The sequence below is a fragment of the Chiloscyllium plagiosum genome, unplaced genomic scaffold (genome assembly GCF_037043375.1).
Source record: "Chiloscyllium plagiosum isolate Xiang-an unplaced genomic scaffold, Cpla_swu_hap1 HiC_scaffold_3, whole genome shotgun sequence".
Taxonomy (NCBI): domain Eukaryota; kingdom Metazoa; phylum Chordata; class Chondrichthyes; order Orectolobiformes; family Hemiscylliidae; genus Chiloscyllium; species Chiloscyllium plagiosum.
The window spans coordinates 115,418,706-115,490,794 of NW_028270141.1; the positions used below are offsets into that span (position 1 = coordinate 115,418,706).

A 72,089-nucleotide genomic window follows, 5' to 3' on the forward strand; every position below is an offset into this window, starting at 1 on the left:
CCTATGTTTCCCACTTTTGCAATCCTTGATTTAATGTATGTTTGCCAGTGGATCTAGCTCAGGAACATTGCTCTTTCAATGTCAACATAGAAAGTGGGCAGCAGATGGATTGAACATTGAATATGAATTGTTAGAAACCACAAATTCACATGCAGTGGGAAGTCCATCTGGCCCCACTCAAAGGACACAATGTAAGTGAGTTTGTTTAAAGAACACAGAGAGATTCACCTTAATTAAGTAGGGAGAAGAGATCCTGGTAGAGGTAAAGGAGCTTTGGAATTTACTCACTTAGGAATCACAGTATGTAATTATTCCATAGCTATTTAAAAACAATACAGATAGTATCATTGACCTGACCAAACTCCCTCAAAATATATTAAGAAGATAGCCTATACCCTAACCTTTTTCTTATTTTAAAGGGAAGTGTAAGGTGCTGCCTTCCAGATGCAATTTGATTGGTCAAACTACTCAAAGTAAAGCAAAGCATACTTTACTTTTACATTACAATTAAATTTCAGGTAAAATAAAAGGATTGGCTTAACTTTAACTGTATTGAAATGCTTAACAAAATAATGTATATAAGGTAACCACTGTTAATTAACTGTTCCAATATAGTAACACCCCATAAACATATGCTTGGCAAAGACAAATTCAGTAAAATAGATCATTTCACATGCAATTCTAGCAGCAGCAAGAGAACCCCAGCTTTTAGCTGTAACAGAGAGAGGAATAAAAGATTCCACAACAACTGCTGAAAGCCAAAACTCAAAACTCTTGCTTCTCTGGAAAGTTGACCCCACCCATTCAGGCTGCTTCTATTGTTCAAATTTTTTTTAAAAGCCCTCACAAGTTCTTTATTTTATTAGTTTTGAGCAGACTACTCGTCACCTCTGGTGAAAGTGAAGACTGCAGATGCTGGAGATTAGAGTCAAGGTTAGAGTGGTCCTGGAAAAACACAGCAGGTCAGGCAGCATCCCAGGAACAGGAAAATCAACGTTTTGGGTAGGAGCCCTTCATCAGGAATGGGCTGATGAAGGGCTCCTGTCCGAAACATCAATTTTCCTGTCTGACCTGCTGTGCTTTTCCAGCACCACTGTACTCTTCACCACTGTCCCAACCTTTCTTCATTAAAAAAGGACAAAACACACATCTTAAAACATCATATTGTCACAATAGCATATCATCTTTGCTCTTCACTTGCTTACTCACATACTATAAGGCTCATCCAGGGGCAGTGGCAAAAAGATAATGTTACTGGACTAGTAATCCAGAATCCCAGGCTGATGTTCTGGGGACATGGGTTTGAATCCCACCATAACAGACAGTGAAATTTGAATTCAATAATGACCCAGAATAAAATGTTAGACTATTGGTGACTATGCAACCACTGTTAATTGTTGTTAAGGAGCCATCTGGTTCATTAATATTCTTATGGAAGGAAACCTTTTGTCCTTACCTGGTCTGGCCTGTATGTGACTCCAGTCACACAGCAATGTAGCTGACTCTTATCTGCACTCTAGGTAATCAGAGATGGGAAATAAGTGCTGGCCAAGCCAGCAAGAATATGAAAAGAAAAATCCAGACTGCAAAATCATTGTGCTGAATCTAACCAGAAATCAGTTAAGTGCCATTTTTGGTAAGTTTATTGAACATTCTCTCTCAAGATGTTGCCATGTTTGGAGGGCTTCAGCTAAGGGAGAAGCTGGGGCTGTTTTCCCTGGAGTGTCGGAGGCTGAGGGATGACCTTATAGACGTTTATAGAAGCATGAGGGGCTTGGATAGGGTAAGTAGACAAGGTCTTTTCTCTGGGGTGGAGGAGTCCAGAACTAGTGGGCATAGGTTTAGAGTGAGAGGGGAATGATTTCGAAGGGACCTAAGGGACACCTTTTTCACACTGTGGGTGGTGTATGTATGGAATGAGCTGCCAGAGGAAGTAGTGGAGGCTGGTATGATTACAACATTTAAAAGGCATCTGGATTGGTATATGCATAAGAAGGATTTAGATGGATATGGGTCAAGTGCTGGCAAATGGGATGAGCTTAATTTAGGATATCTTGTCGACATGGACAAGTAGGACCAAAGAGTTTGTTTTTGTGCTGTGCATCTCTATGACTCTCTATGACTCTAGTTGCAGATACTGGAAATCAGAAACAAAAACAGGAACTGCTGGAGAAACTCAGCACATCTGGCATAAAGCAGAGTTAATGTATTTTGTTTCTCTCCATGTGACCTATTGAGTTTTTTAAAAAATATCCATTCTTGGGATATGGGCATCGCTGGATGGCCAACATTTATGTTTCTCATATTATCTTTATAATCTCACCTTATTAACGATACTAAGCATCATGTGCTCCACTTGTATTCTGCCACTTGCCACAGGCAATGCAGCTGGACATTGTCAGGAGCTGCAATGATTTGTATGGCTGGCACCATCCTTAAAGCTCTGCTGGGTACCTGTCAAATGTTGGTAGTCCACAGCTGCCCCATATAGATTGTTTCATTTGTCCTAGATATGTTGGACAGAGGGTAATTATGACCCATTTTGCCAACTGTGACCTGGAGGTCTTCCTAGATGGGTCACTACCCATACAGCATGCTCTGGTCGAAGGTCCAAAGCAAATAAGAATAAGCTGGAGTCACCAGGTACCAGTTCTGATATTCTTGTTGGACGTTGGCACCATCTAAGTTCTATCCAGTGAGTGGTAGTATGTCAAATTGCAAACCAATGAGATGATACAACAATGAGGATGTTAATGCATGCACACAGGCTCTACCTGCTCATGAGTGAGACTCTCATCTCCCCATCCAACACCTAGTTGGAAAATTGCACTATTTATTCCTGACAGCAGGAAGCTATATAAGCCTATTCTTTCTAGAGTTTAAACAAAATCTAATTCAGGCATACGAGATGCTAAAGGGACTTGACAAAGTAGATGTAGGGTGAATGTTTTGCTTTGTGGCTCAATCTAGAATGAGAGGTAATAGTTTTAGGCTAAGAGGTAGCAGATTTAAAACAGATGAGAAGAAATTATTTCTCTCAAAGGATCATGACTCTGTGATAGTCACTATCATAGGACACTGATTAAATTTAAGGGGAGATAGATTTTTAATTTGTAATGCATTGAAGGGTTATGGAGAATGGACAGGAAAGTGGAGTTGAGGCCGAGTTGAGATCAGTCATTATTGTTTGAGAATGAGGTTTATTGTTACATGTGTTCGAGTACAGAAGTATAGGAGTGCAGTCAAAAGTTTACAATGTCACCCCACATAGGGCCATCTGAGGTACAAAGTACCTACTTACAAATTTTAGATACAAAATCGAGAAATAAAGAAAAATGGTGAAGCAGACTTGAGAGGCTGAGTTGCCTACTTTTGCTCCAGTTCCTATGTGCTAATATTTTTATGATGCTTATATTGATGATTTCACATAATTCTCCCAACTACCTCACTGATGCCTGTGCCATTCAATAGCTGGGGAGATCTGTGCCATTGCTTCAACATACAAATTGTCCACTCAATCACGCTTCCTGTAGCAGAATGGTTTTCATTAGTTTCACATGCACAGGCTGGAGCAATGACTCACACACCATCAGCAGCTATCTCTTATCACCTAGTAGTGACCTTTCGGTTTGGCATAGTCACTGCAATACAACTGGCAGTGTGGGCTGTTCTCATGAAGGAGCCAAGATTGATGCCAGGATAGTGGGCATCATGTGCTGCCTATGGTCACAAGATGGAAAGCTCCACAGAATGTAAATATGTAGCAACAGTTATAAGAAATAAACCTGTACCTTACCTATGAGTTGTTAACAGTGTTGATGGCACTGTGGTGTGAATAGTGGTGGTTTTCCATGTGATCAGCTGTGTGAGGTTAAGAGAGGACACTGTCCAGAAAGGAACTCCATGGTGGGAGTGTAAGTATCTGTTTAATATTACATGCTGATTGACATCATGGTTTACTGCTTCTACTGGATGTTAGGTCTGCAAGAGATAACTCCTTTAGTAACATTGCATCTAGCGAAGTTTATAACAGAAGTGAATATTTACAGCAGCAGACATTAATTTGGAATCTTTAAGGCACTTAAAATGCATATTGTACCAACAGTTCACATGCAATAGGAAGTCCATCCCTTTCGACTCAAAGGGCACAACAAAGGCGAATTTTTTAAAAGGACCAACTGGGCGAACTGTTCCATCTCCATAAAGCTCTGGGTTCAATCACCATTAAAGTGCCACTTGTCTATAAATGGTGGCACACTGTTCACTACAATACATCTGCACCTGTTTAGAAGTGTAAGCTTTGACTTGTTGCTCTCTTTGCAAGAATATCTATTGTGTCAGTTTCCATTAATTGATATTAGATACATTGCATCAAAAAGAGGAACCAGGCTGGATTTTATGAGGTCACCACACTAATATATCAGTGGTGAACCTGCCCCAATATCCTGGAGTTGAAAAATGTCGTGCTGGAAAAACACAGCAGGCCAGGCAGCATCCAAGGAGCAGGAGAATCGATGTTTCGGGCATAAGCCCTTCTTTAGGAATGAGGCTGGTGTGCCAAGCGGGCTTTGAAGATAAGGCGTTGGGGCCGGGGAAGCAAAAATCATGGAGGAGGTGGAGGGCGTGGGTGGTGTCCCGAATGTAGGTGGGGAGTTCTTGGACTAAGGGGGACAGGGCAGTTTTGAGGTATGCAGAGATGAGTTTGGTGGGGCAGGAGCAGGCTGAGACAATGGGTCGGCCGGGACAGTCAGGTTTGTGGATTTTGGGCAGGAGGTAGAAACGGGCGGTGTGGGGTTGTGGGACTATGAGGTTGGAAGCGGTGGATGGGAGATCTCCTGAGGTGATGAGGTTATGGATGGTCTGGGAGATGAGGGTTTGGTGGTGGGAGGTGGGGTCATGGTCAAGGGGGCAGTAGGAGGAGGTGTCTGCGAGTTGGCATCTAGCTTCAGCGGTGTAAAGATCGGTGCGCCAAACTACCACTGTGCCTCCCTTGTCTGCTGGTTTGATGGTGAGGTTGGGGTTGGAGCGGAGGGAGTGGAGGGAGTGCGTGTTGTGATGGTGAGAGGTTGGAGTGGGTGAGAGGGTGGAGAGGTTGAGGTTGAGGCGGTCGATGTCACGGCAGCAGTTGGCTATGAAGAGATCAAGGGCGGGTAAGAGGCCAGCACGAGGTGTCCAGGTGGATGGGGTGTGTTGGAGGCGGAAGAAGGGGTCGTCAGAGGGTGGGCGAGAATCCTGGATGAAGAAGTAGGTGTGGAGGCAAAGGCGGTGGAAGAAATGTCGAACGCATTGATCTGGGAGCGTAGGGGGATGAAGGTGAGGCCTCTGCTGAGGACTGAGCATTCATCCTCAGAGAGAGGGAGATCTGGAGGGATGGTGAAAATACGGCAGGGCTGGGAGCTCGGACCTGGTGTGGGGCTGGAGCTGGGAGTGGGGGTGGAGTTAGACATGGGGCGGAGTTAGTCGTGGGGGCGGAGTTGCGCGTGGGGGCAGAGATCAATGTGGGGGCAGAGATCAATGTGGGGGTGGAGATTAACGTGGGGGCAGAGATCGTCGCAGGGCGGAGATCGACGTGGGAGTGGCGTAGCGTGCGGTGTGGTCCTTGAGCAGGTGAGTGACGTCACCGGGGGGGCGGAAGTGGCTGTGGCGGCGGCAGCTCCAGGGGCGGAAGTGGCGCGCCGGGCAGAAACAGCACTGGTCCCGGTAGCCGTGGATCCCACGGAGACCGCGTATCTGTCGGCGATGGTCTTCCTGGCGATCGTGGAGGCGGTTGTTTGGGCGGCGATCGCGGAGGCTGCATGGTCGGTGGTGGCTGTTGTCCGTGCGGCGGTGGGGGCGGAAGTGACATCACCGTTCGCCGCGGCGGTGGTGGCTGCAGCAGCCGCGTGGGCAATGACACCTGAGCGGCTCCGGAGGTCGCGAGAAGGTTCAGGAATGGTCGAGGAATCCGGAGTGTGGGGGTGAGTACATGAAAGTTTTTTATACTTACTTTCTTTGATGTTCGATAAGGCTAGGAAAAGGTGCTTGTTCAGTGTATGAATTCTTCTGAGGATGAAGAACAGTAGAGATCCTTTGTAGGTCTGTGAGAGTGTTGTCCTGAGCTGGGGCAGGGCTGACTGCAGGGAATGTAGGTGGCGGCGCATGGCTGTGAGCGTGGAACGGAGGATCCGGAGGGACGTCTGTTGCTGGAGGCTTCGGATTTGTTGCAGGTACTGGTTGTCCTGGTTGGGTCCAAATTGTGTTGGTCTGAATGTAGTCCGGAGTCCATGCAGGGTCAGTCGGTTCGGTAGGCACGTACTGAGGAAAGAGATGTGGCTGTGGTAGCGAGTTTGTTTCAGGACGTGGCTGAAGAGCTTCAGGGCAGAGGAGATGACCTGGGGTGTGCAGTGAGAGAGGGACTCACTGAGATCCTTGTTGAGGGAGGATCCTGGAGGCTACTCTGTGTCAATTTCAGGCAAAACTTCCGATCGTATCTTGCAGATAGCTACAGATCTGTGCTCCCAACAGCACAAAGCTGTGGCCACTGCTAGGAATATAGATAATCCTGAGGAAGAGGAGCCTGGACTCAGATCTGCATCAAGTGTCTTACTGAGTGCAGTCTAGCAGTAGGGATAATAGTGGATAGGGTGAATGAAATGAGAGGAATGGTCTAAGAGACTGAAGTAGAAGGCAAAAAGGAGAGCACGGGTTGGGCATGAGAGAAAGTATATCTGGGCCCAACGAACTTCCAAAGTTTCATTCCACCTCACTTGCCTGATACCACCCTGCACAGCTGAAGTTGTTGGGTTTACTCATTTGGTATGGGCCTCCTTCTGAACATGTACAATACAATCATGGGAACAGAGAGACCTTTAAATGATCATTAATTGTCCAGTTAAGTCCTTTAACAGACCTAAAGGGAGTTAGGCTGCCAGGGGGTTAAAATCAACTAGGTAAAAACAATGACTGCAGATGCTGGAAACCAGATTCTGGATTAGTGGTGCTGGAAGAGCACAGCAGTTCAGGCAGCATCCGAGGAGCAGGTGAATGAACAATGGTAAGGCCAACTGCCGATTTTTTTCTGCTGTTCTCTGGGTTTGTTTTAGATTTCCAACATCTGAACGATTTTGCTTGTATTTGACTGGGGAATTCCATGAGTCCCTTTGACTTCAGCATCAGCAACATTTCCGTTTTGGTGAAAACTGAACATTCTCAAGTCTGCATCAGATAAAGCAGCAAAGATTTCAATCGAGCATATACAATGGAGAAGATATAATGGATACATTTACAGCTTACTGTTACTAATTATAGGTTTAGTTAGTATTTATAGTTTACAATGTTATTCAGGCCATTGTTATCTCAACTTCTCTCAGGAGACTGTGCTTCTCTAGAATTCTTTATCCCAGTGAGTTGTGGAGGCAAGATCTGTGAATCCCCAAGCTTAGTGACTGAACTCCATGAATTTCCATACATGCACAGTAACTCTGAAACATCATCTCTTTCTCCCTTACTCTGACTTCACCTATTAATTTGCTATTCTCTATACTAGTGCCAGCTGTATTACCAAGTATTTTGCGAACCCTAGTATCCTCCTCTATTATTCTCTCTTGGCTCCCATGACCCTGCCAAGTTAGTTTAAAGCCCTCCCATCAGCACTGACAAATCGTCCCACATGGAACTCAGTTTGAGCTCAGTTCAGGACCAAGCTTTTCCAGGTCCGGTGTCCCAGAAATCTAAAGCCTTCCCTCATACACCACCATTCCAGCCACACATTTATTGCCTTAGCCGCCTATATCTGAACTTACTTGCACATGGCATTGTAACTAATTCAGAGATTACTACAGTGGAGACCCTGCTTGCTAACTTTCTACCTAGTTCCCTAAATTCTAATGGCTGGGGTCACATTCCCCTTCCTACCAAAGTCCATTGGTACCAATGTGAACTATGATCTCTAACTGTTCACTGTCCTCCGGAAGACATTTAAATTTGAGTTCTTTAAATCTGTGGAATAACATATTCATTAACTGTACTGTTCTGTGAATAGTGCATCACTTGTGCCACTTCATGCTTGGCTCAGGTTTCTTGCTAAGCCCATGACTGAGCTTGTCATCACATGTCATCATCATTCTCTTTCATATTCATTTGTTATCCCATAAATCTCCAGGTTCTTCATGGAGGATTCAGTAAGCAGCCTTGCAACAATCTACCTTCCAACATCAGTGGTATTTTCTGCAAAAGAGAGCAATATCATATTGAGAAAAGTGAAGCTTGGATCTCAAATATATATTCTTTGTGTTAGAAATCATTAAATGCATTATGAGCATTGATTACCATTGCTTTTTCATAGCTTGCGCATTATTAACTGCGCCATTCTTTAGCAAGATCTATGCACACCAATACCAAAGAAGTTATCCTGGTATTTTTCTTTTTCTTAACTAATTCCCATCACTGCACACCTTTTAAAGGATGTACATCCCTGTTGTGACATAGTTGGTCATCGTTGTCAACATTTCCCATTACCTGTTGTAAGCAATCATTAAAGCGCTTGATTACTGTCTTATTTTTAAACTGCTCTATCTGATATTTGTCTACAGTGTGTAAGGTGAGATACACTGGCATTGGAGGTAGTCTAGAGAACATTCATTATGCTGATACCAGGAATGGAGGACCGTTATGAGGGTGAGTAGATTCGGATTGAGCTCATTGGGATATAGAATGAGAGATGACTTTGTTGAAACATACAAGATTATTAGAGGACTTGACAGGGTAGATGTGGAGAGGTTGTGTTCCCTTGTGGTTGAACCTAGGACTAAAGGGCATAATCTCAGAATAAGGCATCATACACTTAACACAGAGATGAGGAAGTTTATTTTTAATTTCATAAAGTTGTGAATCTGTGGAGATCTTTACCACAGAGGGCTTCAGAGGTTGGATCATTAAATATATTCAAAGCTGAGAGAGACAGTAAGGGAATCAGTAAGGGAACAAAGGGTTGTGTGGAAAAGGCAGTAAAATGGAGTTGAAGATGATCAGATCAGCTATGATCCCATTGAATGGCAGAGCAGATTTGATGGGCAACTTCTGTACCTATTTTTTATGGTCAATTGTCACTTCCTATTAAAGTCACTAATCAGGAAAATAAATGTTTGACCTATATAATGTGGGACACTGAAACATCCCAATAGCAGCATGAACATCACACACTGCTCCTTTCATCACACATCTTTCACTCTCCCATCAACAAATGTATTGTCCTTGACTCAAAGCTCACACTTATTTGCTTCGCTTTACCCTTGCATACTTAGCTCACAGTAAGTAACATCTCATAGCTTCCACTTACTCCCAATATCCCCCATACTCAACACACAGACCTGCAAGCCAGCTCGCCTATAATGGACAGCACTAGCAACAAATGAATAGGGGACAGGCCCAGCTACATGTATGAAACCTCATGGTACTGACAGTAATTAAAGAGGCCCTCATGATGACTGCATTATTAGATTACCGACAGTGTGGAAACAGGCCCTTCAGCCCAACAAGTGCACACCAATCCTCCGAAGAGTAACCCACCCAAACATATTTCCCCCTGACTAATGCACCGAACGCTATGGACAATTTAGCACGGCCAATTCACCTAACCTGCACATCTTTGGACTGTGGGAGGAAACCAGAGCATCCGGCGGAAACCCACAGACACAGGGAGAATGTGCAAACTCCACACAGGCAGTCACCTGAGGTTGAAATCGAACCCAGGCCCCTGGCACTGTGAGGCTGCAGTGCTAACCATTGAGCCACCATGCTGCCCATTATGCACATTTTGCTTTCTCCGTTCATCATTATCCCACCGTCTATCTGATGTAAAGTTTGCAGATAATGCAGCTCTTCCTTTCCCCTTACCCAACCTGCACTCACTTCAACTGCCAACTTACACAGGTATGTTTTCAGATATTTAAGAACTGCCACCTGGTCAACCAGAGGTGATAGAGTTGGATATCTAAAGAGAAAGCAGACCTCTGCAGAGAAACACTACCAATTAACACTCACAGACAACATATAAAATACTGCCTACAGAAGTACTTTTAAGGGTACTATGGAACCAGGATCTAGGTCTGTAAAGTCCACTGGATGTGACAGAGGTAGAGGTGGGTTGGGGGTAAGGTTCACTGATGTTAACTAACTGAGATGTGAGTCTATTGATGGGTTCTGTTGCAGATACAGCCTCTTGTCACTGGCAATGAACATGGCATGAAGGATATTGGTTTCCAACTGCTTCACACAGAGTTTGGAGCATGTACTTTCCAGTATGAATGTGACAGCCAGCTCCATTGTAATACTGGTAGATTATGGCCTGATTCTGCAGCTGATTGTCAATGTCTCAGCTTTCAATGTAGCATAGACAACAATAAAAACCTCAACGTCTGAATGCTGTGTTACGGGCCATTAAACCTCAGCTAGTGCTGTGCAAGTCCAATTTGATGAGATCAAGGTTCAGAATGACTGCAGATAGTCGTCCTCAAAGCAAGTTGCAGGCTACCAAACACTCCAGCAGTTTACACCCTCCTCCCCAATATGGTGCAGTAGCTCTGACTTCATGGGGCTCAGACCAGCTGGAGAATGCATGTGCCTCTTGATTTCTCACTACTCCTTCTTCCTCCTCCTCAGCATCTTCTTGCTGAGCTGCCCATTGAAGCTTGGGTGGTCACGTTTTGGAGGATGTAACAGACCACCAGGAATTGGGACACCCTTTCCGGTGAGTACCAGAGGACTTCCAGAACAGCCACTAAGTAAACCAGCCTGTGGAACCATGATATCACAACACTGATGGTCTGCTCAGTGCAACATGGGTCTCTCTTCTTGGAGCACTAGTTACAAGTGATGGGATTATGGAGTGGAGTCATCAGCCACAGGTGCACAGATAAACCCTGACTCAGAGCAGCCACTCTCTGGATTAATTTTGAAAGATTGCTGAACTGTGGACTGGAATGTGATTAAAACCTCATGACTGTTGTCAGGACAGCAGGCATACACCAGTATCACCAGTATTACTGGTTTTAGTACATTTTTCCCACTAAGGTGAAGTGCTCACAAGTCCGTTGTCTTCTCTGTATTCAGAAATAGAAGATAATGAAATTTCCCATCCAGGTGTACAAAGTCTCTCTGACCTTCCAAAGGCAGTGTTGGATTGCAAACTGTGTAATATTTATAAAGTTACTATTCCAGTTTGGAAGAATCCACTGAACCAAAAATTCCAGGTTGCTGTTACCTTTGTGGCTACTGACTGCAGCTCTCACCCAGCTTTAAGATTCCAGGGATGTGCATTCTCATGCAAGGATTCATTGATAAGTTTATGAAACTAGCATAAAAGTGAGATGAAACTTATAAAAAGAGCACACAGTAAACACAGCTGTACAATATGTTGTGGTTTTCATGTACAAATAGCAAATGTTTCACTTAAAATTTTGCTTAACTATGAGCAAGAAAACATTCATTTGACCTCAGCTGAAGTATTATTTACAATTCTGGACACCATATTTTTGGAAGGATAAGCACACATTGGAGAGAGTGAAGTAGAGGTTTGTGAGAATGGTTCTGGTGTTAAAAAGCTTCAGCTATGAGGAAAGTTTGGAGAAGTTAGGACTGTTTCCTTGGAGATAAGCAGGCTAAGAGGACATTTGATAGAGGTTTCAAAAATCATAAGAGCTCTGCTCTGAGTAAGGACAAAACAGTTCCTCCTCATAAATGCATCAAAATAAAGGGCCCAGATTTAAATCCATTTGCAAAAGAAGTAAATAGAATATGACAAGATCACACAGTGAGTTGCTGAGGTCTGGAATACACTGTCTGAAGTTTGGTGGAGGCAGGTTAATTTGAAGCACTCAAGAGAATTAGTTAAATAGAAGTAATCTTTAGGATTACATGGAAACGCAGGAGAATGGCATCAAATCATGATGCTCATTTAGAGAACCAGGGTAGACATAATGGATTGAATGGTCATCTTCTACACTGTAATAATTCTGTGAAGGAAAATATATGGACAGATTTAATGGCTGGTGCTTTTGTACTTTTTGTTTCACAGTTTTTCAGTCGAGGAGGACGGTGATGAAAGGGGTTTCTGGTCAGGAACATGTCAATCAACTTGCTTCTGTTGCGACAAAAACTTAAGATGTAGAATGTGGCAAGGGACAGCCGTCTGGTTTTCTGGTTGGAACCACAACAATCAATGTAGTGACATGATGGTAATGTCATGTCCTCAGGAATCCCTCAGAAATTGCTGTGTAGGGTAATATGAAATGGATAGCACACCGGATCAAGAAGAGTTGGTTACAAACATCAATAAAGCAAAACTTAAATCGCTCTTCCTCCATCTCAAGGACAAACAGAAACCATGCTAATATTATGAATATGAGTTCTGTATCGATTCACATATTGGATCATGAAACTGACATGAGAATGACATGAAAACTAGGAAAAAAACACTTAGAGTAAAGATAGTTGTGCAATAAATTATAGCATGCATCTACCAATAGTAGTTAATTACAAGTAAAGAAAATTTGTTTAAAAATCAGCAAGTAGACAAATATTTGGACAGTTTTAATGCTTGTTTTTCTTTGCAAATCACAAAATATATTTTGCATTCTTCGATACAGAAGTACTGTGATGAAGGTGGATTTGGGTCAGGGACATGTCAAACGACATTAATAATTTAAATATTTTAATTGGCACCTACTTCTCCTGAACAGGTAAATGCCAAATGAGAAAATTTGATAACATCAGTGATATAACAGCGGGACATAAAGCAACCATTATTGAATGCTGCAACTATTGACAAGTACCTTTTCAAGAATATTTGGCAGTGAAATGGCTGAGAGGCAGTTTGTAATTAAAACTAAGTGAATCCCTCCATGCAGCAATACTGTTTTTTTGTTCTACCAATCAAATTTTAAATAATGCCCACAGCACGCGGCTCAGAGAGGTTAGCATCTCCATCTGTGCTCTTGCTGTGATCTGAGGGTACCAATTATTAACACCAGCCTTTGGCAAGTTATTCCATTTTTCAGTCTGTTGAAATTTGTTAAACAGTCAGTACATTATGGAATATAATTGTTTGCAACTCATTGTTCAACCACGTAGTCAGACATCATTGGGTATTATTAAAATATGGAAGGAAAAATCTTACAGCACAGTCACATGAAGCACTCAGAAGCATTGTAACTTTACTTTCTGATGCTTGGAGCTATTTAAAATGGATTTTGCTCAACTCCATCACAAATCTCACACGTATCGTTGGATCACTTAAAAACAAAAACATAATTCATTCCTGATTCTATACTGCAAAGAGAAAATCTCAATGGATTCTGATGTGCATATACAAGAAATTTGATGACTTTAAAAAAGCAAGAGCCCACATCCTGGGATCCCAGATTCATAATTAAACTCTGAAAGGGAAGTAACTTAAAGCAGCTCAATTAAGAATTCAGGCTTCAGCTGTAAGTAAAGCACTAGCCCCAACTTCCAAAGTACTTACCTTGATGGTTCATAATAAAGATTACAAAATAAACACATTATGAAAAATGTTGTAACATTCATGTTGTGTAAGACCTCATACTGTGCAATGATGGATTCTAATTTGCTAGTTTAATATACTACAGTGTTGAACATTGATTGCAACTACAGCAGTATTATCAACAAAATGGATAAACTGCAAAATTAATCTTTAGTTTACATGGCAGTTGGGTTATTAAACTGTTATTTCTTCACAGTACCAAATTATGCAGTTTGTTGCTTTCGATGTGTTAGCCCAGTAGAGGATATCACAGTCAGGTTCTTGTTGAGGAAGGTATCTTGAAGTTTATTTAGAATATTTATGCAACTTTGATGTCACAAATTTACACACATTTCATATTTAGCCAGAATGTTTCTGGTTCTGTGCTTACTGATGTTACTGTTCATTACAGGCACAAAGCTGACTGACTGAAGACATTACACTGATTCCTTTACATACAATGACAGCAAGACAGGTCGCTTTTTACTGGAACATCACATGTTCTGTGACTTAAATGTGCAGACCTGTAAAGTCTGAAACCATAATATGTTAGATTCTAATTTAATAGTATAGGCAAACAGTCAATATTTGTAGGGTATAGTTTGTTGACAGAACTTAAAATTACTGACAGCATTGTTTGATCATTGCAACTTGTTGTACATTCCTTTTGGTACTGCTGCTGAGGTAAATTCAATCAGTGTTTTTAAAATTTGCAAGTCTGCATTTAAATTTGTCTCATCTTATGGTTTAGCGATGCTCAAAATGTTTATTGACTTTCCTCAAACTAGCCTTTTATTTAACACTAATATTTTTCCTGCAATTTTGTCCAGCTTTTAAATAAAAATTAAAACTGAAATTGTCTGAAAATGTGAAGCACTTATTAACTGTCCATTTGACAGGAAGTGTAAAGAAGGTGCACTTTATCTAACTGATTTGGAGATGCCGGTGTTGGACTGGGGTGTACAAAGTTAAAAATCACACAACACTAGATTATAGTCCAACAGGTTTAATTGGAAGCACTAGCCTTTGGAGCACCACTCCTTCATCAGATGGTTGTGTCTAACTGGTGAGAGATTGCAAAACTCTAAGATTTGGAAGGGTCATAAATGGTTAGTTATGTAATATGGCATAGATTCCAGATGAGATAGTTCTATACTTTAAGATTGTTACATAACATTACAATGTGTGATGTTCCAGTGTAAAGGTACCGATCTCATCTTCAGTCACTCTAATGGATCTGGTGTACAGTAGTTAGGTGTGTGTGTGCGTGTATGTGTGTGTGTGTATATAATGTATAGTAACTACAATAAGCAGAGAACCCAGACAAGCCGGTGATATGATAGCCTTGCATCTTGTTGACATGGTAAATAAACTCCAGATATCTAATGTAACAGAACCTGCAATCTGTGGTATGTTATATCCAGGCTAACATTAATTGCAAACTACAAATGCCATCATGGTGACAGCAACAATACTTTAAAGCTGGTGGCAGTAAGTGGGCACTGAAAGCTATTTTTGACAGTTAACGAGAAACAGAAGTTGGATGCCAAAGGCTGGAAAGGTGACAGTACCATCACAGTGTGAATGAAGATTTCCTCACAGTCATCCATAAATCGGTTCCAGCTCCAAAACTAAAGCACTACAATTAAAACTGAGGTGTACAAAACCTATACTGAAGTGCAATAAGTATTCTACCACTCTCTTTAAAAGAAAATAAATATCAGAGGCTGCCATTTTTAAAAAGGCCATTTTACATCGGTCCTTTAGAGGACAACTCCAAAATACTACTAGAAGGAAATACCAGTAAAACCGCTGAAAAATTGTTTTCTTTACGAAACAGGTTTTTTAGATTAGATTAGATTAATTACAGAGTGGAAACAGGCCCTTCGGCCCAACAAGTCCACACCGCCCCGCCGAAGCGCAACCCACCCATACCTCTACATTTACCCCTTACCTAACACTATGGGCAATTTAGCATGGCCAATTCACCTGGCCTGCACATCTTCGGACTGTGGGAGGAAACCGGAGCACCCGGAGGAAACCCACACAGACACGGGGAGAACGTGCAAACTCCACACAGTCAGTCGCCTGAGGCGGGAATTGAACCCGGGTCTCTGGCGCTGTGAGGCAGCAGTGCTAACCACTGTGCCACCTTGCCACCCACGGTGTTACTGGTGTCTAGTCATTAGTTGATTCCATCGTTTTCTTTTCCCAAATTGACATAAAAATAAGAAAATAGATTGCTTTTGACATCATCACCCCTTTTTTGGTGTAAACGGAGGCTGCAGACAAAACCCTAGTACAAGAAGTCTGAATGTTTTGAAGGAGCAATAATTTACAGCAAAAAATACATAGTAGTTAACATGGATACAGAAAAACATTGCACGACAATACTGAAATACAGATTAAATTAGCATTTAAAAAAAAAGAAAATGCATAACCATGGATTGATATTTAAATCTTGTCAAAACTTCATTTATTTGAAGAAAATATGGACCATCAGATAACTAACAAAAAATGATAAGCTGTCAAATTTGTTCTTGTTTGGGCACTGAAGGGTGAAGAATAAAATCCTCTGGGATTGCTGATGATGATCCCAAATATTAGGACAAAATTTTCAGAGTTTATAAGATCCACTTAAAAGTTTGAGTAAATTCCCAGGTACACAGGTTCATGTCATATCACCAGCAGCCAGGCAAAACAGTCCAATAGTTCGTAGATGGGTCAAGATTAGAGTGGTGCTGGAAAAGCCCAACAGGGCAATGAAGGGCATTCCTGATGAAGGGCTTTTGTCCGAAACGTCGATTTTCCTGCTCCTTGGATGCTGCCTGACCTGCTGTGCTTTTCCAGCACCACTCTAATCTTGACTCTAATCTCCAGCATCTGCAGTATCCACTTCTGCCTAGTTTGTAGGTGGGTGTTGATTCAAAAACATTCAATGTTATTTAACTGAAGGTAACTTAGCTGAAAGGCTAATGGAACGAGTCATTGCTTCTACACCAATCAAATGTATCCAAAATGCGCTTCTGGACAAAAGCAAATGATTTATCATTGATGCTTTGCCAAAAGAAGGACACAAAATTAAAGCAATTGTAGCAGGCTCACAGCATCCACAAGAACCTATTGTGACCATCACTTTGTTCAATGGAACAATATTTTGTGATTTATGTTCCACAAGAGCACATTTGACTAACATCTTTAAGAAGTCCAATTGCTCAGAGAAACTCAAAGTGCTCCACAGCGACATGTGAAGAAGAGCCACCAAGGCCCAATGTTAAAGGAGCTTCCATTGTTCCATCCATAGCAGGCAAAAATGTTAATGAAGTCCAAGTGGTAACTGCAAGGTCATTGCTTACAGCTACCAGTCAGTCATTGCATTTCGTAAAAATGACACACTGTTTGGTTGTTCCAGGGAAGCTGAAGCCCTCGGTTCTATCTTAGTGACAGACCCCAAAAAGAATTGACAGTATGTATTATATGCCACAAGCAACATTGGTGCGGGTGCAAATATCATTCCTTTATACGTCTGACACAAGATACATTGAAGAATCTGACGCAGCATGGGACAGTCCACACAAGATAAGCTAACTGCATACAACTGATTTGACATCTCATGTATTGGCATTATCCATCTTAAAGATTGGCATTAGCCATCATCCCTGTGCCTAAGAAGGCTCATACAGCATGTCTCATTGACTACCACCCAGTGTCCCTAACTTCAGTGGTCATGAAGTGCTTTGAAAGCCTGGTCATGGCATTATTCAACTCCAGCCACTCCACTAATCTTGACCCACTCCAATTTGCCTATCAGCCCAACAGATCCACGTCAGATGCCATATCACTTGCCCTTCATTCCTCCCTAGAACACCTTAACGCCATGAACAGCTACGTAAGAATCCTACTCATTGACTACAGTTTAGCCTTCAACACTATTATCCCCTCGAGACTGATTACTAAACTTAGTGATCTCAGGCTAAGCCCCACTCTCTGCAACTGGATCCTCAGTTTCCTGACCCACAGGCCACAATCAGTGAAGACTGGAGACAATATTTCATTGTCATTAACAATCAACACTGGAGCCCACAGGGGTACATACTCAGCCCCCTACTGTACTTACTGTATACCCATGATTGCATTGCCAAATACCAGACTAATGCCATTTACAAGTTCACTGATGGTACCACCATAGTCGGTCGAATCTCAAATGGTGACGAAACATACTACAGATGAAAGGTGGAAAACCTGAAAAAATGGTACACTGAGAACAACCTAGCTCTCAATGCCAGCAAAACCAAGGAACTCATTATTAACTTTCGGCAGGATGTTACTCATGCCCCCCCTACACATTAAAACATAGAAGTGGAGTGAATGGAGAGTGTCAAGCTCCTGGGAGTGGTCATCCACAACAAACCTTCTTGGACTCTTCATGTGGACACACTGGTTACAAAGGCCCAACAACATCTCTTCTTCGTCAGGCAGCTGAGGAAATTTGGCATGACAGCAAATACCCTAGCTAACATTTATAGGTGCACCATCGAGAGCATTCTGTCTGGATGTATCACTACCTGGTATGGCAACTTTACCATTCAAAATCAGAGATGGTTGCAGAGAGTGGTGAACTCAGCTCGGACAATCACAAAAGCCAATCTCCCATCGATAGACTCCATCTATCAGGTCCGCTGTCAAGGAAAGGCCATCAGCATTCTCAAAGGTCCATCCCACCTTGGCAATGTTTTTCTACAACCTCTACCTTCAGGGAGAAGGTACCGAAGCCTGAACACATGCACCAGCCGGTTTTGAAACAGTTTCTATCCTCCTGTTGTTAGAATACGGAATGGACTCCCAAACTCTTAATGTTCGCCTGTCCCTGTGATTTTGTTTTTGCTGGTGCTTACCCATTACTTATTTATCTACGCTACCTATGTGATCTGCCTGTATTGCTCGCAAGGAAAAGCTTTTCACTGTACCTCAGTACATGTGACAATAAATTCAAATCACTTCAATTCAATAAATATTAAAATTGATCCTCTGGATGGACTCCTGAAAGTTTTAATACCATTGAAACAGATGGATCCCCTTTTATTGGGTTGCCAGTTTCATTAATCTATATATTTGTACAATTCATGAGGTTATAAATTTGTCAATTGCAAAACTGGAGACTCCAGACTGCCACATCAATCTCATACATTCTGACCACAGCTGAGCAGAGCAGATCTAGCCAGTTATGTCAGATGATGATCAGTTGCAACACACAAAAAGATATTAACTTCGGTGGGTGCTGAACATATTCAACAAATCGTTGAGCTAGTATTAACTCCAGTCTTTCACAAATGAACTGGGACTCTCCAAGAATGTAATCTTCAAAAGCTAACAATTTGTACTTATGCAAGCTCTACATCAAGACAATGCTTCACCATATACATATAAGTCACGTGACACAGAAAAAGACAATTTAATCCATATATTGATCTAGCATTAACAAGGAACAACTAATCAAGTTGTTGACCTGTATGAATTCCATCAACCTCAACAATTGAGAGAAGCTCTCCTTCTACATGATTCCTTTGAAACCACGGTGCAAGATAGTGACAGAAATGTTCCAGAACAAGGGAACAATTACACGGTGATGACTGGTTAATTCATAAAATTCCCTTCTGTAAAAGATTTTAAACACCATGAGTGCACCAATTGTTGACACATTGACTATAATATTGTTATGGACTAAAACCGAACTCGCACAAAATATATAAAGAAGATAATCTCGACCCTAATTTTTTCTTATTTTAAAATGAGGTGTAAGACTTTGCATTCCAGATGCAATTCAAGTAGTTGAACTACTTGACATTAAGCAAAAACACTTTATTTTTACATTACAATTATAATACAGACAATTTTTTTTAAAAAAATGAGCTTAACTGTAACGGTCTTGAAATGCTTAACAAAATTATATATATGCGTATGTGCGTGTATGTATATAGACACATATATATAAAATATTAACTACTACTAATCAACAGTTCCAATTGAATAAGATCCCATAAATACATGCTTGGCAAAGGTAAATTCAGTAAATAGACTATCTTACATGTAACTCTCACAGCAGGAACAGGCCACAGCTTTAACTTTAACAGAGAGAAGAATGAGAGCTTCTACATCCAGGTGTAAGATCCCAACAGCTGCAGAAAGCCTGGTTGTTTGGGAGTTTGACCCCACCCATTCAGGCAGCTTCCATTGTTTCAACTTTAAAAAATAACTCCCGGGCCTCACAAGCTGTTTGCTTTATTGAAATTGAGAAGGCTGCTCGGGACCTCTGGCTTAACCTTGCTTCATAACAAAAACAAAACCAAATGTACCTCTTAAAGCCATAATATTGTCACAATATACAGTAGGCTCATTCTGCCTCAAAAAATTGTCATTGATAATGGTCTACAGCACACAAGTGCAATCTTTCAAGGCATGCCCAAGGAAAAGAGGTGTTCAACATATTACCTCTTCTCCTCACTACCCTTAGTCAAATAGTCGAGCTGAATACATTATTTGAACTACATTGTTTGATCATTAACTGCAAAGCTACTTATCCATCCATAGTTATTGACATGTTGAATCTACATGCTACTCCTTGAGATGACAGATTAACTTTGGCAATCGCTCTGTGAGACGAATCGACACAATTCCTCCTGCCAACATTCTCCAAACCTAACCAAATGTGTGCAGCACATAAAGAAGGGGGAAACTGTTAGATGATCAATGAGCAGACAGAGAGTTACCCCAATGTGAATCAGGACAAAGATTGTGCCTTTCCAACTTTTGCATGAACTCATGGGTTCATGGAAAAATATTACTGGTATTGTATCCAACCTACTTCTTATGGTGTTATAATAAGCAATGGTCAAATCCTGGAACAAGATAGCTGACATCTGCAACCTGCAAGCCATCTATCATCTGACAACTCAGATATTGAAGATATCATGCCAGAAATAAAAACAAACAGCCAGGGCAAATGTTATGTATCCAACCACGATGACATAACAGACAGCAGAGTGAAACTACATGCCAATTACAATAATTGTGTAAAAACTGGATCTGGAATTGTTATATACCCACCAAGGCGTTACCTAGAGAATATAACATATGCTTCCCTGTGTATGTTTTCAAAAATTGATTCCCATTCTTTAAAGGGAAAAGGAGGATATGTTATAATATGACATAGACAAGACTAGACAGGTTTGTGTCTTTAAGACAGATATTTGACATCACAGCTCTAGATGTTTCTGTATAAAGGTACCCACATTGCCTTCAGCCACATTCTTTGAATAGTCAATTGAATGTCTTTGTATATTGTAGTTACATCAATAAACACAGAACCAAGTCTATGTGTGTAAGTTGATGATATTGCAGCTGTGTAAATAGTTAGTGTTGTAAATAAACTTTGAGAAATGCAACTCAACAGAATCTGTGTTATATGTTACATTATGTGGGCTAAGCATATAGAAAATGATAAACAGCATTAGTTAGTATGCAGGTACAACAAGTAACAGTATCATAGAGGTCAGAAAGCACAGAAAAAGGCCCTTCAGTCCAACAAATCTGTTCTGGTCAAAAAGAGCCTCTAACTATTTTAATCCCATTTCTGTCACTTGGTCCGTAGCCTTGGAAGCCTTGATACTGTAAGTGTACATCTAAATACTTCTGAAATGTTATGAGGGTTGCAGTGTTTACCACCCTTCCAGCTGTGAGTTCCAGGTTTTCTGCTACCCTCTGGGTGAAAATAAATCTTCTCACATCCCCTGTAGATCTCCTATCCTTATCTTAAATCTATGCTCCCTGGGCATTAGTCCCTCTACCAACAGGAAAGATTCCTTTCTGTCTATCTGTGCCCCTCATAATTATATACATCTCAATCTTGTACCCCCTCAGTCTTCTCTGCGCCAAGGAAAACTACTCAACAGAATCTGTGTTATATATTACATTATGTGGGCTAAGCATATAGAAAATGATAAACAGCATCAGTTAGTATGCAGGTACAACAAGTAACAGTATCATATCCAATCTCTCTTCATAACTGAAACTCTCCAGCCCAGGTAACATCCTGGTAAATCTTCTTTGCACCCTCTGCAGTGCAATCCCATCCCTCCTATTCGGGGGAATTCCAGACCTGTACACAACACTCTAGCTGTGGTCAAACCAACTTTTAATACAGTTCTGATATAAGTTCCCTATTCTTCAACCCAATGCCTAGATCTAATAAAGGTAAGTATCCATATGTTTTCTTAACCACTTTATTCTACCTGTTCTGCAAGCTTCAGGGACATGTACATCTAGGTCTCTTTGATTCTCGTGCTTCTCAGGGTCCGACCATTCATCATGTATTCTCTTGCTTTGTTTGTTATACCCAAGTCTGCTATCTCCCACTTATCCAGATTGAATCCCATTTGCTACTGACCAGCCCATCTATATCCTCCTGTAATCTAAGGCTATCCTCCTCACTATTTATCAATTTGTCAATTTTTATCTTATCCCCAAATTTACTGATCAACACTCCTACAGTCAAGTCTGAATTATTAATATAAATCACAAACATCAACGACCTCAACACTGATCTCTGTGGACAACCACTGGATAGGCTTCCAGTCACAAAAGTACCCCTCAACCACCTGATTCCTGCCACACAGCCAATTTTGACTCCAATTAGCCAAATTTCCTTGGATCCAATAGGCTTTTATCTTCGCTATCCATTTCCCAAGTAAGACTTTTTGGCTGAAGTCCAATAGATTATGTTGAATACATTACCCTCAACTACACATCTGATCACCTCTTCAAAAAATTCACTCAAGTTGGTCAGACGTGACATCCCTTAACAAAATCATGCTGACTGTTCCTCCATTCCTGAAGAAGGGTTATACCCGAAAGGTCAACTTCTCCATCTTCTGATGCTGCCTGGCTTGCTGTATTCTTCCAGCCTCCTGTTGGTCTACTTTGGATTCCAGCATCTGCAACTTTTATTGTCTCTAGCAAGTTTCATCCCTGCCTTTCTAAGTACAAATTAATGCTGTCCCACAGAATTACTTTCAATAGTTTCCCCACCACTGAAATGAGACTGATTGGCCTATAGTTTCCCAGTTTCCTTCTTGAATAATGATATGATATTGGCTGTTCTCAAGTCCTCTGGTACTTCACCTGTGGCTTAAGAGATACTGAAAATTATTGCTAGAGTCCCTGACATTTTCTCCCTTGCCTTACTGAACAGCCTGATACATTTCTTCTGACCCTGGACATTTGTCTACTTGAAAGCCTGCCAGACCACTCAGAACCTCTTCTCTGTCTATAAAAAAATATTTCAGGACATTACAATTCTGCTCCATGGTGTCTGAACCCACATGATCCCACATTAGTGAGCACTGACACCATAATATTCATTTTGAATCCTATCTATGTCCTCTAGCTCCATGCACATATTACCTCTGTTGGCCTTATGGACTCTATTCCTTCTCCAGTTATCCTTTCATTCTTACTGTATTGTAAAATAATTTTGGATTTTCCAGATTTTGCCTTGCATTATTCTTCCCCATTTTGATTTTCTTAATTTCCTTTCCAAGCTTTCCATTACACTTTTGTACCCCTCTCGGCCTCAGCCAACATGAGCACTCAGTATCTGCCATAAGCCTTCCTTTTTCCCTTTGTCCACCTGCTTGATATTCCTTGATAATGACAGAGGACAGGTAGCCCAGGGTCCTGGTGCTTGCCTACTCCATCCACTTCACTTTGTCTGCCTTTCTATGCTTTTCTTTACATGTTTCCAACAATTATGGTAAGATATCTGACCATCTTTCAACAACATTGCTGGAAGGCATCTTCTCCCAGCCCACGCCCAGCGACGCAGTGGCTTCCAGTGGCCTGGAATTGTGGTCAAGGCCGGGCACCTGCTGGGACAGTCTCCCAGTGTGGCAGTACTGTCCAAGAAGGACAGTATTACCCTGGCCTGGCCGCCTTATCTCAGCGTGGAGGTCTCATCCTGGAATGGATTCTTTGACAGCTTCTGGGTATTCTAGCATCCTGGCATGAAAGTCTTTTCCTGGCATGGAGGTCCCGCCTTGGTGTAGATGTCTCATCCTGGCCTCAGACATGACCACCGACAGGCCAGTGTGGAGGGCTAGTCCCAGCATGGAGTTCTAGTCCCAGGCGGGAGTTCTAATCCCAGCCTGGAGTTCGAGTCCCAACATGGAGTTCTGTTTTAAAAAATTCTCAAGGTCAAGGACCAGGCTCGCAGGAAAGTAGTCTGACACAGAACAAACAGCCAAGAGGCGAGTCTGCTAGAATATAGTTTTATTCCCCGCAGTGTCCCCACAACCAGTCTCGTACTTACAACGGGTCTGGCTTATACTCACTCTACATGTTACCAAAACTGGGAGCCGTCAGTTCTCGTAGAGCGGTTGCCAACAACCCACGCTCGGCGGTTAAACGTAACCCCGGAGCAGACTCTACCGAACTGGAGACTTCTCCAGCTGATATACCCTTTTCCAGATATAAACATTCATGTGAACAGCAGAGCAAGGCTAAAAAACACATTCCATTCTGGTTACATACAGATAAGAAGATTCACACGGGAAGGTGTATAACAAGATTCACACGGGACTAAGCGACACCTTCCATTTTCGGTTAGATTCACACATGTATTGGGACACAATTTTAACCCTTTCACCACATTCCACTGCTTGGCCCAATACATGTGTTGCATAATGATTCACACATGTATTGGGACATAATTTTACACCACATTCCACTGCTTGACCCAATACATGTGTTACATTATGCCCATATGTATTCTTTCTAACAAGCGCCTACGTACACGCCAAATATACAAGCAAGTCAGGACATTACAGCATGTTAAAATCACCAGGACCGCTACCAGGATCGACAAGGGTGGGAACAGGAATGTCCCCGCAGTGGAGGACATACCACTCAATATGTCCCACCAATGATGAGCTGACTCCACGTCCACTACACGGGCAGCATGTACTACCTCCTGTCCATGTATAAAGGTAGACACCGTAACCTTGGTGACATTGGTTTGATGCTTTCGTAATATCTGCTTAAGCTCCTCGGATCGGTCCAATGCCTGCTTAAACCGATCCAGGGAAATGTTCCAGGGATTCCTCAGCACTTTCCACTGCACCTTGGTAAAGTGGCGAGCACTGCTATAAGTGGTCAACAAATAGGTGTGATTCTGCCAGTGCCACTGATAGACATTTGAGAGGCATCCCGAGAACGGTGCTGAGGGAAGCATAGGATGTGGATTATTGGTAGCCACACAGAGCGTGTGTGGCCCAATCTGCCACATCATGTCCCTTGGAGTCTCAACAGTCCATTCGCACAGGGCCGTTCCCTTAGTCAAGCAAGGGTCCCGATACCTGTCCATCAGTAGGCAAGTTTTCCCCTGATCAGTCTGTTCACAAGCGGACAGATCATAGGTAATATTGGTATCTGGGCTAAACCACTGTCCCCTTGTCTTCAGAAAATAATATCCAGAAGATGTAATCACTGGTAATACATAATATCGACAGACCGTAACAGTGTGGGTTACATTCATGGTAACAAAGTATCCGTTACACATAGTTGCGTTACACCATGTTCGCTCTGGATGGGTTATCATCCACAATTTCTCAGATACATTCCATAGTCCCCTCCACGCCTGTACATTGGGGGATGTTACCACACGCAAAAAGCGTTCTTTCTGTATTTGAGCATGCAACATTTGAATATGACAGGCAGTCCAATTTAACTGAGCCGTAATGTTCTCAAACAGTTCCTGAGTGGCGCCCCAGACATCCAGTTCCCATTGCAGAGATCGTATCATTATTTCAGCTGTCTCTCCTTGAGTCATCATTACGGATGGCATCCACCTTCCAATAGTATGTAGTCCTTGTGAGGTGGCCTGTCCCGTGTTAGATAATTTAGTACGGGTTACCTCAGAGTCAATGGCATTCGAGATACCCATAACAGTTCCTGCGCCTCCCAGCAGGGTGTCGTACCACGCTCGTCGCCGCCTCTTGCTATGACACTCGGGTATGAGGGGCAACTGTACCCGCCAATGAACATCAGTGTGCAGTACCGCCCGGGCCATCTGTTGACAAGTTGACATAATAGGGGCCAACTGTGTTCGATGCGACCGCACGCCCCCCGTGGCACCCCTCTTCGGTGCTGGCCCGCCCCGCGTGGGGTTTAATAACGCCTCAGACGGGGCGTTCGTCGAGGGCAGTACCATTATTAACCACATGAATCGATGACGATTCCGAATATCGGTGGCATTGCGCAGCCACAGATCTTCCCCCCGAGCTGTGACGCTCCAATGAGTCCCCGTTGTCCCGCATGTCTGGGTGCGTCGGTCCCACAAACACGTCTTGACTTGGGCATTTACCACCAGGGTGCAATTAGGCGGTATGAACGATATGTCATATTTTTCCCCATCCCGGCGCATGTAGCACTGTGCACACGTGTACAATTGACAGTCGCTGGTGAGAGTCAGAACAACGCACTGCTGACCGGGTTCACATGTAAAGTCGTCCTGCGTCCGTCGCTGGCTACTGGCCTCCCACCGCACCTCATGGCGGGCGACCGGTACCAGCGTCCAGGCCGTGATACCGATGCCCTGGAGTGGCCATCCGATCGCGAACATCGCCAATAGGAGTCGCAATCCCCATGACCACCCCATGTTCAAGGCGGAGGGTCAGCCTGCGGGTGCATAGCAATTACAACATTATTTAGGTCTCACGTAAGTAGCACTGGTTCGCCGGGACGTTTGCCCAGGTCGGGTCTCCGGGGTACATAATGGTGACCAGACTGTCCTTCCCCTGTGCTATGATTTCGGCCGGCCTGGGGGGGCCGGTCGTCTGGCGCACCCATACCTTGGCCCCCTTAGTGTCAGTAGACCCAAATCCCCCCGTCCCACGCTCAGTAACCGTAACGGGAGCTCCCATCTCTTCCACCGTTGTAAGGTTACATGGCTTAATGACCAATTGCGCTATTCTGTCCCCCTTCTGTATCACGTAAGGTTCAGCGGTGATGTTGACCAGGATCACCCCCAACTCCCCTTGGTAGTCTGCGTCAATTACGCCTGCCATCACATCAATCCCCTTTAGTGACAGTCCCGACCGCGGGAGGATATGCCCATAGGTTCCAGGGGGACAAATCAACCCTAACCCGGTCTTAATCACCGTAGGTTTCTGTTGGATCAAAGTCTGGGCAGTTAGTGCTCGTAGGTCCAGTCCAGCCGAAGCCGGCGTGGCCCTTACGGGAATATCAGCTTCCTCAGCGAACTTCCACATTTTAATAGGCTGAGTCTTTGGGGTATCACATACTTGTATCATCCTATTCAAGGGTGTTACCCCATTTCCTAATGGGCGGTTATTAATTTGTTTCACCACCCGAATTAGTTGCTTCCTCCAACCCGTTAAGTCATTGCAACCTCCTGCTTTTCGTAGTGAGGACTTCAGAAGCCCATTCATTCGTTCTATAAGTCCCGCAGCTTGTGGGTGATAGGGTACATGATAAACCCATTCCACGTGGTTATCGTGACACCACTGCTTTACCGCCCTTCCTGTGAAATGGGAGCCATTGTCACTCTGGACCTGTATGGGCAATCCATAAAATTGTTCAATCAAATCTAAACATCGCAAGGTAGCCTGTTGATTGTTGTGACGACAGGGATGGGCTACCAAAACCCCAGACATAGTGTCCACAGCTGTACATATGTGGTTACATCCTTGTGAGGAGGGTAAGGGACCCACAAAGTCCATTTGCCAGCTCTGTCCCGGACCATCCCCCCGATGGATATGTCCCATCATGTGTTGGGGCACTCCCTGCCGCTGATGTTGACACTGCTCACACTGGTTTACTGCAGTCTTAACATCATCTACCATAAGGTCTATTCCTCGGTCTCGAGCCCAGTGCAAGGTTCCTTGCACTCCCCAGTGCCCAGCCTTAAGGTGTGCCCATCTAGCTAGGTCCACTGAGGTGCCCCTTTGCACCATCATGGTTCGGACGATACCATCCACATATCGGTTATGTAGAGCTTCCACATCATTTCGAGAGGTATGGGCATCTACGTGGGTGATGTATATGACCAGGTATTGAGCTTTCTCCCATATATCCTCCCATAACTGTTTACCCCACACTTCCCTATTCTGGATCATCCACTGATTGGCCTGCCAAGTTGGCATCCATTGTGTCATGCCGTTAACCACTGACCACGAGTCAGAGAACAAACAAACTCCCATGACCCCTGCTTGCATGACTACCATATGCACTGCCTTTAATTCTGCCCACTGACTACTTTTTCCCTCCCCTAATTCTTCTAGGGTAGTGCCTTGTTTTGGGTTAAAGGCGGCAGCTTTCCATCTACGCTGTCCCGCTTTCCATTGGGCTGACCCATCTACGAACCAAGCCGTGGCTTGTTCATCCGGGGTCAGTTCATCATACCGTTTTCCCATCTTAACGGGTGATTCCTTGTATTCAATCACCTCAAACCGCTTTTCCCCTTCCTCAGGGGCCTCCGCCACTTGCTCATGTAGGACTGACACTCCTTTCTGTCCAGTCCGCACTCTCTCCGACACATACCATTTCCATTTAATGATGCTGCTCTCTTGGGCAGTTCCTATTCGGTGGGTAGTGGGGTCACTAAGTACCCACGGAAGAATAGGGATAGCTGTTCTCATGATCACTTCATGTCCAATGGTCAGGGCTTCGGTTTCCACCAAGCCCCAGTAGCATGCTAATAACTGTTTCTCAAAGGGGGTATACCGTTCCCCTGCCGGGGGTAATTTTCGGGACCAAAATCCCAGTGGCTTACGGGTCCTTTCCTGTTTTTGCCATAAGCTCCAATTGGCATAATCCCCCTGTGCTGAGACTTGCAGTTCTACAGGTCCTGACTGTATCTTTCCCAAGGATACAGCTTGCTGTATCGCTTGCTTGGCCATTTCAAATGCAGTTTGATGGACCTCCGTCCATTCGAACGCTGCCTTTTTCCTCGTAACTTGATACAAAGGTTTTAAAATTTGTCCTAAATGGGGAATATGCTGTCTCCAGAATCCGAATAACCCAATAAATTGCTGCACGTCCTTCTGGGTGTGAGGGACGGCAAAGACCTGAATCTTATTTTTAGCTTTCGCAGTGATTTCCCTTTCCCCCTTGTTCCACACGATTCCTAAGAATTTTACCGTTTGTGAGGGACCCTGGATTTTGGCTGGGTTGATCTCCCACCCATATCCTCGCATATGTTGAACCAGTTGGTCCAGCAATTCCTGAACCTGCTTCTGACTTGTCCCCTGTATCATCATATCGTCAATATAGTGCGAGATCATCACTTCGTCAGGCACTTTAAAGGCAGCCAAGTGTTCTGCAACTATCCGGTGGCAGATAGTAGGGCTATGCAGATATCCTTGGGGCAGTCGTGTGAACGTGAATTGTCTACCCTCCCAAGTGAATGCGAACTGTTCCTGCCTATCTTCGGGAATAGGAATTGTGAAGAAGGCATTAGCCAAATCAATTACTCCGTACCACACCCCTGGATGATGTTGGATTCGTCCTATAATAGTGACGGCATCCGGGACCGCTGCCGTCAAGGCCGGAGTGTGACGGTTTAGTTGCCGATAATCTACCGTCATCCGCCATGACCCATCGGCTTTATGTACGGGCCATAAGGGGTTATTCCACGCCGTGGTGCATGTCCTAAGCACTCCCGCTTCCAAATAATCCTTAATTGTGGCGGATATTTCTTTATGTCCGCCGGGAATCCTATACTGTCTAAGACTTATTACGCGATCGGCGATCGGGATGGGGAAGGGGTCCATCTTAACCTTTCCCACTAACACCGTCCTACAGCGCAAAGCCATTTTCGTGATTCCAAATTCAAACTTCCCCTGTTGGAGGTGAAGTGTTAAACCGGCCAGAATGTCCATTCCCAGGATCCATTCTCTAACCGGTGTAATGATAATTGAATAAGTTTTAATGGGCATTGTACCTATCTTTAGGGGCAATTGTACTGTTCTTCCTTCAATCAGATTACCTCCCAGCCCAACCAGCGTGACTGGGGTTCCTTTAAACTTATGGGGCGTCCCATAGATTAAGGTGGCCTCCGCCCCTGTGTCCACTAGAGCCATAACGGTTTGGACGGATTTGCGCCAATAGATAGTCAATGATACATGAGGTCGAATGTCGTCTGCTGACCATTGGCTCGTTCGTGGGCAAACCCTTGGGGCTTGGCCCGATTCCTATTGTTCCTCCCATTCATCTTCCCCAGACAGCACTGGGTAAAGACGTTTGCCTCGCCCTTCTTTGTTCTTGCCTTTCTTACTAGGTTTCCGGCCACGCCTATCCACTTTATAATACTCTCGGAGGGGAGGCCGTACCTCCTCCTCCTCCTCGTCCTCCGAGGATTCCCACCGCTGGGAAGTGGAAGTTCTACCCCTTCGAGGCTCATTAACAACCGGACCCCGTGTCTGACATTTTTGTGTTAGTAATTCCACTAGGTCTTCCATAGTGGGTCGGGACTCCGTCTCTACCCGGGACACCTTCAGTCCCTTTCGTCTGCATAAGTCTTTTAATTCCGGTGTAGGTAGGCCATCAATCTCCGATGCTGGGACCTGCGCCCGTATCAAAGCTTGCCACAAAGCACGCCGTGAGGGGCCTTGGTTACTTCCTTGATTAGGGTTTACTTTTCCCCCTGCTCGAGCCTCAGGGCGACGCCCCTCCGTGCCCCCCTGAGAAGCACGGGTTGTGGGTCCCCAATCCCCCAAACCACCCATCTCCCTCATCATACTACGGGCATCTCCTAGGGTTTCTCCCCGTCCACTCAACATTATGGTTAATAACAGTGGTTTATAATGGGGGGGGGCAGTCTTCACTAGATGGTCTCTAGTCTGTCTACTAACATTTGTGTTATCTACCTCGTCCAGCACTCCCAGCAACAGGGCATCCCGCACACACAAACGGGTTAGCCTCTGAACCCCTTCCTTAATCGTTGTCCAAGTTCCTTCCAAGGGGGGCCAATCGGACGGGAAGGGATACTGTTCGGCCACTGCCCTGGCATACATCCCAAATAGGGTCCCCATACTGCGATCTATTACCATATACTTGGCTTGGTTGCGGTACCCCAGGTCTATGGCAGCATCCTTTGCTAATCCACCAAACTTGGGAGCATCCTGATAGTCTACCTGCACTTGTTGCCCCCCTTCCTCGAGGAGCCGAATTAGCCATAGCTCTAACGGCTCCCCAGGATTACGTCGGGTTTTCTGGGTGATAAACAGCACCTCATCGGTAGTGAAGTCTTCCGTTAATTCAGAGAATTCTGCGGGAGGCTGAGCCCGCGGTAATTCATGCATAATTGCCTCCCCTTGTTCATTCCGTATAGGGTTTCCTTTCTCATCTAACATTACCTCCCGTTGCACTGGGAGACGTCTCTGAACCTGCTTTCTCCTAACCACTGGTTTAGCTTGGAGTACGGGTGGGTCCTCTTCGTACTGATCATCTAAATCTCCCCAAATGTTCCCATCCCAATGATCGATATCCCACCGATCCCCGTTATTTAACTGGGCTACAAACGCCCGTACTTGTACCGGGTCCGGGGTTCGAGGGACCTTCCTTTTCTCTTTCCGTTTCTTAGCAGACAAATACATAATAGTTCGTCCTGCTAGTTCAGTTAATGCTGTCAATTCAGCTTTTAACTTCATAATTTCCTGCCTCAACATAGAGGCATCTCCCGAACTGAGTCCCTGCTCATGTTTCAGGAGGGCTAATTCTGCTTCAGCTTTTTGGCGCTTGTCTGACTGTTGTCTACAAGCCGCCGCACAGGCCCACATCCTCCGCTGTACCCCAGGCAATGGGTTCTTCGGCAGGACTGGGATCCTCTCAAGGGTGGACAGCAGCGACCCTGGGGTTCCTACGCCCTCGGCCTCCCAGTCCTCCGGTCGCCCCCCACCATTTCTCAAACAAACTGCCACGCCATGCCACGGCCCATGCCATCCCGGGACGGTCAGGACCTCCACAGTTTGTTCCTCTGGTTTCTTAGCCTTTTTCCAAAACATTGTTCTGTATCAAAATCTTTCCTCAATTGCGATTGATCCTGCCGACTACGCCAAAATGTTTTAAAAAATTCTCAAGGTCAAGGACCAGGCTCGCAGGAAAGTAGTCTGACACAGAACAAACAGCCAAGAGGCGAGTCTGCTAGAATATAGTTTTATTCCCCGCAGTGTCCCCACAACCAGTCTCGTACTTACAACGGGTCTGGCTTATACTCACTCTACATGTTACCAAAACTGGGAGCCGTCAGTTCTCGTAGAGCGGTTGCCAACAACCCACGCTCGGCGGTTAAACGTAACCCCGGAGCAGACTCTACCGAACTGGAGACTTCTCCAGCTGATATACCCTTTTCCAGATATAAACATTCATGTGAACAGCAGAGCAAGGCTAAAAAACACATTCCATTCTGGTTACATACAGATAAGAAGATTCACACGGGAAGGTGTATAACAAGATTCACACGGGACTAAGCGACACCTTCCATTTTCGGTTAGATTCACACATGTATTGGGACACAATTTTAACCCTTTCACCACAAGTTCTAGTCCCAGTCTGGAGTTCTAGTCCCAGCCTGAAGTTCTAGTCCCAGCCTGGAGTTCTAGTCCCCAGCCTGGAATTCTAGCCCCAGCCGGAGTTCTAGTCCCAGCATGGAGTTCTAGTCCCAGCCTGGAGTTCTAATCCCAGCCCAGAGTTCTAGTCCCAGTCTGGAGTTCTAGTCCCAGCCTGAAGTTCTAGTCCCAGCCTGAAGCTCTAGTCCCAGCCTGGAGTTCTAGTCCCTGCCTGGAGTTCTAGTCCCAGCCCGGAGTTCTAGGCCCAGCCTGAGATTCTAGTCCCTGCCTGGAGTTCTAGTCCCAGCCTGGAATTCTAGTCCCAGACTGGAGTTCTAGTCCCAACCTGGAGTTCTAGTCTCAGTGTGGAGTTCTAGTCCCAGCATGCAGTTCTAGTCCCTGCCTATAGTTCTAGTCCCAGCCTGAAGTTCTAGTCCCAGTCTGGAGTTCTAAACCCAGCCTGAAGTTCTAGTCCCAGCCTGGAGTTGTAGTCCCTCCCTGGAGTTCTAGTCCCAGCCTGGAGTTCTATTCCCAGCCTGGAATTCTAGTCCCAGCATGGAAGTCTAGTCCCAGACTGGAGTTTTAGTCCCAGCATGAGTTCTAGTCCCTGCCTATAGTTCTAGTCCCTGCCTGGAGTTCTAGTCCCAGCATGGAATTCTAGTCCCTGCCTGGAGTTCTAGTCCAAGCTTGGAGTTCTAGTCCCAGCCTGGAGGTCCAGTCTCAGCCTGAAGCACTAGTCCCAGCCTGAAGTTCTAGTCCCTGCTTGGAGTTCTAGTTCCTGCCTGAAGTTCTACCGCCTGCCTGGAGTTCTAGTCCCAGCCTGAAATTCTAGTCCGCGCCTGAAGTTCTAGTCCCAGGCTAGAGTTCTAGTCCCAGCCTGAAGTTCTAGTCCCTGCCTGAAGTTCTAGTCCCTGCCTGAGGTTCTAGTCTCTGCCTGGAGTTCTAGTCCCAGCCTGGATGTCCAGTCCCTGTCTGAAGTTCTAATCCATGCCTGAAGTTCTAGTCCCAGCCTGGAGTTCTAATCCCTGCCTGGAGGTCCAGTCTCAGCCTGGAGATCTAGTCCCAGACTGGGGTTCTAGTCCCTGCCTGGAGTTCTAATCCCAGCCTGGAGTTCTAGTCCAAGCATGGAGGTCCAGTCTCAGCCTGAAGTTCTAGTCCCAGCCTGGAGTTCTAGTCCCAGCCTGGAGTTCTAGTCCAAGCATGGAGGTCCAGTCTCAGCCTGAAGTTCTAGTCCCAGCCTGGAGTTCTAGTCCCAGCCTGGAGTTCTAGTCCAAGCATGGAGGTCCAGTCTCAGCCTGAGGCTCTAGTCCCAGCCTGGAGTTCTAGTCCCAGCCTGGAGTTCTAGCCTCAGTGTGGAGTTCTAGTTCCAGCCTGGAGTTCTAATCCCTGCCTGGAGCTCTAATCCCAGCCTGAAGTTCTAATCCCAGTGTGAAGTTCTAGTCCCAGGCTGGAGTTCTAGTCCCCGCCTGGAGTTCTAGTCCCTGCCTGAAGTACTAGTGCCTGCCTGGAGTTCTAGTCCCTGCTCGGAGTTCTAGTCCCAGTCTGGAGTTCTAGTCCCAGGCTGAAGTTCTAGTCCGAGGCTGGACTTCTAGCCCCAGCCTGAATTTCTAGTTCCTGCCTGAAGATCTAGTCCCAGCCTGAAGTTCGAGTCCCTGCCTGAAGTTCTAGGGCCTGCCTGGAGTTCTCGTCCCAGCCTGGAGGCCCAGTCTCAGCCTGAAGCCCTAGTCCCAGCCTGGGGTTCTAGTCCCTGCCTGGAGTTCTAATGCCAGCCTGGAGTTCTAATCCCTGCCTGGAGCTCTAATCCAGGCCTAAGGTTCTAATCCCAACCTGAAGTTCTCGTCCAAGGCTGGAGTCCTAATCCCAACCTGGAGTACTAGTCCCAGACTGGGGTTCTAGTCCCTGCCTGGAGTTCTAGTCCCAGTCTGGAGGTCCAGTCTCAGCCTGAAGTTCTAGTCCCAGCCTGAGGTTCTTGTCCCTGCCAGGAATTCTAGCCCCAGCCTGGAATTCTGGTCCCAGCATGGAGTTCTAGTCCCAGATTGGAGTTCTAGTCCCTGCCTGGAGTTCTAGTCCCAGCATGGAATTCTAGTCCCTGCCTGGAGTTCTGATCCCAGCCTGGAGTTCTAGTCCCTGCCTGGAGTTCTCATCCCAGCCTGGGGTTCTAGTTCCAGTGTGGAGTTCTGGTCCAAGCTTGCAGTCCTAGTCCCAGGCTGGAGTTCTAGTCCCAGCCTGAAGTTCTAGTCCCAGGCTGGAGTTCTAGTCCCAGCCTGAAGTTCTAGTCCCTGCCTGAGGTTCTATTCTATGCCTGGAGTTCTAGTCCCAGCCTGGAGGTCCAGTCCCTGCCTGAAGTTCAAATCCCTGCCTGAAGTTCTAGTCCCAGCCTGGAGTTCTAATCACTGCCTGGAGATCCAGTCTCAGCCTGGAGTTCTAGTCCCAGCCTGGGGTTCTAGTCCATGCCTGGAGTTCTAATCCCAGCCTGGGGTTCTAGTCCATGCATGGAGGTCCAGTCTCAGCCTGAAATTCTTGTCCCAGCCTGGAGTTCTAGTCCCAGCCTGGAGTTCTAGTCTCAGGCTGGAGGTCTAGTCCCAGCCTGGAGTTCTAATCCCAGCCTGGAGCTCTAGTCCCAGCCTGAAGCTCTAATCCCAGTGTGAAGTTCTAATCCCAGTGTGAAGTTCTAGTCCCTGCCTGGAGTTCTAGTCCCTGCCTGGAGTTCTAGTCCCAGCATGGAATTCTAGTCACAGCCTGGAGTTCTAGTCCCAGCCTGGAATTCTGGTCCCAGCATGGAGTTCTAGTCCCAGACTGGAGTTCTAGTCCCTGCCAGGAGTTCTAGTCCCAGCCTGGAATTCTGGTCCCAGCATGGAGTTCTAGTCCCAGACTGGAGTTCTAGTCCCTGCCTGGAGTTCTAGTCCCAGCATGGAATTCTAGTCCCAGCCTGGAGTTCTGATCCCAGCCTGGAGTTCTAGTCCCTGCCTGGAGTTCTAGTCCCAGCATGGAGTTCTAGTCCCTGCCTGGAGTTCTCATCCCAGCCTGGGGTTCTAGTTCCAGTGTGGAGTTCTAGTTCAAGCTTGCAGTCCTAGCCCCAGCCTGAAGTTCTAGTCCAAGGCTGGAGTTCTAATCCCAACCTGGAGTTCTAGTCCCAGACTGGGGTTCTAGTCCCTGCCTGGAGTTCTAGTCCCAGTCTGGAGGTCCAGTCTCAGCCTGAAGTTCTAGTCCCAGCCTGAGGTTCTAGTCCCTGCCAGGAGTTCTAGTCCCAGCCTGGAATTTTGGTCCCAGCATGGAGTTCTAGTCCCAGACTGGAGTTCTAGTCCCTGCCTGGAGTTCTAGTCCCAGCATGGAATTCTAGTCCCAGCCTGGAGTTCTAGTCCCAGCATGGAGTTCTAGTCCCTGCCTGGAGTTCTCGTCCCAGCCTGGGGTTCTAGTCCCAGTGTGGAGTTCTAGTCCAAGCTTGCAGTCCTAGTCCCAGCCTGAAGTTCTAGTCCCAGCCTGAAGTTCTAGTCCCAGCCTGGAGGTCTAACCCCAGCCTGAAGTTCTAGTCCCTGCCTGAGGTTCTATTCTCTGCCTGGAGTTCTAGTCCCAGCCTGGAGGTCCAGTCCCTGCCTGAAGTTCTAATCCCTGCCTGAAGTTCTAGTCCCAGCCTGGATTTCTAATCCCTGCCTGGAGGTCTAACCCCAGCCTGAAGTTCTAGTCCCAGACTGGGGTTCTAGTCCATGCCTGGAGTTCTAATCCCAGCCTGGAGTTCTAGTCCATGCATGGAGGTCCAGTCTCAGCCTGAAGTTCTTGTCCCAGCCTGCAGTTCTAGTCCCAGCCTGGAGTTCTAGTCTCAGGCTGGAGGTCTAGTCGCAGCCTGGAGTTCTAATCCCAGCCTGGAGCTCTAGTCCCAGACTGAAGTTCTAATCCCAGTGTGAAGTCCTAGTCCCAGGCTGGAGTTCTAGTCCCTGCCTGAAGTTCTAGTCCCTGCCTGATGTTCTAGTCCCTGCCTGGAATTCTGGTCCCAGCCTGGAGTTCTAGTCCCTGCCTGGAGTTCTAGTCCCAGCAATGAATTCTAGTCCCAGCCTGGAGTTCTGATCCCAGCATGGAGTTCTAGTCCCTGCCTGGAGTTCTAGTCCCAGCATGGAGATCTAGTCCCTGCCTGGAGTTCTCGTCCCAGCCTGGGGTTCTAGTTCCAGTGTGGAGTTCTAGCCCAAGCTTGCAGTCCTAGTCCCAGCCTGAAGTTCTAGTCCCAGCCTGAAGATCTAGTCCCAGGCTGGAGTTCTAGTCCCAGCCTGAAGTTCTAGTACCCGCCTGAGGTTCTATTCTCTGCCTGGAGTTCTAGTCCCAGCCTGGAGGTCCAGTCCCTGCCTGAAGTACTAATCCCTGCCTGCAGTTCAAGTCCCAGCCTGGAGTTCTAATCACTGCCTGGAGATCCAGTCTCAGCCTGGAGTTCTAGTCCCAGCCTGGGGTTCTAGTCCATGCCTGGAGTTCTAATCCCAGCCTGAAGTTCTAGTCCATGCATGGAGGTCCAGTCTCAGCCTGAAATCCTTGTCCCAGCCTGGAGTTCTAGACCCAGCCTGGAGTTCTAGTCTCAGGCTGAAGGTCTAGCCCCAGCCTGGAGTTCTAATCCCAGCCTGGAGCTCTAGTCCCAGCCTGAAGCTCTAATCCCAGTGTGAAGTTCTAATCCCAGTGTGAAGTTCTAGTCCCAGCCTGGAGTTCTAGTCCCTGCATGGAATTCTAGTCACAGCCTGGAGTTCTAGTCCCTGCCTGGAGTTCTAGTCCCAGCATGGAGTTCTAGTCCCTGCCTGGAGTTCTCATCCCAGCCTGGGGTTCTAGTTCCAGTGTGGATTTCTAGTCCAAGCTTGCAGTCCTAGCCCCAGCCTGAAGTTCTAGTCCAAGGCTGGAGTTCTAATCCCAACCTGGAGTTCTAGTCCCAGTCTGGAGGTCCAGTCTCAGCCTGAAGTTCTAGTCCCAGCCTGAGGTTCTAGACCCTGCCAGGAGTTCTAGTCCCAGCCTGGAATTCTCGTCCCAGCATGGAGTTCTAGTCCCAGACTGGAGTTCTAGTCCCCGCCTGGAGTTCTAGTCCATGCATGGAGGTCCAGTCTCAGGCTGAAATTCTTGTCCCAGCCTGGAGTTGTAGTCCCAGCCTAGAGTTCTAGTCTCAGGCTGGAGGTCTAGTCCCAGCCTGGAGTTCTAATCCCAGCCTGGAGCTCTAGTCCCAGCCTGAAGTTCTAATCCCAGTGTGAAGTTCTAATCCCAGTGTGAAGTTCTAGTCCCAGCCTGGAGTTCTAGTCCCTGCCTGGAGTTCTAGTCCCAGCCTGGAGTTCTAGTCCCTTCCTGGAGTTCTAGTCCCAATCTGGGGTTCTAGTCCCTGCCTGGAGTTCTAGTCCCAGCCTGGAGTTCTAATCCCAGCCTGGAGCTCTAGTCCCAGCCTGAAGTTCTAATCCCAGTGTGAAGTTCTAATCCCAGTGTGAAGTTCTAGTCCCAGCCTGGAGTTCTAGTCCCTGCCTGGAGTTCTAGTCCCAGCCTGGAGTTCTAGTCCCTTCCTGGAGTTCTAGTCCCAATCTGGGGTTCTAGTCCCTGCCTGGAGTTCTAGTCCCAGCCTGGAGGTCAAATCCCAGCCTGGAGTTCTAATTCCAGGCTGGAGATCTAACCCCAGCCTGAAGTTCTAGTCCCAGGCTGGAGTTCTAGACCCAGCCTGGATTTCTAAACCCAGCCTGAAGGTCTAGTCCCAGCCTGGAGTTCTAAACCCAACCTGGAGTTCAAGTTCCAGACTGGGGTTCTAGTCCCTGCCTGGAGTACTAGTCCCAGCCTAGAGTTCTAATCCCAACCTGAATTTCTAGTCCCAGCCTGAGGTTCTAGTCCCTGCCAGGAGTTCTAGTCCCAGCCTGGAATTCTGGTCCCAGCATGGAGTTCTAGTCCCAGACTGGAGTTCTAGTCCCTGCCTGGAGTTCTAGTCCCAGCATGGAATTCTAGTCATAGCCTGGAGTTCTGATCCCAGCCTGAAGTTCTAGTCCCAGCCTGGAGTTCTAATCCCTGCCTGGAGATCCAGTCTCAGCCTGTAGCTCTAGTCCCAGACTGAAGTTCTAATCCCAGTGTGAAGTTCTAGTCCCAGGCTGGAGTTCTAGTCCCTGCCTGAAGTTCTAGTCCCTGCCTGAAGTTCTAGTCCCTGCCTGGAGATCTAGTCCCAGCCTGGAGTTCTAGTCCCTGCCTGGAGTTCTAGTCCCAGTCTGGGGTTCTAGTCCCTGCCTGGAGTTATAGTCCCACCTTGGAGGTCAACTCCTAGCTTGGAGTTCTGATCCCAGCCTGGAGGTCTAACCCCAGCCTGAAGTTCTAGTCCCAGGCTGGAGTTCTAGTCCCTGCCTGGAGTTCTAAACCCAGCCAGAAGGTCTAGTCCCAGCATGGAGTTCTAATCCCAACGTGGAGTTCTAATCCCAGCCTGAAGCTCTAGTCCCAGTCTAGAGTTCTAGTCCCAGCCTGGAGATCTTGTTCAAGTCTGGAGTTCGAGTCCCAGCCTGGAGTTCAAGTACCAGTTTCAGTCTGGAGTTCTAATCCCAGCCCGGAGATCTAGTCCCTGCCTGGAGTTCTCATCCCGGTCTGGAGTTCTAATCCCAGCCCGGAGTTCTAGTCCCTGCCCTGGAGTTCTAGTCCCAGTCTGGAGTTCTAGTCCCAGCCTGGAGTTCTAATCCCAACGTGGAGTTCTAATCCCAGCCTGAAGCTCTAGTCCCAGTCTAGAGTTCTAGTCCCAGCCTGGAGATCTTGTTCAAGTCTGGAGTTCGAGTCCCAGCCTGGAGTTCAAGTACCAGTTTCAGTCTGGAGTTCTAATCCCAGCCCGGAGTTCTAGTCCCTGCCTGGAGTTCTCATCCCGGTCTGGAGTTCTAATCCCAGCCCGGAGTTCTAGTCCCTGCCCTGGAGTTCTAGTCCCAGTCTGGAGTTCTAGTCCCAGCCTGGAGTTCTAATCCCAACGTGGAGTTCTAATCCCAGCCTGAAGCTCTAGTCCCAGTCTAGAGTTCTAGTCCCAGCCTGGAGATCTTGTTCAAGTCTGGAGTTCGAGTCCCAGCCTGGAGTTCAAGTACCAGTTTCAGTCTGGAGTTCTAATCCCAGCCCGGAGTTCTAGTCCCTGCCTGGAGTTCTCATCCCGGTCTGGAGTTCTAATCCCAGCCCGGAGTTCTAGTCCCTGCCCTGGAGTTCTAGTCCCAGTCTGGAGTTCTAGTCCCAGCCTGGAGTTCTAATCCCAACGTGGAGTTCTAATCCCAGCCTGAAGCTCTAGTCCCAGTCTAGAGTTCTAGTCCCAGCCTGGAGATCTTGTTCAAGTCTGGAGTTCGAGTCCCAGCCTGGAATTCAAGTACCAGTTTCAGTCTGGAGTTCTAATCCCAGCCCGGAGTTCTAGTCCCTGCCTGGAGTTCTCATCCCGGTCTGGAGTTCTAATCCCAGCCCGGAGTTCTAGTCCCTGCCCTGGAGTTCTAGTCCCAGTCTGGAGTTCTAGTCCCAGCCTGGAGTTCTAATCCCAACGTGGAGTTCTAATCCCAGCCTGAAGCTCTAGTCCCAGTCTAGAGTTCTAGTCCCAGCCTGGAGATCTTGTTCAAGTCTGGAGTTCGAGTCCCAGCCTGGAGTTCAAGTACCAGTTTCAGTCTGGAGTTCTAATCCCAGCCCGGAGTTCTAGTCCCTGCCTGGAGTTCTCATCCCGGTCTGGAGTTCTAATCCCAGCCCGGAGTTCTAGTCCCTGCCCTGGAGTTCTAGTCCCAGTCTGGAGTTCTAGTCCCAGCCTGGAGTTCTAATCCCAACGTGGAGTTCTAATCCCAGCCTGAAGCTCTAGTCCCAGTCTGGAGTTCTAGTCCCAGCCTGGAGATCTTGTCCAAGTCTGGAGTTCGAGTCCCAGCCTGGAGTTCAAGTACCAGGCTGGAGTTCTAGCCCCAGCCGGTGGTTCTAGTCCCAGCCTGGAGTATTAGTCCCAGCCTGAAGTTCTAGTCCCAGCCTGGAGTTCTAGTCCCAGCCTGGAGGTCTAATCCCAGCCTGGAGTTCTAATCCCCGCCTGAATTTCTAGTCCCAGCCTGTAGTTGTAGTCCCAGTCTGGAGTTCTAATCCCAACCTGAAGTTCTAGTCCCTGCCTGGAGTTCTCATCCCAGTCTGGAGTTCAAATCCAGCCTGGCGTTCTAGTCCCTGCCCTGGAGTTCTAGTCCCAGTCTGGAGTTCTAGTCCCAGCCTGGAGTTCTAATCCCTGCCCTGGAGTTCTAATCCCAGCCTGAAGCTCTAGTCCCAGTCTGGAGTTCTAGTCCCAGCCTGGAGATCTTGTCCAAGTCTGGAGTTCAAGTCCCAGCCTGGAGTTCTAGTCCCTGCCTGGAGTTCTAATCCCAGCCTGAAGCTCTAGTCCCAGCCTGTAGTTGTAGTCCCGGTCTGGAGTTCTAATCCCAGCCCGGAGTTCTAGTCCCTGCCTGGAGTTCTAGTCCCAGCCTGGAGTTCTTATTCCCAACCTGGAGTTCTAGTCCCAGACTGGGGTTCTAGTCCCTGCCTGGAGTTCTAGTCCCAGTCTGGAGGTCCAGTCTCAGCCTGAAGTTCTAGTCTCAGCCTGAGGTTCTAGTCCCTGCCAGGAATTCTAGTCCCAGTCTGGAATTCTAGTCCTAGTCTGGAGTTCTAATCCCAGCCCGGAGTTCTAGTCCCTGCCTGGAGTTCTAGTCCCAGTTTGGAGTTCTAGTCCCAGCCTGAAGTTCTAGTCCCAGTCTGGAGTTCTAATCCCAGCCTGGAGTTCTAGTCCCAGCCCGGAGTTCTAGTCCCTGCCCGGAGTTCTAGTCCCTGCCTGGAGTTCTAGTCCCAGCCTGGAAATCTGTCTCAGCATGGAGTTCTAGTCCCTGCCTGGATTTCTAGTCCCAGCGTGGAGTTCTAGTCCCAGCCTGACTACTAGCCCCAGTCTGAAGTTCTAGTCCCTGTCTGGAGTTCTAGCCCCAGCCTGAGGTTCTAGTCCCAGCCTGGAGTATTAGTCCCAGCCTGGAGTTCTAATCCCAGCCTGAAATTCTAGTCCCAGCCTGGAGTTCTAGTACCAGGCTGGAGTTCTAGTACCAGGCTGGAATTCTAATCCCAGGCTGGAGTTCTAGTCCCAGCCTGGAGTTCTAGTCCCAACCCGGAGTTCTAGTACAAGGCTGGAGTTCTAGTACCAGCCTGGAGTTCTAGTACCAGGCTGGACTTCTACTACCAGGCTGGTGTTCTAGTCCCAGCCTGGAGTTTTAGTACAAGCCTAGAGTTCTAGTCTCAGCCCAGAGTTCTAGTCCCTGCCCGGAGTTCTAGTCCCTGCCTGGAGTTCTAGTCCCAGCCTGGAAATCTGTCTCAGCATGGAGTTCTAGTCCCTGCCTGGATTTCTAGTCCCAGCATGGAGTTCTAGTTCCAGCCTGGACTACTAGCCACAGTCTGAAGTTCTAGTCCCAGTCTGGAGTTCTAGCCCCAGCCTGAGGTTCTAGTCCCAGCCTGTAGTTGTAGTCCCAGTCTGGAGTTCTAATCCCAACCTGAAGTTCTAATCCCTGCCTGGAGTTCTCATCCCAGTCTGGAGTTCTAGTACCAGCCTGGATTTCTAGTCCCTGCCCTGGAGTTCTAATCCCAATGTGCAGTTCTAATCCCAACCTGAAGCTCTAGTCCCAGTCTGGAGTTCTAGTCCCAGCCTGGAGTTCTAGTCCCTGCCTGGAGTTCTAATCCCAGCCTGAAGCTCTAGTCCCAGCCTGTAGTTGTAGTCCCGGTCTGGAGTTCTAATCCCAGCCCGGAGTTCTAGTCCCTGCCTGGAGTTCTAGTCCCAGCCTGGAGTTCTTATTCCCAACCTGGAGTTCTAGTCCCAGCCTGAGGTTCTAGTCCCTGCCAGGAGTTCTAGTCCCAGCCTGGAGTTCTAGTACCAGGCTGGAGTTCTAGTACCAGGCTGGAATTCTAATCCCAGGCTGGAGTTCTAGTCCCAGCCTGGAGTTCTAATCCCAACCCGGAGTTCTAGTACAAGGCTGGAGTTCTAGTACCAGCCTGGAGTTCTAGTACCAGGCTGGAGTTCTAGTACCAGGCTGCTGTTCTAGTCCCAGCCTGGAGTTTTAGTACCAGCCTGGAGTTCTAGTCCCAGCCCGGTTTTCTAGTCCCTGCCCGGAGTTCTAGTCCCTGCCTGGAGTTCTAGTCCCAGCCTAGAAATCTGTCTCAGCATGAAGTTCTAGTCCCTGCCTGGATTTCTAGTCCCAGCGTGGAGTTCTAGTCCCAGCCTGGACTACTAGCCCCAGTCTGAAGTTCTAGTCCCAGTCTGGAGTTCTAGCCCCAGCCTGAGGTTCTAGTCCTAGCCTGTAGTTGTAGTCCCAGTCTGGAGTTCAAATCCAGCCAGGAGTTCTAGTCTCTGCCCTGGAGTTCTAATCCCAATGTGGAGTTCTAATCCCAGCCTGAAGCTCTAGTCCCAGCCTGGAGATCATGTCCAAGTCTGGAGTTCGAGTCCCAGCCTGGAGTTCTAGTCCCTGCCTGGAGTTCTAATCCCAGCCTGAATCTCTAGTCCCAGCCTGTAGTTGTAGTCCCGGTCTGGAGTTCAAATCCCAGCCCGGAGTTCTAGTCCCTGCCTGGAGTTCTAGTCCCAGCCTGGAGTTCTTATTCCCAACCTGGAGTTCTAGTCCCAGACTGGGGTTCTAGTCCCTGCCTGGAGTTCTAGTCCCAGTCTGGAGGTCCAGTCTCAGCCTGAAGTTCTAGTCCCAGCCTGAGGTTCTAGTCCCTGCCAGGAGTTCTAGTCCCAGCCTGGAATTCTAGTCCTAGTCTGGAGTTCTAATCCCAGCCCGGAGTTCTAGTCCCTGCCTGGAGTTCTAGTCCCAGTTTGGAGTTCTAGTCCCAGCCTGAAGTTCTAGTCCCAGTCTGGAGTTCTAATCCCAGCCTGGAGTTCAAATCCCAGCCCGGAGTTCTAGTCCCTGCCTGGAGTTCTAGTCCCAGCCTGGAGTTCTTATTCCCAACCTGGAGTTCTAGTCCCAGACTGGGGTTCTAGTCCCTGCCTGGAGTTCTAGTCCCAGTCTGGAGGTCCAGTCTCAGCCTGAAGTTCTAGTCCCAGCCTGAGGTTCTAGTCCCTGCCAGGAGTTCTAGTCCCAGCCTGGAATTCTAGTCCTAGTCTGGAGTTCTAATCCCAGCCCGGAGTTCTAGTCCCTGCCTGGAGTTCTAGTCCCAGTTTGGAGTTCTAGTCCCAGCCTGAAGTTCTAGTCCCAGTCTGGAGTTCTAATCCCAGCCTGGAGTTCTAGTCCCAGCCCGGAGTTCTAGTCCCTGCCCGGAGTTCTAGTCCCTGCCTGGAGTTCTAGTCCTAGTCTGGAGTTCTAATCCCAGCCCGGAGTTCTAGTCCCTGCCTGGAGTTCTAGTCCCAGTTTGGAGTTCTAGTCCCAGCCTGAATTTCTAGTCCCAGTCTGGAGTTCTAATCCCAGCCTGGAGTTCTAGTCTCAGCCTGGAGTTCTAGTCCCTGCCCGGAGTTCTAGTCCCTGCCTGGAGTTCTAGTCCCAGTCTGGAAATCTGTCTCAGCATGGAGTTCTAGTCCCTGCCTGGATTTCTAGTCCCAGCGTGGAGTTCTAGTCCCAGCCTGGACTACTAGCCCCAGTCTGAGGTTCTAGTCCCAGTCTGGAGTTCTAGCCCCAGCCTGAGGTTCTAGTCCCAGCCTGGAGTATTAGTCCCATCCTGGGGTTCTAATCCCAGCCTGAAATTCTAGTCCCTGCCTGGATTTCTAGTCCCAGCGTGGAGTTCTAGTCCCAGCCTGGACTACTAGCCCCAGTCTGAAGTTCTAGTCCCAGTCTGGAGTTCTAGCCCCAGCCTGAGGTTCTAGTCCCAGCCTGGAGTATTAGTCCCAGCCTGGAGTTCTAATCCCAGCCTGAAATTCTAGTCCCAGCCTGGAGTTCTAGTACCAGGCTGGAGTTCTAGTACCAGGCTGGAATTCTAATCCCAGGCTGGAGTTCTAGTCCCAGCCTGGAGTTCTATTCCCTGCCCGGAGTTCTAGTCCCTGCCTGGAGTTCTAGTCCCAGCCTGGAAATCTGTCTCAGCATGGAGTTCTAGTCCCTGCCTGGATTTCTAGTCCCAGCGTGGAGTTCTAATCCCAGCCTGGACTACTAGCCCCAGTCTGAAGTTCTAGTCCCAGTCTGGAGTTCTAGCCCCAGCCTGAGGTTCTAGTCCCAGCCTGGAGTATTAGTCCCAGCCTGGAGTTCTAATCCCAGCCTGAAATTCTAGTCCCAGCCTGGAGTTCTAGTACCAGGCTGGAGTTCTAGTACCAGGATGGAATTCTAATCCCAGGCTGGAGTTCTAGTCCCATCCTGGAGTTCTAGTCCCAACCCGGAGTTCTAGTACAAGGCTGGAGTTCTAGTACCAGCCTGGAGTTCTAGTACCAGGCTGGAGTTCTAGTACCAGGCTGGTGTTCTAGTCCCAGCCTGGAGTTTTAGTACCAGGCTGGAGTTCTAGTCCCAGTCTGGAGTTCTAGCCCCAGCCTGAGGTTCTACTCCCAGCCTGGAGTATTAGTCCCAGCCTGGAGTTCTAATCCCAGCCTGAAATTCTAGTCCCAGCCAGGAGTTCTAGTCCCTGCCCGGAGTTCTAGTCCCTGCCTGGAGTTCTAGTCCCAGCCTGGAAATCTGTCTCAGCATGGAGGTCTAGTCCCTGCCTGGATTTCTAGTCCCAGCGTGGAGTTCTAGTCCCAGCCTGGACTACTAGCCCCAGTCTGAAGTTCTAGTCCCAGTCTGGAGTTCTAGCCCCAGCCTGAGGTTCTAGTCCCAGCCTGGAGTATTAGTCCCAGCCTGGAGTTCTAATCCCAGCCTGAAAATCTAGTCCCAGCCTGGAGTTCTAGTATCAGGCTGGAGTTCTAGTACCAGGCTGGAATTCTAATCCCAGGCTGGAGTTCTAGTCCCAGCCTGGAGTTCTAGTCCCAACCCGGAGTTCTAGTACAAGGCTGGAGTTCTAGTACCAGCCTGGAGTTCTAGTACCAGGCTGGAGTTCTACTACCAGGCTGGTGTTCTAGTCCCAGCCTGGAGTTTTAGTACCAGGCTGGAGTTCTAGTCCCAGCGTGGAGTTTGAGTCCCATCCTGGAATTCTAGTCCCAGCATGGAGGCCCAGTCTCAGCCTGGAGGTCCAGTCTCAGCCTGGAGGTCCAGTCTCAGCATGGTGGGGCAGTCTCAGCATGGTGGGGCAGTCTCAGCATGGTGGGGCAGTCTCAGCATGGTGGGGCAGTCTCAACCCAGTGTGTCCACCTCAGCCTGGTCTTGGATGGTGGTTTTGGTCAGGTTTTCGAGAGTAACCAGGAGCCATTAATTGAACTGTCAAAAAACTTTAATTTCATTTTCTTATTATTTATGATTTCTGTTATTAATTTAGGCACCATGGTATGGCAACTTAAATAACTCTTCATAGAGATACACACAACAATAAATTGCGAGTCTACTCAGATTTATTCTATTCTATTCTATATTCAGGAATCGCAGGATTTGTTGTTCCTATCCTTTGTCTTTATTGAAACACATTGGCTCTGCACTCTCCCTATTTCATTCTTTCATGCAGAAAGCTAAGAAAATATAATCATCTATTGTGAGAGAATGAATTTTAAAAATAGGGAAATTATGCTGGGCATTGGTGAGGCCACAGCCAGCCTATCCTCCTCAGTACTGGTCTCCTTATTTAAGGGAGGAAACATATCTATAGGAAACAGTTCAGAGAAGCTTTTCTTGATGAATACCCGGTATGGATGAATTGTCTTACAAGAAAAGGTTGAACAAGATAAACTTTTCCCAACTAGAGTTTAGCAGAGTAAGAAGTGACCTGACCGAAAAAGTCCAGTGGGGTCTTCACAGGATGGACATGGAAAAGACATTGTAAGAGAATCGCGAACCAGGTGGTCACTCTGAAAATAAGCCGATAAGACATCAGAGCAGAAATTAGGTCATTCAGCCCATCGAGTCTGCTCTGCTATTGAATGTGGCTGATAGATTTCTCAACTCCATTCTTCTGCTTTCTCCCCATAACCTTTGATCCCCTGATACTCAAGAACCTATTGATCTACATCTTAAATATACTCAATGACCTGGCCCCCACAGCCTTCTATGGCAATGAATTCCACGGATTCACCACTCTCTGGCTGAAGACGTTTCTCCTTATCTCCATTCTAAAAGGTCTCCCCTTTACTCTAAGGCTATGCCCTGGGGTCACAGTCTTTCCTACCAATGGAAACATCTTCCCAACATCCACTCTGTCCAGACCTTTCATTTGATCTTCCTTCATCCTTCTAATCTCCATCGAGTATAAACCCAGAATCCTCAAATGTTCCTCATATGTTAAACTTTTCATTCCTGGGATCATTCTCATGAACATGCTCTAGGACAGTACATCCTTCCTGAGATATGGGACCTAAAATAGTGCGCAATACTCCAAAGGTGGTCTGATCAGAGCCTTATAGAGCCTCAAAAGTACATCCCTACTTTTATATTAAAGTCCTCTCCAAATAAGTGCCATCATTGCATTTGCCTTCCCAACTAGTCTCAACTTACATGTTTGCCTTGAGAGAATCCTGGACTAGAACTCCCAAGCCTCTTCGCACTTCAGACTTTTGAATTTTCTCCCCATTTCAAAAATGGTCCATGCCTTTATTCTTCTTACCAAAGTACATGACCTCACACTTTCCCATGTTGTACTCCATCTGCCACTTCTTAGCCCACTCTCCTAACCTGTCCAAATCCTTCTGCACCCTCCCTGCCTCCTCAATGCTACCTGTTCCTCTACTTATCTTTGTATCATCTGCAAACTTAGCCAAAATACCCTCAGCTCCTTTATCAGATCATTAATGTATAAAGTAAAAAGTTGTGGTACCAATACCGATCCTTGTGGAACTCCACTTGTCACTGGCTGCCATCCTGAGAAGGACCCTTTTATCTCCACTTTCTGCTTTCTGCCAGACAGCCAAGCTTCGATCCATGCTAGCACCTTGCCTCTAACACCATGGGCCATTATTTTGCTCAGTGGCTTCCTGTGTAGCACCTCATCAAAGGCCTTCTTGAAGTCCAGGTAGATAACATCCATTGGCTCTGTCTGATCTAACCTGTTTGTTACTTCCTTAAATAATTCTAACAGATTTGTCAGGCGTGACCTCCCCTTGATGAAACCATGCTAATTTTACCCTATTTTACCATACACTTTGAAGTACAGGTATACAGAAATCTCATCCTTCACAATAGATTCCAGGATCCTACCCACGACCGAGGTTAGACTAATCAGTCTGTAATTTTCCCTCTTTTGCCTTACTCTTGTTTTAAACGGGGACGGGGGAGGGTCATGTTAGCAATTTGTCAGTCCTCTGGGACACTCCCTTATTCTAGTGATTCCTGAAAGGTCACCACTAACCCCTCTACTATCTCTTCAGCTATCGCCCTTAGAACGATGGGGTGTAGTCCATCTGGTCCAGGTGATTTATCCACCTTCAAGCTATTCAATTTTTCTAGTATCTTCTCCTTGGTGATGGCCACCATACTCAGCTCTGCCCCCCACTCCCTTGAATTTTTCAGATATTAGTCGTGTCTTCTATCATGAAGACTGACGCCAAGTAATTATTCAGTTGCTCAGCCATTTCCTTGTTCCCCACCATTATCCTTCCAGTGTCATTTTTCCCATGGCCCAATATTCACTTTTGCCTTCTTATTTTCTGTTTTTTTTTGTCAGAGAGAAAGATTTTCTCTCTAAAGGTTGAGTCCTTTGGAACTCTTTTCCTTAAAATGTAATGGAGGTAGAGCCTTTGAATGTTTTTACGGTAAAGATGGATACTTTCATGATAACCAATGGGAAAGATTATTGGGAGTAGGCAGTACTGTAGAGTAATCAGATCAGCCATGACCATATTAAATGGTGTTGCAAGCTCACAGACATGAGTGGCTCACTCCAGCATCTAATTCAAAGGATTACAGCTATCTTTAGTCAAAAGTTCCACAGCTGGACCTGTGTTTGAATCCATTTCAGTGTATAAGACTCTACATCACCTCTAGGTGATACTTGGAAAGATCCTAAATAAAGGGCTTGGTTTTTCACAGAGTCGGGTTGACTCTGGAAGTCTTTATGAACAGCAGAGTGGACCTAGATGCAGAAGCTCTGCCTTCATTTTCAACAGATTCCAGTGTTGCCAGCAAGGGAAAGGGGTAAGGCATGAAACACACAGCAGAAAGCCTAAATTGATCAGTCCCATTTAAAACTGGTGCTGAACAAAAATAATTAACCTCACAGCAACAATAGCACATGTGAAAAAGCTTTAAAACAAATAATTTATCAATAACCGCTGTTACAAAACTGTTTTTCTTACACACCTACAAATATATCTTTCATCCAGATATTTAAAATATCAATAGTTGAAATTACAAGTCTTTGTAACCTCTTTATCTCCTATAAATAAACATTACATTGACAAAACTGATTTGAAAACAGTCTATCAGTCACATTTTGTTTCCCTAGTGTGTAGCTGTCTCAATAGACTGATGGCTGCCTGAGGTCTCAGCCAAGAATGCATTATGAAGCTCTATGCCAGTTTCCACCTCTACAAAACTCCACCCTCTCCAGCAAATGAATGTCCTGTCTTTGTGGTCACTTTTCCCCAAATAAATTGCACTGGGCGGGGAAAGTTTCTGACTCCTGCTACCTGCTCTAAGATGAAAAAAACAGCCCAGAGTGTGTGAAAGTCACTTTTTGCCATGTATATTATGGTCTAGAATATGTTAGATAAGTCACTTTATTCATGGAAAATGGGACTGAGATTCTACAGACTTTAACTATAGTAACTGTTGAGTAATTGATGATGTGATGGTGATATATATTATGTCACAACAGTGATGTGCAATCCTGCGCAAGATTCTGAGAGGAAAGATATGCCTATGTCAAAGCATAGTATGCACTATTGTGTAAATAACTGAGTTTTGATGAAACCTACTGAGTTAGACCTAGGTCACTCATAGGTAGCGGGAGACCCTCCCAATACAGAACAGACCACAGTTATCAGAAGAGAAATCCAAATAGACACAAAGAAGAAGCCAATGACAAAACAGTAAAAAGGTAATCAGAAGTGACTGGGAAGAGCTAAGTGCATTTTGCTGGTTTCATGTTTATGTTCTTCCAGCCTCCTGCTTGTCTATCATGTTTATATTCTGCAATCCTTATAAACATACTCACTTCACTGGACTTTATTTATAGTATGTATGGTAAGTGGGGAACAAAAGTACAAATGTTAAAAATAAGTTCAGTCAATTACAGTATATTAGGGATCATATGGGAATTGTGAGTATTGTGTCTCAATAAGAACTGTTTACATTCTGATAATTAAGATTATGCATGTGTGTATATTCTGATGTTAAAATAACAAGATAAATTTATACAACAAAGCAAGCTTGTTGAATTTTATTGTCCAAAGACAATGTTCCACAAAGGGTCACTGCAAATCTTATACAATCATCAGTCTGTAACTACTGTCGTTGAGTCTCATCGTCATGTTGAACAAAACATAACCATATTTAACAATAGCTTCAAGGAGCATCTCCAATTACCTGCCTGGATGGCAGTCCATGTAATTTTTTTTAAATTATGAAGCTAAATAACATTAGTTTCTTAAATGAATATTTATGTTTCTTTTCAAACTGCCTGCAGTGTTCTTTGTTGTTGCCCTGTCGAGATGATTTATAATATGCATAGAATGCCTGCACTTACTTCTCACCGTGTCTGTGTTGTGACATCTTTAACAGTGCTCTAAAACAGACTTTAACCATGTTTCGTTCTTTACACAACATCAAAGCAAGAGGAGGAGAGCCACACAATTGCATCATAAATATGTATTAAAAGCTCTGTACTCTGGCATGATGTTTAAAGACCATTTAATCTAAGTTTGCAAAAGCCAAGCTATTTTCAAGGGCTAAGTACTTTCAGTATCCTGAGTCACACAGTGCCATAAGGCAGGACAGCCTGCATGGTAGACCATGTGACAATGCCATTACTTCAGGCTGTATATTGTCATGTTGCAAGAACTAATTCGCTCAAAATGTAATGGAGCTAGAAATGCTATCCTGGACATAGAGCTGCAGCTTGATTGAAAAAGTGAAAGAGGACTACCTGAAACTGACTTAAGTGATTCATTTCCAAATTAGCAAATTCTAAACTAATTCCACTGTTGACCAAGTCTGCACAAATGAGGCATAAAATAAGACCAGTATAGCATTGCAATACTGTACATAGCCATGTGACAGATGGAACCAGAGTGTGGGGATTTTGACTGAGATTTCCTATTTCTGCGCTTGTAATCCATGACTATTGATGGCTTAAAGGGAATGGAGAAATAATTGCAAGGTGATGAATGCAGTAACAGAAAACTATCACTTCCAGTGCACTGTGATTCTGGAGTATAGGTATATTTTATTACTGGACTTCTTCAGTGAATATTGTTGAGCTTTGTGGGCCACATTTAAAGTTCAGCGCTTTCCTTCGTCTTAAGACATTTGCATTCTGATTTATGAAGTACCAAGGAAACTGCTGCAATTATGTCTCAAATCTTCAGACACATTAAGTTTAAGCAATACAGACTAATAACTACAAAATTAGATTTTGCATAAAACAAGAGTGTTTAGTTTTAAGGACCAGATTGCCAGAGCTGCGTTGATGTAATTCCATCGGTAGTATTTCTTTTCCATATTTTCTTTGTTCATTTATGATCTGTGGCATCATTGACAAGACCAACATTTTATTGCACAATTCTGATTGCATTCAAAAATATGACCTTTTTTGTACTGTTATAACTGTATGGTGCACGTTACATCCACAGTGCTGTTTGGGAGGGAATGCAAGGATTTTGATCCAGCAATAATTTATATCCATAATATGTGACTTGTAGGGGAACTTGCAGATGGTGGTATTCCCAGCATTTGCTTCCCTAATCCCAGGAAGGTAGAAGCTATGGGGTTAGAAGGTGCTGTCAAAGCAAGTTTCAGTTGCCACAGACATCATCATTACTATGGTAATAATTTTTCAAAAAATCTCCATATGCTAGTATTCTAGAGCTGTTTGAACAGATTGGAAATGTAATGCCACTATTCAAGAAAGGAACAAGAAATAAAGGCAAATTACTGACATAACTGGGAAATTGGTTGAGAGGCAGGTGACAGAAAGTAGGGATAATAAGTAGATTTTCAACTTGGTAGGATGTGACCAGTGGTGTGCCATAAAGAGTTGTGTTCAGGACTCAATTATTCACATTATTCATTAACAACTTGGATAATAACATGTAAAGTCATTTATCAAAATTTGATGATGACACAAAATTAGGTGGCACTGTAGACAGTGTAAATGATAGTCTATCAATATCCCTTTCCAACTTTATGCTAGGTAAATGACCAAAATTATGGCAGTTGTATTTCAATGCAAGCAATTGTGAGGTTATCCATTTCGGACCTTCAGGGTACTTTCTAGATGGAATGAAGTTAAAGGCAGTGGATTCTCAAAGAGACTTAGAGGTTCAGGTGCATAGCTCTTTAAAATCTCATGAACATGTGCAGAAATTAATCAAGAAGGCTAATGGAGTGTTGGCCTTTATAACTAAAAGACTGGAGCACAAGGACATTAAAGTTATGCTGCAGTTATACAAAACACTGGTTAGACCCCACTTGATGAGCAGATCTTGGGCACCACATATTAGGAAGGATCTATTGACTTTGGAAAGAGTATAAAGCAGGTTTACAAGAATGATACCTGGACTTCAGGTGTTAAGGTCTGATTATGCCCATTTTCTCTAGAATTTTGAATGTTAAGAGGTGATCTGATCAATGTCATCAAAGTATTAATAGGAAAAGATGGAGTGGGTAAAGATCAACCTTTTCCAGTGATTGGGGATTCTAGAACTAGGAGACATAGCCTGAGAATTAGGGCCAGATTGTTTTGTAGGGATGCAGAATTTCTACAAACAAAGGGTTGTAGGTATTTGGAACTCTCTTTAACAAATGACAGTGGATGCTGGGCCAGTTGTTCATTTTAAATCTGAAAGCTTTTGCTTTTGTTAAGCAAGGTGTGAAGGGATATGGGTCAAATGCAGGTATATGGAATTAGGCCATAGATCAGCCATTATGTCATTGAATGGCTGAACAGGCTGAAGTGGCTGAATCACCTCCTCCAGTTTCTACGTTCATCGAACCGGGCAGAGCAGGGCAATTTGCCTGATATTAGAGGCCTCAAAAATGATTAACAATGCACTTACAAAATCACAATATTTATCAGAACCTTTCATTCTGAAGAAGGATCACTGGAAACATTAACTCTGCTTTTTCTTCACAGATCCTGCTTGGCTTGCTGAGTTTTTTCGATAATTTCTTTTTTTGTATCCAAAATCAACAGCCTGTTCCCAGATTTCCTCCACATCCATTGATCCCTTTAGCTCCAAATACTGTATCCATCTCCTTCCTGAAATCTTACAATGTTTTAGCCTTGACTGCTTTCTGTGGTAATTAATTCCACAGGCTCATCACTCTCGAGATGAAGAAATTTCTCCTTATCTCAGTTCTAAACAGTTTACTCCGTATCTTTAGCCTGTGACCCCTGGTTCTGTGCTCCCCTGTCATCCAGAAATCTTTCCTTTATTTACCCTGTCTGTTCACAGAGTCCTTAGAATCTTGAAGGTCACCACCAATGTACCCATTATTTCTAGGTTCACGTCTTTAAGTTTGTTGGGATGTAGACTACCTGGCCTTGGAAACTTTTCTGCTTTCAATCCTATCAATTTACCCAATCACATCTCCCTACCAATACTGATTTACTTCAGTTCCTCCCTCTCACTATCTGACTACCCAACTATCTGTACATATTTTGGGAAAGTCAAGCAATGAGAGTCTGAGTGAGTATTGAATCTCATAGCGAAAGTTTTACAGGAGTATGTACAGTACATAACTGGCAGCCAACCATTGGTTAGGCAAATTCAGAGTTTTGAGTCATTATTACCCAGAGTGAACATCTAAGCCAAGCGGGGAGTAGGTATCAGCCTGCACACTGTGTTAGAGCTATGAGTCAGCTTTTTCTTGCACAGGTCAACCCACATTTGATTTTACTTCGAGAGAAACAAGCACATACTGAGCACATTTTGCAACTTCTCTGGAGCTGAGAAATAAAGGAAGCAGTGCCAGGACAGTAGGTAGTGTCCGGGCTACTGAGCTTGTTTGCTCTACGCCGGCTGCATCCATTGCTCTTCCTCCTTTTCTCATTTTTTTATTTTCCTCATCTTCCTGACATCGCAAGGAGGTTGTAGTTGTGGCGATGCCCAGAGTGGGGACTCCCAGCTGCAGTAAAGCCACAGTCTGGCAGCAGTGAGACGTCGGCTGTAGGAGTGGTGGAGCAGGGACTCCTGGCTGTGCTTGGCTAGAAGCAGGAACCCTTAGTGGCGGTGTCAGGCCATTGACTGAGGCAGATTTGATGCCTAAAGTGGGGACTCCTGATTTCGGTAGGAATCGGGGACTCTTGGTGAGACAGCTGCAGCCCGAGGCGCAGGGGTCACCTGGGGCATCAACTTTGTGGTACTTGTACCCGGAGCAGAGACTCCTTGAGGCTAACATTGTAGCGACATTGTAGAAGTCCTGGAGCCATGCTTTCCACACTGTTCAATGAAGCTAAACTCTATTTAAGCACTTTCTTTTTATTCTATTGCAACTTAAAATAGTGCTTGATTGTGGTGACAGAACACTTCATTGTATCACCTTAGATATATGTGGCTATAATCTGGATCAGTGGTGCTGGAAGAGTACAGCAATTCAGGCAGCATCCGACGAGCAGCAAAATCGACGTTTCAGGCAAAAGCCCTTCATCAGGAATAAAGGCAGAGAGCCTGAAGCGTGGAGAGATAAGCTAGAGGAGGGTGGGGGTGGGGAGAAAGTAGCATAGAGTAAATGACCTGGGAGTTGCAGTGGGAGACGGACTCCCTGAGATTCTTAGGTAAAAACAATGACTGCAGATGCTGGAAACCAGATTCTGGATCAGTGGTGCTGGAAGAGCACAGCAATTCAGGCAGCATCCGAGGACAGGCAAAATCGACGTTTCGGGCAAAAGCCCTTCATCAGGAGTAAAGGCAGAGAGCCTGAAGCGTGGAGAGATAAGCTAGAGGAGGGTGGGGGTGGGGAGAGAGTGGCATAGAGTACAATAGGTCAGTGGGGAAGGAGATGAAGGTGATAGGTCAGGGAGGAGAGGGTGGAGTGGATAGGTGGAAAAGGAGCTGGGCAGGTCGGACAAGTCCGGACAGGTCAGGGGATCGAGTTGCTGGAGGTTAGAAGCTAGGATGAGGTGGGGGAAGGGGAAATGAGGAAACTGTTGAAATCCACATTGATGCCCTGGGGTTGAAGTGTTCCGAGGCGGAAGATGAGGCGTTCTTCCTCCAGGCGTCTGGTGGTGAGAGAGCGGCGGTGGAGGAGGCCTAGCACCTCCATATCCTCGGCAGAGTGGGAGGGGGAGTTGAAATGTTGAGCCACTGGGCGATATGGTTGATTGGTGCGGGTGTCTCGGAGATGTTCCCTAAAGCGCTCTGCTAGGAGGCGCCCAGTCTCCCCAATGTAGAGGAGACCGCATCGGGAGCAACGGATACAATAGATGATATTAGTGGATGTGCAGGTAAAACTTTGATGGATGTGGAAAGCTCCTTTAGGGCCTTGGATAGAGGTGAGGGAGGAGGTGTGGGCGCAGGTTTTACAGTTCCTGCGGTGGCAGGGGAAAGTGCCAGGATGGGAGGGTGGGTCGTAGGGGGGCGTGGTGATTCTTGTAGAGAGAGGACGAAAACTTCTTCAAGGCAGGCATCCTTGCAAGAAGATGTGACTATTAAATCATTTATCTCTCTTGCAGGATAATTCCCCAACAGGATGAACAGAGGGAAAGTTTTGAAAATTCAGCCATTCTTGATCCATTCCGACAAGTTATTCACATGTGGTACTTTTCAGCAATGCCCTCAGCTCAATTGTGCACCATCTGTGAGAATTGTTGATATCTCACTTATTCTGGGAGAAGGGAGAAATATGAGAACTCAGTCTGCTCAGTTTGTGTCCACTGGTGTCTGTTGTACATAGATCCGAAAGGGTAAATAATGAGAAGTAATCATTAGAACCACCATGATTTCATATGGACCTTGAGGGGAACAACTTGGAATGTGAAAGGAATGAGAACTAACACCTGGCCCTCCTCAAAGAGTCCATAGCAATAGTTATCATATCAATGCAGCCTGGGACTAACCTGTATTGTGAACATGCGATGAACTATATCGTCTAAACTACTTTTGTTGTTAGAGTAGAATGTGGTTTTCCTCAACTATATTGGACCAGGCAGATCCTATGGTTTCTTATGATTAATGAGGATGGTGCATGAGCCTTCATTATCAGCATCAGTTCCTACACACAGTGAGCTGGGATGTTCATTCAACAGTGTTCTCAGAGATAAAGACCTAGCACCAGACTGTGGCTTGTTACTCATTTTTCCAACCTATAAGTTGATTATTGAAGCACTTTACAGACTATACCCACAAGTTTCTAATAAGCCATTAGTCCCATCCAGGCCTTACAGGTCTTGCTAAGAAAATTTCCTAGACTGAGAGCAGACCACGTCTCTACTCTTGGAAACAGCATCACCAGGATGTCTGCCCTGGGCAATGCTGACCATTTGAGCTCTGTACTACAGTTTTGTACCTCCAGAGAAATGCAAGTCCAATCAGAACTATTATTTTGCCTTTTTTTGACCCTCTTTTCTAGCTTTTATTTTGTCTTTTCAATTCAGCCTGTAATAGGTCTCCAGGAAGCTAATTGGGCACTAATTCAGATATTTGCATTTGAAAACCATGCAGGCCCGGGGATCCTGAATTGAATGTCCCACCTCTTATTTGAGTCTCTAACGTCTAAAAGACACTATTGGGAAAAAATGTTCAGTGGATGACTTTGAAATCAGTAAATAGGTGGGAACTTAATAATGTCAGGAAAGAGATATTTTAAGGATGGATGTTTGAACCAGTAACGATGAAGGGAAAAGCACAGAATTATCAGTCAAGACAATTGTTCAGGAAATTAAATGAAGACATTGTTTACACTGAGAGGAAATAACATGCCACAGGAGATACTTGGAAGTTGTAAAAAAAAAATTAGGTTCACATTTATGATGGTATCTTTCATTAAATAAACCTATAGTATGGGTTAAACTATTGTCAATCTGATGTAACAGCCCTGACTTCTAGCTAAAAAAGTCCAAACTCTGTCTATTCATTTGAAGAGAGTTGTTCAGCTCCTTGTGTCTGTGCAGAATAACACTTACAGATATATAAAACTACAAAATAAAAACTATGAAAAACACTTTTCAGCTCCTTTTACATTATATTTTGTACCAGTGTGGCAGGAAAAATGTCTGACTTGGCAAATCTGCAAATGACTGATCATAGAATCCCTACAGTGTGGAAACAGGCCATTTGGCCCAACAAATCAACACCAACCCTCTGAAGAGTAACCCAATGGGAATGAATGGATTTCAACCACATAAAAGTTTTAGTCTTGTGAAAGTTGACCCCCATTCGTTTTGGCTAAAAGATTAAATACATACTTGTACAACAGTATATACAATAATTTACTCTAACTTAATAGTATCTGTAGAAAGAGAGCCATTGCCCAGAGGATATAAATTTCCCTGTGTTCTCTCTGATACATAACTTTAATGAGAATTTGTTCCATGTTCATTTTTCTAGCCAATATACATAGAAAGGTAACAGAAGAAGGAGAGGCAGACCTGAAAAAACATTTCTACAATTGTCTAACAATCATAACAATTAGGAATCATCCTGGGCTATTGAAAAGATATGACAATACTTCATATACAATTCATTGTACAGCTACTATTATTTGAGCCCATGGTTCTCACAGAAGAGAATTGGAACAGTGAAAGCTTTAGATGAATAAAAGGCAAAGGAATCAATGCTATAGCTGCTACAGGAATCTCCTCTGAGGATGTGAAATACAGTCATCTTCACTTGAATTCACTGAGAAATATTGCAAATGAAAAGTGAATACAAAATGCATCCTCTGTATGTTATCATGATAGTACAGTATTTGTTCCCGTTCAATTATTTGCAGTCATAGAGTCATCGAGTCATAGAGATGTACAGCATGGAAACAGACCACTCAGTCCAAGTCGTCCTTGTTGACCAGATATCCCAACCCAATCTAGTCCCACCTGACAGCACCTGCTCCATATCCCTCCAAACCCTTCCTATTCATATATCCGTCCAGATGCTTTTTAAATGTTGCAATTGTACTAGCCTCCACCACTTCCCCTGGCAGCTCATTCCATACATGTACCACTCTCACCCTAGACCTATGCCATCTAATTCTGGACTTCTCCACCCCAGGGAAGAGATTTTGACTATTGATCCTACCCATGCCCATAATGATTTTAAAAACCTCTATAAGGTCACCCCTCAGCCTCCGACACTCCAGGGAAAACAGCCCCAGCCTGTTCAGCCTCCAACTCCGGCAACATCTTTGTATATCTTTTCTGAACCCTTTCAAGTTTCACAATATCCTTCCGATAGGAAGGAGACAAGAACTGCACACAATATTTCAGAAATGGCCTAACCAATGAAGTTTGATGTGGAATTAAAAGATTAGACTTTTTATTGAATTTCACACAATAAAATGAGCACAATTCATTGGTAAAATTGGGAATAGTTTGATTATATCACATTGTTATCTACTTATTGGGTGGATTTTGTATTTCTGTCCAATTCACCTAACAGGTTAGAATAGAATAATTGAATCCTTACAGTGCCAATCGAAGCAATTCAGCCCTTCAAATCTGCATCAACCCTCTGAAAAGCATCTCACCTTGCCCCACAATCTCCCCTATCCTATGACCCTGCATTTCTAATGGCCTCACCTGCACATCCCTCGACATTACAAGGTCTCTATTCTTCTGAACAAAGTGCCTAACCTCACACTTCCCCAGTTAAATGGAAAATAGAGGCATATGTTTTAGATTCATAATACAGAAAAGAATGAAGCTGAATTCAAAAATACATGGGAGAACATACAAAGGAAGGAAGAGAATGGACATGAACATTCTTAAAAGGGAATGTACATGAACAAATTAACACCTAACATAGTAGGAAGCCCAAAGTCTTTTTCAATGTGCAAACAGTAAAAGGATGTTTACAGAATGATGGTTTTAATTAAGAACTACATAAAATATCCACTATGAAGACAGTTACTGAAGCACACATATGTGCCTTCACTGAGGAGGATGATGTCAATATTATTCGGATGAGATACGAAGTTGGATTGGGTAAAAGTAGAGAGGTTATAGAGTTATAGAGCTGGACAACACAGAAAGGCGCCTTTCAATCCAACACGTCCATTCCAACTGGATATCCGAAATTAATCCAGTTCCATTTGCCATCACGTGACCCATATCTCCCTAACCCATTTATATTCATGTATCTATCCAGATGCCTTTTAAATGTTGTAATTGTACCAGCCTCCCCCACTTCCTCTGGCAACTCATTCCATACACACCATCTTCTGCACGAAAAAGTTGCCTTTTAGGTTCCTTTTAAATCTTTCCTCTCTCATCTTAAATCTATGCTCTCTAGTTTAGGACTCCCCTACCCTGGGAAAGAAACCTTGGCTGTTCACCATATCCATGCCCCTCATGATTTTATAAACTTCTATAATGTCATCACTCAGCCTCTGATGCTCCAAGGAAGATCGTACCAGCCTATTCAGCCTCTTCCTATAGCTCAAATGTCAAACCTTCCGACCTTGGCAACATCCTTGTAAATGTTTTCTGAACCCTTTTTAAGTTTAACAAGATCCTTTTCAAAGCAGAGAGACCAGAATTGAACTTAATATTCCAAAATGTCCTGTACAGACACAACATGATCTCCCAACTCCTATAATCAATGCACTGACGAATAAAGGCACGCATACTAAATACCTTCTTCACTGACCAACCTAGCTGCAACTCTACTTTCAAGGTACTATGAACTTGCACTCCAAGGTGTCTTTGTTTAGCAAGATTCTCCAGGACCTTACCATTAAGTGTATAAGTCCTGCCATGATTTACTTTTCCAAGATGCAGCACTTCGCATTTACCTAAATTAAACCCCATCTGCCAAAGGTGAAGTCACTGTCATATTACCATATTATAAGGCTGCTCTTTCTCATCAGAGAGAGGCAATTGGTGGTGGTTTACCCTGAGAGCCACCACACCTCAGGCAAGGAAAAGGACTGGGAATGAGAAATCCTCTTGGCAATTTCAACTGGTGTGGGTATTGAACTTACATTGTTGATATCATGCTACAATTCAAACCAGCTATCTGGCCTACTGAACTAACTGATCTTGACTTAAGCACAATGAATGATAGTTGCTAAGGTTACTATCACAAACTAGCCTCGTATTCCGGGTTCAATTCATGAAATTTCATTTCTGTCCAACAGTTGTGGTTGGATTTGAGCCCATACCCTACAGTCATTATCCCCAGGAATTACTGTCCAGTGCTATTAACACTATACCTCCATTTCTCCCAACCACACCACGCTAGACTTTATTATTGATTTTTTTCATCTCTATGTACCTACGACATTTGGTAAAATAATTTTTAAAAACATGTATCATAAAAATAATGAGCAAATTTTTAATGCACAAAATTCTGTTATCTACTCTTGTGTAAGTGCAAGCTTATTCCTTTTAAAATAGCAAAAATAGCAGTTCTCTCCCAGTAATGTTTGTTGTACAATGAAGCCAGAAAATGCTGCAGACAGCAGGTTAGCTCGAATCAGTGTAGAGAATAAGTTGGGTTAATGTTTAAAGTCATTGATGCACCATTGTATAACAATATGTGTCAAATATCATGTAACAGAAATTACCTCAGCCACAGGTCTCTCAGGAGATGGCACGGACTGATTTACTGTGAATGAAAAAGTCAAATTCTATTTGGCAAAGCATGAAAGCGTTTGTTATATGAAGTAAGTATGACATACTTAGACACACAGTAATCTTACATTTACATAACATCTCCTTACAACTTGCAGGAAGTCCCAAAGTCTTTCTTAAACACTCAAATACTTTGAAGGTCAGCATTTGTGTAAGCAAGTATATCCATTGCTTTGGGCAAAGTAAGTACATAAAAGCAGCGATGAACTGAATGAGTGCTAAATAGTTTTCTTCATTTCTGATTCTTAAGAGATGAATATTAGCTCACACCCTGCTTTGCCTTGAATAACATCAAGAGATTAACTTCCTCCTCAGCTCCCAGAATAGATAGAAAGAGCTTAAATGTAAACATCAAATATAGATGACAACACCTCTATGCAGCACTCCTTCAGCACAATAGCTAAGTGTCAGCCTAATCATAAAATGTCAAAGATGTTTGACAGGAACATTTTGAAACAAACTTTGACACTGAGCCAAGGAGACTTTAATACAGACAAGCCAAATCTTGGTCAAAGAAATGGCATTTAAGGAGTATTTTAAAGGAAGGAATAGATACAGAAAAACAGAGACTCAAGGAGAGAGTTAAAAAAGACAGGCCATTGGTAGCTGAAATTAGGACCATCAGAGTCAAGAAGGAGAAAGTCTTGAAGAGATTCAAATGTAAGAATAAGAATTTGAAATTGGAAGTGTTGCTGGATTGATGGTTAAACAGGATCTGTCTCCAACTGAGATTTGGATCAGTTGAGGTTTCAATCAAAGTTTAATCTCATTTTGTAAAATGTGTAAATGTTGACTAGTATGAAAATAAAATTCTCCATTTGCAGATTGTAAGTGTTCTATTTATACAGATAATCTGCTTGCCAGTTTAAAATGTTTGTAGTTGTTACACTTAACAGGATTAAATATTTTCCTCCCTGTTTTCTCCCCCCGGCTTTTGTCGATCTATTTTTGCTCCAGGAATTGCAAATACACAAAAATGAAAAAAAAATTTCAAAAAAAACACTGACGTCAACTGAGAAATATTTCCAGATAGGTTTTACCTGGAGTTCATTTAAGAATCTTTTGATAATATTCAACACTTTCCATTACCTCTGAGGCAGTGATCTGCTGAATGTCTCTGAAAGCAAAAATGTAAAAACCTGCAGTTTATTTCTTTAATCATTTGAGACAACTTGTATAAGACACGTTAAAAAGAATGTCAGAAATTATCTACAAAGCACTTCATTTCGATATTTTATTTTTATTGGAGAAAACTATCAAAATGCAAAGAAATTACCCTGAGTCTAAAAATATTCTATTGCTTTCTGCGATGTATGTCTATTGGTTGGTTACTTCAATGACACTGCACTTTTAGGCATTGCACTTATTCCTCAGAAAATGTTGAAACTGCCCTCTCATGTGGGTGTCATAATTGCAGATGGTCTGGTCATTATCACCTTGCTGTATGTGGGAGCTTACCTCATGCATATTGGCTGCCTGCATTGTTATGGCATTTCAAATGTTCTTTATTGATTGTAAAGTTCTTTGGGCATCATGTCATGGAAGATTTGATATAAATTTAATATCTTTCTTCACTTATAGCTCATTAGAGTCAATGACATAACACTCTTTCAAGTATGTAAGTTAAATAAGAATATGTATTTATTCACATGTTAAACATCACTATAGAGTACGTCAAATGAAAAAAAGATTAATCATTAACTCTGATGGATATATGCAATTTTTTTCAAGAAAGTTTGCCTTAGCATATCCCTTGTATTGAAATGTGCCAGAGGCAGACACCTACATAGTCCAGAAAGATGCCAGAGGAAAATAAATTATTTTAGCAAAACGTTAAAACAGGAAGCAGTTCATTGCAGGATTAATTAAATCAAAGTAAATCTCATTCAGCTGTGATATAATTAACACAATTTTCACATTGTATATGTGTGATCAAATCCAATCTTCCACTCGACATATCTCCAATTGAATTTCCTTTTGTCTTAGGGTAGTAGACTGCTGCTACTTGGACACAAATGTATTTCACTCCAATGTACTTTTTAAAAAGTCATACTTTCTCCTGTCTGTCAGATTCTAAGTCAACTATTTATGAAGTTACATGCCTGGCCTTATCATTTAAATTAGATTAAAAATAATCCTCAAAATCCATAGAAATGGGTTCATTTAGATGTGCTACTGAGGTTTGCCCACCCCAAACATATTTCAGACAAAACCAAGGTTAGTGAAGTAAAGGATTGATCCTTGCCCTGGTGTGAGAATGGAGGACGGTTCAGATGCCTGGTTACCCTTTCAAGAAGTGAGAAATTCTGGCTAAAAACAAAGTTATTTAATTTTAAATCCCAGATTTGTTCTCAATATTTATGTCTGCCAACCCAATGCAAGGATCCTGGACTGTAAAAGGTGTGCAAAAGCCATCAAGCTTCCTTTTAGCATCTTAAAAACACATGACCATTTTCACCTAGAAGGACAAGGACAGCAGATATATGGGAATTCCACAACTTGCAAGCTGCCCTGCAAGACACTCACCATCCTGACTTGGAAATTAATCACCATTCTTTCAGTCTCACTGAGCTGAAATCTTGGAACTACCTCTTCAAACGCATTGTGGGTATACCTACCCCAGTGGTCTGCAGCATTTCAAGACTATATGTGACTATATTAAATAAATCTAAATAAGGTAGCTCACCACCACCTTCTCAATGGCAGCGACAGATAGGCAACAAATGCTGGACGAGTCAGCAATACTCAATACTCAATACTCAAATCTCATGAATGAATAAAAAAGACTTTCTTTCATAGCTTTTCTTTCTGCTACAGTCCAATGTTACAATTATCAGTTATCTGGACCCATAAATTATCAGGAGAAAGTGGGGATTGCAGGTGCTGGAGATCACAAGCCTGATGATGGGCTTATGCCCAAAATGTCGACTCTCCTCGGATGCTACCTGACCTGCTGTGCTTTTCCAGCAGCAGACGTTTTGAACATAAATTATCGCTCGAAACCTCTTTATTTTATAGATCTAAACATTGTACAATTGACAGTAGAGTTTGGAGAATCAGAGCTATCAATTATGCATTTTTCGAGGTCTCAGTTGTTTCAATAGGCTGATGGATGTTTTATCATGAAGATTGGTCAAAACACCAGATATTTATTTCACCTTTGATACAGCTCAATTCCAAAGAAAGAATTTCTTAGTTGACTGCACTGGCACTCTGATTTCTTTTGTCAATTGCGCAATGTTTATTTATATAAAATAAAAAAGGTTTGAAATGCTTGTAGTTTCAGGTGATGACACTTTGAAGTTCCAGATGATTGACAGTTTTATTGATCTGGAGTGGAAGAAGTTTTTTTTAAGATGTATAAAGTTAGAAATGAATGACACAATTTTTTAAAACATTTTGTTATAGGTCCTACTGTCACTGGAGTGTTCATGCATTTTATACAAAGTAGAGTGCATTAAAAGGTATGAGTTTTCATAGCTTGGCATGGAGGGTTTGGGGTGACATTGGTTGGGGGTTATGGCTTGACATGGTGTGTATAAGAGCCAATATAGGAGGGCTGGGGCATAGCCTTGCATGGGGACATTGGAAGGACATATGAACTTACTTTTGCTCTCTCATCAGACTCATCCATGATTCATTGGAAGGCTGGTCCAACTACAAAAAATTAGAAGTCTTGGAAATCCCTATCTCCTGATTACCCAAAGCCTATTCATCATCTACAAGACAGGGTGTGATGGCATACTCTCCACTTGCCTGGATAAGCGCAACTCCAGCAATAGACAAGAATCTTGACACTGTCCAGGACAGAGCTGCCCACTTAATTGGCACCAATCCACCACCTCCAACATTCATTTCATTCACCACTGATTCATTGTGATTCTGTGCAGCTTGGAGTTATATTATAATTTCTTCAGTGTCATTAGGTCAAAATTCTAGAACACCCTCCCCAGCAGCATTATGTATCTACTGACACCAATTGGACTGTAACTGCTTCAAAAAGGCAAGACAATGCTGCTATCTCAAGGCCAATTAGGAAGAGGCAACAAATGCTGTCCCAGCTAGAAATGTCCACATTCCCTTCAATGAATGAAAAAAACCCAACAACATTGAAGAAGTTCAATGCCATTGAAGCAGATCCCTTGATTTGCACCCTATCCACCAACTAAACATTTACTCCCTGCCCAATTGTTGGTCAATGCCATTGGCAGGTGCTATCACAAACTCACTAAATATGTAACTATTATCACTTCGAAGAACAAAGGTTGCAGAAGCATGGGAACACTGTTATCTGAAATTTATCTCCAAGCCATAAGCCACTCCAACAACTATTGCTGTTCTTTCACTAGCCCCTTCAAAATCCTGGAATTATCTCCAGTCCTCAGTGTTTTGGTACACCTACATTACTACAAGGACTGCAGTAGTTCAAGACCTCTAGATGATGGCTCATCACCATCATCTCAATGGCAACACAGCATTGGCAATGAATGCCAGTGACAATCACATCGTGTGAACTGACTGAACTCATAAAAAAACACTGCTCCTTGCAAGAATGCCTAGTTTCCATATCTCTTCATCATGGGTCTTCTCCACCACTCGAGTCTGCACTTTTGACATGAAAGTTATCTTTGGATTTCCAAAATGTTGTCTCAAGTGTCATACTCATTCAGTTCTATTCTTACCATCCATGTACAGGTCATCCCATAGTACTGGAGTCTCTTGACTGTCTATTGCCTTAATAAATCCTATTTTTGAGATGACTACTAGATATCCTACAGCACTTTATCCTTGTTCTTAATTCATTCACGGAATGTGGGCATGTCTATCACTTGCACCTTATGCTGTTTGGCCTGCAAGTAATCTGATTCTGAACTTCACTACGTTGAAATCTCAGGTCCAGATATCTCTGCAGATACCAGCCTCTTTTGGCTGCCCCATACCCAGCCACGCACAATGAGAGCCTCATTTGTACAGATACATTTTCCTGCTTCGGGCAGGTAGAGGCGGGAATTCTCCCAAGTCCCACCATTTGCATCAAGGATGAAAATCCAAGTGATTGTCACCAAAAGAATTGCGTGGTAGTTAAATGCTTGTGAATTACCAATCTGCAGAACTTGGAAACACCACTCACTGCTAGGTTCGCCTGTCCATGGCTTTAATTTGTGCTGATTCTCGGTGGCCAACCATAATAGAACAAAGCAGAATAGGAAGGGAAGGAGTGTTGAAGTGAGCAAATGTTACTTTCAAAATGACAGTGAGACTAATGGTGGTTACCATCATTTGTTCGTAAGTGGTACAAGTCGGAAAGATGTTGTGAAACTTGAAAGGGTTCAGAAAAGATTTACAAGGATGTTGCCAGGATTGGAGGATTTGAGTTATAGGGAGAGGTTGAATATACTAGGGCTGTTTTCCCTGGAGCATCAGAGGCTGAGGGGTGACCTTATAGAGATATATAAAATCAAGAGGTGCATGGATAGGATAAATAGACAAAGTCTCCTCCCTTGGGTGGGGGGGGTTCAGAACTAGAGGGCATAGGTTTAGGGTGAGAGGGGAAAGATGCAAAAGAGACCTATGGATAGTGGAGGATAGTACAATTGTAACATTTAAAAACCATCTGGATGGGTATATGAATAGGAAGGGTTTGAGCCGGGTGCTGGCAGATGGGACTAGTATGGGTTGGGATATCTGGTCGGCATGGACAAGTTGGACCGAAGGGTCTGTTTCCGTGCTGTACATCTCTATAGGACTCTATGACTGTAAGTGACTGCATGCAAAGGACAGCTCTGTGATTAATTACAGATACCCAAAGGTTACTACCTGGCTTGCCCTGTTACACTTTGCAAAAAATGACAACTTGCTGTTTGCCTCTCCAGTTGAATGAATTCAACAGTGTGAAGTTGCTGTATTTGTACTTTAGATATAAACTAAACTTTCCACAGGAAGCATTGTCAGTTCATGTCTGCATTCCTCTTAACAACATGATAAATGTTAATGACTGCCAATCCATCGGTAGGTACGAACTAAACACATTGCAATGATTTAGGATTAATAATTATCAGTTTCAGTACTTCTTTTTACCAATGTGCTAATTGTTACTTGTAGTTAAATAAATTCTTTGGTACTGGAATTTAATAAATAAAGATGAGAATTATAATTTTCCCCAGTTTTATACATTGGAAATTGTATATTAATTTGTTTTACTCTGACTTCACTTTTCCTTTCTCTCTCTTTCAAATTTTCTGTTCCTCTCTCTCCATTTCTTTATCTGTACCTGATTTAAGATTGAAATTGCACTCCATGACCAATACTTCCTTCTCTGTCCCTCCATTGTCAATTTGACAATGCTTTATTTTGATTAAGAAGATGCCATGCTAGTTTTGCAATTCACTCAGTGTCCTTTATCCCTTGCAATGTTGCTATCAGTTCACACATGCAGCATACTTGCTAAGGAAAAGAAATGTTTTTAAAACTCAGTGGTCTGAGGGCAAGTCGAACTGTTGGTGGATGCTGTTTGCTGCCCTGCTACTTCACAACTTGGGCCACTGCCTTTGCCTTCCATGAGTTAACAGCAGCTAGCCTAGCAACTGGCAGGTCACCAAATTCCAAGTGAGCATTCATTCTGAAGTTAAAAGGAAGTGTATATTTTTAAACATCTACCAACAGACAAAGCAGCTAAATGAAAGACAGTGAGAGCTAACTAAAGTTTCACATGGCATTGGATGATGATTCTAAATTTAAATGTATTCTCTCAACAGCCTCATCTTCAGAACTCCTATCTCGAAAGCTGACATATATTTTAAGCTTGAAACTGCAAAAGTTATCGTGTTCTTAAAATAGATAAAAGAAGTATACCTTTGTGTGTGATAATTCAAGCCCTCCATCTGTTATTCATGCCTTTGCATCTTTGTCTAGCTTTTTGTTTCTTCAGCTTAAGTATTCCAGTATGGAAAGCCTGCATATTAGGAAACAAATATTTTTTATTTTATCAACACCTTGAAAATTTGCACTGTGAATCCTGTTTCTGTCAATCTAACAGGGTGGGTAGTGTACTCCTCCGTGACCAGCGCTATTGTCACTCCTTGACAGCAGGATATGTGATTTAAGTGGGTGATTCAGTACTCAGTTTAGTTTCTAAGTGACAGTGTATCAAGAAAACGTGGCAGGGTGCTATTTAAATGGCAACTGTTTGGGAACTCAAATGCAGAACTTGCTCAATTTGAGTCAAATACTCAACTGCATTTTCTGTGCAGTCTGCTCTTTGAGAGACATCTTCATATTTCTCATTTCGACCTGGTGCTCATTCACACAATTTACGATAAATTATTAGATTATGGTACAAGAGCCATATCAAGTATTCATTACTTAGAGTCATGGAATCATAGAAATGTACAGCACAGAAACAGTCCTTCAGTCCAATGCATCCATACAAACCAGACATCCTAGGAGAAAGTGAGGACTGCAGATGCTGGAGATCAGAGCTTAAAAATGTGTTGCTGGAAAAGCGCAGCAGGTCAGGCAGCATCAAAGGAACAGGAGAATTGACGTTTCGGGCATAAGCCCTTCTTCAGGAATGAGGAGGGTGTGCCAAGCAGGCTAAGATAAAAGGTAGGGAGGAGGGACTTGGGGGAGGGGTGCTGAGTCTGAGGGTTGGGACTGAGAAAAGGTGGCCAAATCCTATACATTGGGGAGACAGGCCGCTTACTTGAGGAACGTTTCAGAGAACACCTCTGGGACACCCGCACCAACCAATCCAACCACACCGTGGCTGAACACTTTAACTCCCCCTCCCACTCCGCCAAGGACATGCAGGCCCTTGGCCTTCTCCATCGCAAGACCAAGGCAACACGACGCCTAGAGGAAGAGTGCCTCATCTTCTGCCTAGGAACCCTCCAACCACAAGGGATGAATGCAGATTTCTCCAGCTTCCTCATTTTCCCTCCCCCCACCTTATCTCAGTCCTAACCCTCATACTCAGCACCGCCTTCTTGACCTGCAATCTTCTTCCCGACCTCTCCGCCCCCACCCTCTCTCCGGTCTATCACCCTCACCTTAACCTCCTTCCACCTATCATATTCCCAACACCCCTCCCCCAAGTCCGAAACGTCTGAAACATTTTTAAAACCAGACATCCTAACCTAATTAAGACCCATTTGCCACCACTTGGCCCATACTGGAGGATTTGAGCTATAAGGAGAGTTTGAATAAGCTGGGGCTGTTTTCCCTGGAGTGTCGAAGACTGAGGGGAATCATGAGGGAAATGGATAGGATAAATAGACAGTCTTTCGGAGTGGTGGAGTCCAGAACTAGAGGGCATAGGTTTAGGGTGCGAGGGGAAAGATATAAAAGAGACCTAAAGGGGCAACTTTTTCACGCAGAGCGTGGTATGTGTATGGAATGAGCTGCCAGATGATGTGGTGGAAGCAGGTACAATTACAACATTTAAAAGGCACCTGGATGAGTATATGAATAGGAAGGGTTTGGAGGGATATGGGCCAGGTGCTGGCAAGTGGGACTAGATTGGATGGGATATCAGGTCAGCCTGGATGAGTTGTACTGAAGGGTCTGTTTCTGTGCTGTATATCTCTATGACTCTAAACCTTTCCTATCCAAATACTCACCTAGATGCCTTTTAAATGCTGTTATCGTACCAGCCTCCTCCACTTCCTCTGGCAAATCATTCCAAATACACACCACCATCTGCATGAAAAAATTGCTCGTTGGATCCCTTTTAAATCTTTCCCCTCTCACCCTAAACCTATGCCCTCTAGTTCTGGATGCCCCAACCGCAGGGAAGAGGCTTTGTTTATTTATCCTATCCATGTCCCTCATGATTTTATAAACTTCCATGAGGTCACCCTTCAACCTCCGATGCTCCAGGATAAACAGCCCCAGCCTGTTCAGCCTCTCCTTATAGCTCAAATCCTCAGACTCTGGCAACATCCTTGAAAATCTTTTCAGAATCCTTTCAAGTTTCACAACATTCTTCCGATAGGAAGGAGACCAGAATTGCATGCAATATTCCAAGAGTGACCTAACCAATGTCCTGTACAGCCGCAACACAATCTCCCAACTCCTGTACTCAATACTCTGGCCAAAAGAGGAAAGCATATCAAACGCCGTCTTCACTATCCTATGTACTTGAGACTCCACTTTCAAGGAACTATGAACCTGTACTCCAAGATCTCTTTGTCCACCAACACTCCCTCAGACCTTATCATTATGTATATAAGTCCTGCTAAGATTTGCTTTCCCAAAATGCATCACCTCGCATTTATCTAAATTAAACTCCATCTGCCACTTCTCATCTGAGGTTACGTTCTTCGCTGTCCACTACACCTCCAATTTTGGTGTCATCTGCAAACTTACTAACTATACCTCTTATGCTCACATCCAAATCATTTATATAGATAACGAAAAGCAGTGGACCCAGCACTAATCCTTGTGGCAGTCCACTGGTCACAGGCTTCCAGTCTGAAAAACAACCCTCCACCACCACCCTCTGTTTCTACCTTCATGCCAGTTCTGTATCCAAATGGCTAGTTCTCTTTGTATTCCACGAGATCTAACGTTGCTAAGCAGTCTACCATGAGGAACCTTGTCAAACACCTTACTGATGTCATTATAGATCACGTCCACCACACTGCCCTCATCAATCCACTTTGTTAATTCTTCAAAAAACTCAATCAAGTTAGTGAAACATGATTTCCCATGCACAAAGCCATGTTGAGTTTCCCTAATAAGTCTTTGCCTTTCCAAACGCGCGTAAATCCTGTCCCTCAGAATTCTCTCCAACAACTTGCCCACCACCAATGTCAGGCTCAGCAATCTATAGTGCCTGGCTTTTCCTTGCCAACTACCTTAAATAGTGGCACCACATTAGCCAACCTCCAGTCTTCCGGCACCTCACCTGTGACTATCGATGATACAAATTTCTCAGCAAGGGACCCAGCAACCACTTCCCTAGCTTCCCACAGAGTTCAACGGTATACCTGATCAGGTCCTGGGGATTTATCCACTTTTATGCATTTCAAGACATCCAGCACCTCCTTCTCTGTCATATAGAAATTTTTCACCTTCTATTTCCCCACATTTTATATATTCCATGTCCTTCTCCCCAGTAAATACTGATGCAAAATACTTGTTTAGCATCTCCTCAATCTCCAGTGGTTCCAGACATAGGCTACCTTGCTGATCTTTGAGGGGCGCTAATCTCTCCCTAGTTACCCTTTTGTCCTTAACATATTTATAAAATCCCTTCAGATTCTCCTTAACCCTTTTTGCCAAAGCCATCTAATTTCCTTCTTAAGTATGCTCCTACTGTCTTTATATTCATCTAACGATTCACTCAATCTCTGCTGTCTATACCTGACATATGCTTCCTTCTTTTTCTTAACAAAAATCTCAATTTCTCTCGTCATCCATCATTTCCTACCTCTACCAGCCTTTCCTTTCACCCTGACTGGAATATACTGTCTCTGGAATCTCGTTATCTCATTTCTGAAGGCTTCCCATTATCCAGCTGTCCTCAATCAACTTTTGAAAGTTCTTGCCTAATACCATCAAAATTAGCCTTCTTCCAATTTAGAACATCACCTTTTAGATCTGGTCTACCCTTTTCCAGCACTATTTTAAAACTAATAGAATTATGGTCACTGCCCCCCAAAGTGCTCCCCCACTGACACCTGTCACCTGCCCTGCCTTATTTCCCAAGAGTAGGACAATTTTGCACCTTCTCTAGTCGATACCTTTACAAACTGAATCAGAAAATTTCTTGTACACACTTAACAAATTCTCCTTCATCTAAACCCTTAACAGTATGGCAGTCCTAGTCTATGTTTGGAAACTTAAAATCCCCAACCATAACCACCCTATTATTGTTACAGGTAACTGAGATCTCCTTTCAAATTTGTTTCTCAATTTCCTGCAGATTATTTGGGGGTCTATAATAAAATCCCCAATAAGATGATCATTCATTTCCTATTTGTCACTTCCACCAAATAACGTCCCTGCATGTATTCCCAGGAATATCTTCTTCAAGTACAGTCATAATATTATCCCTTATCAAAAATGCTGCTGTCCCACCTCTCTTGCCACCTCCCCTCCTCCCCACCACCACCACCCACCCCCCCACCCCCGCCACCTTTCTATCTTTCCTATAGCATTTGTATCCTGGAACATTAAGCTGCCAGTCCTGTACATCCGTGAGTGACATCTCTGAAATTGCTATGATATCCGAGTCCCATGTTCTTACCCTGAGTTCATCTGCCTTTCCTTTTAGGCCTCTTGCATTGAAATAAATGCAGTTTAATTTATCAGTCCTACGTTATTCTCTGCCTTGTTCCTACCTGCCCAACTGTTTGACTTGCTCCTTTTCCCAACTGTACCAGTCTCAGATTGATCTCTTTCCTCACTGTCTCCCTGGGTCCCCCCCCCACCTTACTAGTTTAAATCCTCACAAGTGGCTCTAGAAAGTCTCCCTGCCTTTGTAATTCAGGTGCAATCCATCTTTCTCTTAATTCACTTCACAGGTCCCTTCAACCCAGAAGAGATTCCAATGATCCAAAAATGTGAACCCTTCTCCCCTGCACCAGCTCCTCAGCCATGCATTCATCTGCTCTATCCTCCTATTCCTACCCTCACTAGCTTGCAGCACTGGGAGTAACCTAGATATTACGACCCTTGAGGATCTCTTTTTTAAAAATTCCTACCTAACTTTCTATCTTCTACCTTCAGAATCTCATCCTTTTGCTTTCCTATGTCATTAGTTCCAATGGGTACAATGACCTCCTGCTGGTCCCTCTTCCCATTGAAAACATTCTGCATCTTCTCTGAAGTATCCTAGACCTGGCACCAGGGAGGCAACACACCATTCTGATTTTTTGTTGCTGGCTGCAGAAACTGCCTCTGACTAGAGAGTCCCCAAACATAATTGATCACTTGGAACCCAACATACCCCACATTACATTAGAGCCAGACTCATACCAGAAACTTGGCTGTTCGTGCTACATTCTCTTGAAAATCCATCGCCCCCTACCTTTTCCAAAACAGCA

General features: G+C 44.5%; 1 protein-coding gene across 1 annotated transcript; it reads right to left on the reverse strand.

Annotated features, from left to right (window-relative positions):
* Positions 1–5,456: 5,456 nt before the first annotated feature.
* Positions 5,457–53,651, reverse strand: LOC148150646 (uncharacterized). Its single transcript, XM_087976705.1, has 2 exons — positions 53,151–53,651; positions 5,457–6,431 (listed from the first exon to the last, which is right to left on the reverse strand). Exons 1-2 carry the CDS (start codon positions 53,649–53,651, stop codon positions 5,457–5,459), a joined length of 1,476 nt encoding a protein of 491 aa, XP_087832831.1.
* Positions 53,652–72,089: the final 18,438 nt, after the last annotated feature.

What these genes read in the sequence shown, in the direction of transcription:
- LOC148150646 (XM_087976705.1), bottom strand. Translation starts at nt 53,651, where the DNA reads ATGTTAGCCTCAAGGAGTCTCTGCTCCGGGTACAAGTACCACAAAGTT. An exon ending in ATGTGCTTGTTTCTCTCGAA is followed by an intron (nt 6,432 to 53,150) that starts GTAAAATCAAAT and finishes GACACAGAGTAG; the next exon opens with CCTCCAGGATCCTCCCTCAA.